The following is a 72,089-nucleotide window of genomic DNA, read 5'->3' as shown; positions in this document are numbered from 1 at the left end:
GTGCTTCACATCTCTGATCTAAAAATTAAACACTCATACATACGTGTTTGGTGCTGTGAAGAGGGGGAAAATAAAACAACAAAACTAACAACAATATGAAACGTTTATCACACTCTTAATCCACAAATGCATCGTCATCTCTCTACTTTTGAGTTTTTGCTCTGTTGTTATTGTAGTTTTTGTTTTCTTTTCTCAACTTTTGTTGTTGTTGTATTTTCCTTTTTTTCTTCGTTTACCAAGGAATTCCTTGTGGGTAAGTAAGGTTGACATAGTATTGTTGATAACACAATGACGTTGTCGTTAGTCACAGTCTTAGTATGTTGCTGTTGTTATTGTTATTATTGTTGTTGCATTATTATTAGTGTTTTTTGTTGCAGTTGCATTTAGTATGTTTGTGTTTCTAAAGAAGAACTTAGTATGTATGAGTTTGTATGTTTCATGATTTTTTTAATGTAAAGAAATTTTTAAAGTATTTCCATAGGCGGTTAAATTGGGAATTTTTTGGAAAACAAATTGTGTTCAATGTGTCTGAGAATCCAAAGCTTTCATAATATTTATATATTTACGTATAACTATTACATATCCGAACATATTGTACATCAGCCGAAAAATTGCGCATTAGAAAATGATTCGGTATTTTTAGCGAGTTATGGAACTATTTCTTTATTTGAGTTTTGAGACAAAGAATGGTCGTATAGATTCTTCAAAAACAAAACTTATAAAAAACTGTATGAGTTATTCTAGATCCCATACTATTCACAAAACTTACTGTTCTATTATTTTTTACAACCACTTCTAAATTACCCCTCGTACAGTTTTGATTTAAAGAATCCACTCAGTGTATTTTTTTTTCTTCGTATATTTGTTTACCTGTTGTTATTTTTAATTTTTCGTATTCATCGTATTGCTTTTAAAGGCGAGAAAAATAAATATTTTCAAAACAAACATTTATTTTACAAATCATCTACATACTCGTATCGTTGTCTTATATGCCACCATCATCCTCTACATTCGTTCATATGTATATGTAGTTATGAGCTAGTTGTTCTAGTCTAAAACTATTTCATACTTAAAGATACTTTTCCTAGGTATTTGAATGTGTATGTGTGTTCGACTGTGTGTGACTGCATGAATATGAATTGTTATCATTCTATTGACCTATGAATATCATGATAATGGTGTATTTTTTATTGTTCTTTAATTAAACAATAAAATAGAAATTATTATTAGAATTGTTTCATGTTGTTAGGTTGGGAGTAGATTTTTTTTTTAATTTTTGAATATTGTAGATTTTCGTAAACTCATCGATTACGAAAGAATTCGATCTTTAAAAACTTGCTCTTCCTAAGGCTATACTACTTATTCTGCCAGCTTTCCGTACTACGAGTTTTAATGTGAACATTTAGTTAAGTTTTTTTTTATTTTTTTAAGAGGTATTATAAACGCAACTCGTTACAAGAACATCATATAATGAAATAAGGAGAAAAGCACACACAAATAAAAATATTCAAAAACACTACTTGAACTACTTGCGCATAAATAAAAAGCAGTGTCGTAACATTTTACACAAATTTACTAAAATTATTTAATTTATTATACCTTGCAATTAAGATCTTAATTTTTTTAAATATGTATAAAGAAAAAATGTTGTTTATTTCTTCCTTTTAAAAACAAATACCACCAAAAACCTACGCCACTGATCAATTCCTTTAATTTTTATCAACTACAACTTAGTCAAATGCTCATGATTTGCAAAGCTTCCTACTTTTTTCATCATCATCACCATTTTCTTTCATTTCTTCTACTGCCTGTTTTTTTTTTTCGAAAAAAAAATAAAAAGAATCCGAAAAAGCATAGGCAGTGGCTAAAGTATGGTCGCTGCTATGACGAATAGTGCCGCAGCAATAGGAAGAAAAACTGTCGTTGTATTCATTGTAGAAAAAATTAAAGTAAAAAGCACACAAAAACGTCTTCTTTTGCCTTTCCTACCAGAACTTTATGAATGCCTAACGTTGCTTTAAAATTATACAAAACTGATTGGTTCAAACTATGAGGAATCTACAAAACAAATTTTTTTTATATACTAACAGTCTATCTTTATCATTGAACAAATAATTTTATAGTTCTAGTTCAGTTCTAATTCAGTTCTTGTTCAGTTCTAGTTCAGTTCTAGTTCAGTTCTAGGTTCTTTCTAGTTCAGTTCTAGTTCAGTTCTAGTTCAGTTCTAGTTCAGTTAGTTCAGTTCTAGTTCAGTTTAGTTCAGTTCTAGTTCAGTTCTAGTTCAGTTCTAGTTCAGTTCTAGTTCAGTTCTAGTTCAGTTCTAGTTCAGTTCTAGTTCCAGTCTAGTTCAGTTCTAGTCCAGTTCTAGTCCAGTTCTAGTTCAGTTCTAGTTCAGTTCTAGTTCAGTTCTAGTTCAGTTCAGTTCAGTTCGTTCAGTTCTAGTTCAGTTCTAGTTCAGTTCTAGTTCAGTTCTAGTTCAGTTCAGTTCTAGTTCAGTTCTAGTTCAGTTCTAGTTCAGTTCTAGTTCAGTTCTAGTTCAGTTCTAGTTCAGTTCTGTTCAGTTCAAGTTCAGTTCAAGTTCAGTTCTAGTTCAGTTCTAGTTCAGTTCTAGTTCAGTTCTAGTTCAGTTCTAGTTCAGTTCTAGTTCAGTTCTAGTTCAGTTCTAGTTCAGTTCTAGTTCAGTTCTAGTTCAGTTCTAGTTCAGTTCTAGTTCAGTTCTAGTTCAGTTCTAGTTCAGTTCTAGTTCAGTTCTAGTTCAGTTCAAGTTCAGTTCTAGTTCAGTTCTAGTTCAGTTCTAGTTCAGTTCTAGTTCAGTTCTAGTTCAGTTCTAGTTCAGTTCTAGTTCAGTTCTAGTTCAGTTCTAGTTCAGTTCTAGTTCAGTTCTAGTCGTTCTAGTAAGTTCTAGTTCAGTTCTAGTTCAGTTCTAGTTCAGTTCAGTTCAGTTCTAGTTCAGTTCTAGTTCAGTTCTAGTTCAGTTCTAGTTCAGTTCTAGTTCAGTTCTAGTTCAGTTCTAGTTTCAGTTCTAGTTCAGTTTTAGTTCAGTTTAGTTCAGTTCGTTCAGTTTTCAGTTCAGTCAGTTCTAGTTCAGTTCTAGTTCAGTTCTAGTTCAGTTCTAGTTCAGTTCTAGTTCAGTTCTAGTTCAGTTCTAGTTCAGTTCTAGTTCAGTTCTAGTTCAGTTCTAGTTCAGTTCTAGTTCAGTTCTAGTTCAGTTCTAGTTCAGTTCTAGTTTCAGTTCTAGTTCAGTTCTAGTTCAGTTCTAGTTCAGTCTAGTTCAGTTCTAGTCAGTTCTAGTTCAGTTCTAGTTCAGTTCTAGTTCAGTTCTAGTTCAGTTCTAGTTCAGTTCTAGTTTCAGTTCTAGTTCAGTTCTAGTTCAGTTCTAGTTCAGTTCTAGTTCAGTTCTAGTTCAGTTCTAGTCAGTTCTAGTTCAGTTCTAGTTCAGTTCTAGTTCAGTTCTAGTTCAGTTCTAGTTCAGTTTCTAGTTCAGTTCTAGTTCAGTTCTAGTTCAGTTCTAGTTCAGTTCTAGTTCAGTTCTAGTTCAGTTCTAGTTCAGTTCTAGTTCAGTTCTAGTTCAGTTCTAGTTCAGTTTCTAGTTCAGTTCTAGTTCAGTTAGTTCAGTTCTTAGTTAAGTTTCTCGTCAGTTCTAGTTCAGTTCTAGTCAGTTCTAGTCAGTTATAGTTCAGTTCATAGTTCAGTTCTGTTCAGTTCTAGTTCAGTTCTAGTTCGTTCTAGTTCAGTTGTAGTTCAGTTCTAGTTCATTTCTAGTTCAGTTCTAGTTCAGTTCTGTTCAGTTTCTAGTTCAGTTTCTAGTAAGTTCTAGTTCAGTTCTAGTCAGTCAGTTCTAGTTCAGTTTCTAGTTCAGTTCTAGTTCAGTTCTAGTTCAGTTCTAGTTCAGTTCTAGTTCAGTTCTAGTTCAGTTCTAGTTCAGTTCTAGTTCAGTTCTAGTTCAGTTCTAGTTCAGTTCTAGTTCAGTTCTAGTTCAGTTCTAGTTCAGTTCTAGTTCAGTTCTAGTTCAGTTCTAGTTCAGTTCTAGTTCAGTTCTAGTTCAGTTTCTAGTTCAGTTCTAGTTCAGTTCTAGTTCAGTTCTAGTTCAGTTCTAGTTCAGTTCTAGTTTCAGTTCTAGTTCAGTTCTAGTTCAGTTCTAGTTCAGTTCTAGTTCAGTTCTAGTTCAGTTCTAGTTCAGTTCTAGTTCAGTTCTAGTTCAGTTCTAGTTCAGTTCTAGTTCAGTTCTAGTTCAGTTCTAGTTCAGTTCTAGTTCAGTTCTAGTTCAGTTCTAGTTCAGTTCTAGTTCAGTTCTAGTTCAGTTCTAGTTCAGTTCTAGTTCAGTTCTAGTTCAGTTCTAGTTCAGTTCTAGTTCAGTTCTAGTTCAGTTCTAGTTCAGTTCTAGTTCAGTTCTAGTTCAAGTTCGAGTCAGTTCTAGTTCAGTTCTAGTTCAGTTCTAGTTTCAGGTCTAGTTCAGTTCTAGTTCAGTTCAGTCAGTTTAGTCAGTTATAGTTCAGTTCTAGTTCAGTTCTAGTTCAGTTCTAGTTCCGTTCTAGTTCAGTTCTAGTTCAGTTCTAGTTCAGTTTCTAGTTCAGTTCTAGTCAGTCTAGTTCAGTTCTAGTTCAGTTCTAGTTCAGTTCTAGTTCAGTTCTAGTTCAGTTCTAGTTCAGTTCTAGTTCAGTTCTAGTTCAGTCTTAGTTCAGTTCTAGTTCAGTTCTAGTTCAGTTCTAGTTCAGTTCTAGTTCAGTTCTAGTTCAGTTCTAGTTCAGTTCTAGTTCAGTTCTAGTTCAGTTCTAGTTCAGTTCTATTCAGTTCTAGTTCAGTTCTAGTTCAGTTCTAGTTCAGTTCTAGTTCAGTTCTAGTTCAGTTCTAGTTCAGTTCTAGTTCAGTTCTAGTTCAGTTCTAGTTCCGTTAAGTTCTAGTTCAGTTCTAGTTCAGTTCTAGTCAGTTCTAGTTCAGTTCTAGTTCAGTTCTAGTTAGTTCTAGTCAGTTCTAGTTCAGTTCTAGTTCAGTTCTAGTTCAGTTCTAGTTCAGTTCTAGTTCAGTTCAGTTCTAGTTCAGTTCTAGTTCAGTTCTAGTCAGTTCTAGTTAGTTCTAGTTCAGTTCTAGTTCAGTTCTAGTTCAGTTCTAGTTCAGTTCTAGTTCATTATTTATGTAAATAAAAAATATTCATGACAAGATTTTTTTTCAAGTGCCAATGCCAGTTAATACTATTGATAGTAGGGTACAAAACCAAAAGACTTTAATACAATCGTTGCTGTTGTTATTTTACTAAGTGTGTGTGGTTGGTCAGTGCAAAAATATTGACATTGCACACTGTTCCTTGCCGTAGCAGAAATCGTGCTGTTGCTGAGAAACAACAACTGCAATGACGTTTCTTCCATACAGCAACAAACGTTTGCTTCGCTTGATGGTGAATTTGATGTTGACTGCCTTGCTTGGTCACATTTTTATCTTTTGAGGAATATTACGAAAACACGCAATGTCTGACTAAGCACACAAACAAGCACACACAGACCTAAAGTTTGAAATAACTATAGAATTTTTTTCCTTTTCGTTTCATTGTGGCTAAATGGTAGTAAGTCTGTAGTTTTCGGGGTCCAGCAGCTTTAAAAAATAAAAAACAAAACCTTAAACGAAGCAGAAGTAATAAATGTTGGATATGATTCGATGTGGTGTGGTGTTGGTGGTGCAGAAGGGATTGAAACCAGCAAACAAAGGGTAAATTTTTCGCTATAGAAAATGAATAAAAACAATTTATGAAGGATGAGAAGATAGTGACGGCACACTACATTTTTTAACTCCTGTTACTTAAAATATTAAGAAAGTTGAAAATTTTGTATTGAAACATATGACTCTTCTTGCTCCGATATTGGACTGTATGATTGCTAAAACGATAGAGTACAAAAGTGAGACCTAGGAAGGTGAAATTTTTGCAAAATATTATATAGTATCAGAAAAGCGTGTTAATAAACATGTAAAAATCCTTTTATACCACTGGTCACCTACAAACCAAACATATACAACAGTAGCTAAAAGAAGGGACCTTTAGCATTAATTAAAAATGACACTTAGTGGCAAACGGCATCAAAAACTCAATATGCTGTAACACTTATTGAGGTAGCTTTCAAAAACAACAATAAAATCAACTCTTAGAATAGGAATGTGAATTATTTTTGTTGTTGTAATTGTTGTCGCTATATGCTGTTAGTTGTTGTTGTATGGAGTGGTTGAGCCCCTAAAGGCTACATACTTCCATGCATGCATTCATGCAGCAGCTTATGATGATGACGACGACGAGGTAAAATACAATCATGACGATGATCATCATTATCATCTTCACCACCATCATTGTACTGATGATGCACTAAAATGCAATGCTTAATTTTTACCTACAATTCCTTCTTCAACTCCCGATACTTCAAACATATGGCTGGCAATGAAAATAGTGCGCTCGCTGTAGCATAGGACAACAAGCAACATCAATGACATAAAAAGTCTTAACATTTTATTGCAGCCTCTATATATTGGTTTGATTTTTCCTAGTGACTATTTATATTCAATATCATTCCTCTCACTCTCGCCCTCTCTCTAAATTGTCCAAACACCACCATCATTATTATCATGCCATGAGTACTAGCAGTAGTAGCAATATTTTTGCAGTTGCTGCATCAGTGATCGTTGTTGTTATTATTGCATTTCTGTTGCTATTTGTATGTTGTAGGTTGCTAAAGACAAAATTTTTTAAAAGCTGTTTCTTTATTTTTATTATGATCTTTTTTACCCTGCTCTGCCTAGATGTTATTGTTGTAAAATTATTGTCTAAGTCCCGAATCTGTCAGTCGTTGGGCTGGCTAGCTAGCTGGTTGTTTAGTCAGGCGGTCGTTTTTTGTTAATTTTTCTCTGCAGCACTTCATTCGTTTCGTTTGCCAGAATAGTTACTATCATTTATTAATGTAAATATGTGTATCTGTGTCGGTTGTTTTCTTTAAGTAGTAGTAGTGTTGCTATAGCTTCTGCCGCCCGATAGTTTTGTGTGAGCTTCTTCTTTTTCGTATTGTTATTTTTGGTTGCACTTTTTTTTTTTGATGGTTGGTTGAAGGTGGAACTGTGCTTACAGTAAGTTCGCACAGATAGTCTTAGGGTTTATTTTTTATTAATGTTTTTTTGTTCTATAAGTATTTCCTTGATGGTTATTTTTGATGTAAAATAAAGCAGAGGCGTGGAGAAAATTAAGTGGATGGGAGAAAAATTGAAAATCTTAGGTAGCAATATTTTGAGATTTTATTTTTTAAGGGTATCGTTTAAAATTCAAAATGTTAGTGTAAAATTAACTATCTACCTATACGCCTATTATGGGGGCTTGCTCTGCGTTTCACAGTACTAATTCTCACTGATTGTTTTTCAATGATTAACGTTATGAAACTTATTTATGTAGAATTTTATCGTAATGCTGAATTTCGAATGTATTATGTAGTTTTAGGTCAATTAAGTGATCCGTACACCAGAGATACAAGCCGAGGCGGCTCAAATCGGCGGCGGCTGGCCGCCGGTAATATTTTGCAAGCCGCGCCGCCGCCGACTTCTTTCGGCTCAAAAGCTAAGCCGGCTTAAACGTAGCCGCTGATAAAGATTAGAATTGCACATGTATTTCAGAACATAATTTCACCAATTTGAAAGGAGTTGCCACTATTTTAAATTCTTATGGCAAATTGAAAAGAGTTGCCACACAATATTGTGCTAATATTAAAATAGTGAAAACTACTATAAATGTCCATTTTCTGCAGAAAAAAACTTATATAGAGACAGGTTTCTATGTAACAGACTATTATACAAAGATTTTTCAATATAATAAACCTTATAAGGTCAATTTCTAAAGAAAAAGTTAAATTGAGCCGACAATTTAGCCGCCGCCGATATTTTCTGTAATAAGCCGCCGCCGCCGACCCAAAATGGTTGCGCCGCCGCCACCGATCATTTCGCATCGGCTTGTATCTCTGCCGTACACTCAATTTTGTAAAGTCGTACCCATAAACCCTTCAGACCTCGTTGCGTCGAACAGTTCAGGTTAAATTTCTCAAGCCCACTTCCCTTTTATAGTAGAGATTTCTAAAGGAGTTGCTCTAATATTCCGCTTGACCACGATCTCCTAACTGTAATCAATGTCTCACATTTCCCAACTGCAATCGGGAACAACTGGGATTTTTTTTTAGCATTTAGAAATTTTGTGAACAGGTCTCCACATTATCAATTCTTTAACAACTTCCACTGGAACCTGTTCCTCTAGATTCGGTTAAAGTAAAATCGATTGTTTTTGGAACAAAAAAATTTGTAAATTTCCCACTTAGGTTAGGTTGATAGGAGGATGTATAGTACATCAAATCCGAAGAAATACACCTAGGTCACTATCGGGCCTGTTGTGCGCTCCTTTTCATAAAAAAAATTGTTCACTGAGTATATTATTTTTCAATGTTCAGAAACTCAGTTTCCTGGACGTAATTCTTAAGAATTTTCCAATCAGTGTTGGTCAAAAATGTTATTTCCGGAATAACATCACTTCCAAGATACTTGGATCTAACTTCGACGAATGCTTGACAGTGGCAAAGAAAGTGCTCCAGTTTGGTATAGATGTGCTCGTAATCCTGTGTGCTCACTCAGAATACGTACCATCATACTAACATAAGACTTGCTCATTTTGAGGAGATTTCTCGTCTAGTTCTCATCAAGGTCACCCCATAGGATCTTTGTGGTTCTACCCACCGTTTCATTATTCCAAGAGGCCTTATGGGATTCTCTCACCCATATTTTTAACTCCTCTACTGTTGCGTCGAATGGTTTTGCGTTCGTCAGATTAACTACCTCGAGCTCCCTTCCCTTTAAAGCTATTATTTTCGCCCTTTCGTTGCCGACTACTCCCGATTGGCCTGGTACCCATATGATGTAAACGGTCTTAGATTTAATTTTATCACCTGATATCGCCCTAATTGCCTTCTGACTGTCGGAAAATATATTAACGGCTGTGGGCCCCATATTTATTCTAATCCAATTTACACATTCCGTTATTGCTCGAACTTTTGCCTGGAAGCTGGTATTATGATTAGGTAAACGGTGGTATATTTCTGTTTCTGGGTCTTCAATATAGAACCCCAGGGCCCCTTTATCCCCCAATTTAGAGCCATCCGTATAACAACGGATTCCTTGGTATTTGCTCTAGTTTTCCGCTTGACCAAGACATTCAATTTATTAATTAACAACAGGTTTCTCCAATTTTTGTACTTCGTATGTAATATTTTTAATTGAATAGTTTTCAGGCTCGAGTTCGAGTCCCATTTGGAGATAATTTTTTTCCAAATTGTAATGATATTTTGTTATAATTATAAGAATATTGAAAAATGTAATTTTATTGCACCCAACAACAAAATGGAAAACTCTTAAACTTCGATCTAACTCTATAAAGTAGAATGAAATAAGGACTTTGTAACAATTTCCAATTACAAGTGACATAGCATATGGGACAAGAAGATTGCTAATGAGGAGCCGTAGCCGCCCCGAAAATGCATACCATTCTGCTGTTGTGTCCAATAAAGTTAAATTTTTCAATATTCTTATAGGGTTTCAATCAGATCTAATTTAAAACATGATAATTTAACGATCAATCTCTAAGTTATTTTTCCTTAGACAACAATTCTAATTATTTTCGTCCCCTTCTCTGGATTTTAAGTATTGTATTTCTTTTGTGTCATCCTTTCTACATGAAGAATATTTCGTTTAGTTTGGTTAAGTAAGTGTGTGTGTGTGTTGTTTGTTTCTTTGCCACAAGATAAAACTGCAGAAAGAATATTGTAGATGCAATTGCTATGTCGCAACTTTTGCAAAAGACATTTTTGAATATATTTTTAGGTAAAAATTTCAATTATTAATGATAAAATAGATTATGATCGTGTTTAGTTTCGTTTCAGTTTTTTTTTTTCATTTTAATCTTCTCGGTTTATATTTGTGCTTCATCCTTTTTTTTTCCTGGCATCTTTCAGTATGGTTGTTCTGAATGTTGTTTGTTATTATTGCTGTAGTTTTCAATGTTCAAAAAGTTGTTACTACAATGCACTTTGTACGAGAAGATATGTTTATTATGTTGTTTGATATTCAAACGTAGTAAGGCTCGTATAAGTCTGTCCCAAAGTTTTCTTCAGTTTTTTTTTTTTTTTTTTTTTTTGTCAGCACTTGAAAGAAAACGAATTTAAGCTTTATTTTCCTTTTTCCAATATTTGTTATTTTTTTCTTTCGTAGTTTTTTGTTAAATATTAAGTCTTAAGTTGAAAATTTACAACATTATATCTTGTCGTATCGATTTCTATTACTATTTTATCTCATCTCTAGCAATCACACTTTTGCAATATACCACATTATTTCCTCTTTTTTCACATTGGTCAAGTTCAGAAGTATTGTGGATGCAACGAAAAAAAAATTAAACAAATATTGTAAATAAAATAGTTGGCAATCGTTGAAATCTAATTTTTCTTTTTATAGATTTGTTTACGATTGCACGAGTAAGTATTTATTTTGTTTCTTAAAGTTTTTGGTTGGTTTAGTATTTTTTTTTTTCTGTTAAAGATTTCTTAAAAATTTTTTTCTGCTGCTCTTGATTTATAAGTTATATACATTGTGGGAATATATCTTTGGAAAATATTTCATTATTCTACGATTGGCATATTGATTTTTCTATTATTTAGAAGGTGTACACTTGTGTATGTATATACAGTTGTATGTTGGAATAATTTAATATTTAAAAGATTTTATGTGTAGATGAAATTATTGCATTAATAATTTTTCGAAAAGTTATTGTATTAAATAACTTTTATTAAAATTATGTTTATGAAAGTGCCACTTTATCAATATACAATAAATGCACAAACCAAAATCGTTTTCTAGTGGGCTATTTTAAGAGATTCCTAAAGTTTTGAAATAAAACATTAAATATATGATATAACAGATATCTTCGGGTTCCAAATCATCAATAATTCTGTCAGACATGCTTTTGAGAAGTACATGAAGCGACTTCATAAAGTATATATACTGTATCCTTATAGATAGCGAAGTCAATTAAGCCATATCCGTCTGTCTGACCACTCTACTGCGTGTCTGTTGAAATCAGTTTTCTGAAGACAACAAATATCTTCGGGATCCAAATTATCAACAGACGTGCTTTTGAGAAGTTTCCATTTAAAATCAGCAAAATCCGTACATAAATAACGGAGATATAAGTAAAAATCCAAGACAACCTCTGACTATTTCATCAAAAAAAGAGAACATTTTGCATGAAGACCGATAAACATTAAATCTTGTATAACGACCAATTATGAATTGATCATCAGGTAGAGAAATTTCGGTTCCTATAGAACTTATCCTTGTCGAATTTAATCGCTGAACTAGCATTTTTAAGCCAGTATAAGCGTAGAAGTAATTTTTTTAATGGGACCTTATATGGGGGGAAGGGTCACTTATGAACCGATCCTTATAAAATTTTGTAGATAGATTTTGATTCATAGAAATCATATTAATGTCACATTTCGTCGTTATACTCGCACATTAGTGAGCGTTAAAGTCATTTTCTGAAAGATATCTTATTTGGGGAGAAGGATCAATTATGAACCGATCATGGTAAAATTAAGTAGAACGATTTTGGTTTATATAAATCATGTTTATGTCGAATTTTATCGCTGTACACTTATTTTTTAACCAGTAATGATCGTTAAAGTAATGAAAAGGGGCTTTTTTTGGAGAGTAGAGTCAATTATGGACCGATCCTCATAAAATTTGGTGTCATAAAAAACTAGTTTAAGTCGAATTTTGTCGCCATTCAGACATTTTTAAGTCAGTAATGAGCGTTTAAGTCATTTCTTCAGGGGACCTTATATAGTCATTAAAGTTTGTCTCTTAAAGTTTGGTATAAATATTTCGGTTTCTATAAAACTAGTCCTTGTTGAATTATATTGCTATACAGTTACTATTAAGCCATAAATGAGAATTATAATTATTTTTTGAAGAGAATTTTATATGAGGATAGTCAATTATGGTCCGATATCCGCCATAATTCAGAATTTCATTTCTGGAAGTAAAAAACTGTCTTGTCGCAATTGCTACATAATCAACGAATTTGTGACTGTTTGGACAATTTTACACAATATTTCGGGGGAGCACATTTGTGTGGGTGCTATGTATGTAAAATCGTGGACCGATTTTGACCATTTTCAATATCAAAATTTTCTGATCAATATTGAGTATTTTGGGAAAATTTCATCGCCCATCTCTGTGGACGTTATCGTGCCAACAACAGACAGACATACAGAACGTTGGGCATAGCTAGACCATCTTAGAATCTGACGAGGACCTAGAATATATATTTCGATGTATTACACACCGTGTGTTACATGATGTGTTACGTCCTTTTGTGTTATCCTTTTGACGATAAACGATCGCTATTCAACATTCCTATGAGCTGGTAACCCACACACTTCTACATTATAAACATAATCTAGGCAGATGCTTCTCTATGTTCTGTGAAATTTCGACAATCAACTTAATTAAAAACTTAAACTAATAGATCGAAGTCATAACCACCATATTCCATCTACGATATTGGCTGGGCTATTAATACACTATTCATTTATTTGGTCACTTCCTCACGCGCGCACATTTTATTGTTAAACATCTAACAGCAACAATAACAAGAAATACACAATATTTAGGTGGACAAGCGAACACAACTAAAGACACATTTCAAACAAAAAATACATATATTTTTATTTCCACAATTGCATTTTTTTCCACAATGTGAGAGTGTTACATTAGAAATGAAAACTAAGGTGGTGCTGGTACTTGAATACTAGTATTTAGTATCTTTGTATGCAGACGGAAAAAAAGTTAGACTAGAATTTGTTGTTAGAAAGTGGTGCTTCAATATGAAGTGTATTTGTTATACATATGTCAGAGAACAGGAAGCGTCAGAAACTATATAATCCTCACTTGAATTCATTATTGGGATCAAGTTCTCTGATCTATTTAGTTCCCATAGATTTTATATAAAATTTTTGTACTAAAAGTACTGGTAGCTTTTAAAAATATAAATCTCTGTCAAATTAACACTTTTTATTAAAATACCTGATCGAAAAATATTTTTAAAATCTTATAGATTAGAAGGCATAATGTTATATAAAAAATAACAACAACTTTTAGTACGAATATAAAGAACACACACTAGTTGGTGGTGGTATGAACTAACAACAAACATTCATACAACATATGAGAAATTTTTGTATGTTGTTTTTATTGCTATTAGGGTTTTTACTACGGATATTCCAGGAAAGTATTAACAATTGTTAACGTCCTAATTCTTGATATATAAATCAGAAAACTCGGTAATTATTTTTATACTAACATCAAAAATTATGGGGACTAATTGGTCGTAGATCCACAAAAGTAAATAGTATATTCTAGGCTCTTGTAAGATTCGAAGATGATCAAGCTATATCCGTCCGCATGTACTGATATGGGAAATACAGGCCAATGAAATGGCCCAACGAAGTACAGAACAATCGTACAGCAATCGTGATGAAATTTTATAGAAATCAATTGATTAATCCTTGTCTGTTTATTGTTAATGAAAATTTTATAAAAATATGAATAACGATCTAAAATTCTGTTTAGTTATTAGGTCCATAAAATTAACCTGATGATCATGAATTTATATGCATATAAGCGTCGACATAGCCGAATATCTCAATCTACTTCAAAAACTATTTTCCCTATTCCCCATTATCCAAGGAAGTAAACCCAAAACCCCTAATTGCAATGCAACAAACAAACGTATAAACAAACCAAAAACTGCATTTGTTTGTTGTATTAATATCGCAAAATCAAAATTGGCGCCCACATACAGTGGTCGTAGGTGTTATAGTGTTATATTGAAATTGAAGTTTGAGGTTCTTTCGGTTTATGTTGTTGTTGTTGTTGTTCTTGGTTTTTATTTATTTTGTATGGCAAACATGTAAGAACTTATTTCCTTATTACTAAGTGGTTAAAGTGAATGATTATATGGCTGATTATTGTCCAACCTTAAAGTGAAATTTGGAAGAAGAAAAAAATCAAATGTTTTCTTGTAGAAGGGATCAATATTTTTAACCATAATGATATTGAAAGGAGTTGCTTGCGTTTTCAGTAGTTAGACATTTGTATATATATACTAGCTATACCCAGTGTGCTTCGCTACCCTCACCGTAATGGAATAAAATAAATATTATTGTAAATGTATATATATCTGCAATGTCAAAAAGTCCCCTATTTAAATTTATGTTTATATATTCAATATTTTAGAAAACTCAAAAAGTACCAATGAAGTACGAAAAAGTAACAAAAGACCTCTTTTATTTAATTTCATGTTCCTAAGTTCAATATTATAGAAAAATAAAAAAGTACCAGTTGAAGAACGAAAAATTACCAAAGGGTCCCCTTTTATAGATTCTCATTAACTCCGGGCTCCACATGGTTAATTTCATGTTATAAAAAACACAAAAAGTACCTTTTGAAGAACGAAAAATTACCAAAAAGTCCTCTTTTATATGTTCTCACTTACTCCGGGCTCTACGTACTTAATTTCATGTTTCTAGGTTCAATATTATAGAAAATTCAAAGAGTACCTTTTGAAGAACGAAAAAGCGCCGAAAAGTCCCCTTTTATAGGTTATCACTTAATCTTGGCTGTACTTGCTTAATTTCATGTTTCTAGGTTCAATATTATAGAAAATTCAAAAAGTACCATTTGAAGAACGAAAAAGTACCAAAAAGTCCCCTCTTATAGATTCTCATTTACTCCAGCCTCTATATGCTTAATTTCATGCTTCTAGGATCAATATTATAGAAAATTCAAAAAGTACCAGTCGAAGGACGAAAAAGTACCAAAAAGTCCCCTTTTATAGATTCTCATTAACTAAGGCATGCTTAATTTCATGTTTCTAGGTTAAATTTTATAGAAAACTCAAAAAGTACCAGTCGAAGGACGAAAAAGTACCAAAAAGTCCCCTTTTATAGATTCTCATTTACTCCGGTCTCTACATGTTTAATTTCATGTTTCTAGGTTCAATATTATAAAAAATTCAAAAAGTACCTTTTGAAAAACGAAAAAATACCAAAAAGTCCCATTTTATAGATTCTCATTTACTAAGGGCTCTACATGCTTAATTTCATGTTTCTAGGTTAAATTTTATAGAAAACTCAAAAAGTACCAGTCGATGGACGAAAAAGTACCAAAAAGTCCCCTTTTATAGATTCTCATTAACTAAGGCCTCCGCATGCTTAATTTCATGTTTCTAGGTTAAATTTTATAGAAAACTCAAAAAGTACCAGTCGAAGGACGAAAAAGTACCAAAAAGACCCCTTTTATAGATTCCCATTTACTCCGGTCTCTACATGTTTAATTTCATGTTTCTAGGTTCAATATTATAGAAAATTCAAAAAGTACCTTTTGAAAAACGAAAAAATACCAAAAAGTCCCATTTTATAGATTCTCATTTACTAAGGGCTCTACATGCTTAATTTCATGTTTCTAGGTTAAATTTTATAGAAAACTCAAAAAGTACCAGTCGAAGACGAAAAAGTACCAAATAGTCCCCTTTTATAGATTCTCATTTACTAAGGGCTCTACATGCTTAATTTTATGTTTCTAGGTTAAATTTTATAGAAAACTCAAAAAGTACCAGTCGTAGGACGAAAAAGTACCAAAAAGTCCCCTTTTATAGATTCTCATTAACTAAGGCCTCCGCATGCTTAATTTCATGTGTCTAGGTTAAATTTTATAGAAAACTCAAAAAGTACCAGTCGAAGGACGAAAAAGTACCAAAAAGTCCCCTTTTATAGATTCTCATTTACTCCGGTGTCTACATGTTTAATTTCATGTTTCTAGGTTCAATATTATAGAAAATTCAAAAAGTACCTTTTGAAGAACGAAAAAGTACCAAAAAGTCCCATTTTATAGATTCTCATTTACTCCGATCTCTACATGCTTAATTTCATGTTTCTAGGTTTAATTTTAAAGAAAACTCAAAAAAGTACCTGTGTAGAACGAAAAAGTAGCGAAAAGTCCCTTTATTATTAATTTCATGTTTCTATTTCAATATCATAGAAAACTCAAAAAGGACCAGTTGGAGAATGAAAAGTACCAAAAAATATCACTTGATACCGGGGTTCCAAATAACACCCCATTAGGATATTTAGTGTTTCTAAATTTAAAAATTTTATCTAAATTGGATCATTGTGGTTGAATAAAATCAAATTTCCCGTTTTTACCCCTTTTGGTACTTTTTTCCTCCCCATTAACGAAATAAAAATTCTATTCCAAAAAGTTGCAACATCGTAGTGGGAGCCCGTTATTATGTATACATATGTATAAGTTAATAAACCAAAAACAATGTTTTATGAAAAAAGTACCAAAAATAGGTACAATTTTAACCCCTTAAACGTCCGAATATCCAAAAAGTACTAAATTAATATTTTTATTTTTTCGTTAAGTTATGAAGGAGGCAAAAATATTTTTTGAATGTGCACTGGTTTAAAAGATACATGGGGTGCGAAAAAAGTACCAAAATACAGTTTTTACCCGTTTATTCCCTAAAGGGGCCGAATTTTAAAAAAGTACCAGACACCTGTCCGTTTATTTTTTAAATGAACGGCGATAAGCTTTAAACTGTTTTTGTATCTTTTCTAATTTAGGAGATATAAGGTTACCGAATTTACCCGTTTTTACCCTTTTTTACCCCCTAAACATTCGAATTTCCAAAAATCCCGTCTTAGTGGATCTATTTGGTGGGAGACCAACCTCCTGTCCAAATTTCAGCTCTTTAGCTTCAACCGTTTAGGCTGTGCGATGATGAATCAGTCAGTGAATCAGTCAGTCAGTCAGTCAGTAACGTTAGAATTTTATATATATAGATATTATTTGTAATATATTGCACTCTGGATATTTAAAGTAAAAAATCATATTTTTTAGTAAATCAAAAAAGTTTTTATCGTTTTTTCAAGTGTATTTCGTTAGAAACACACTGAAAGTGATTTTGAAACGATTGTGCAATATGTAAGTACATATTCTGGGTCTTTATTAGATTCTAAGACGATAAAAGTAGAATCTGTATGTCAGTTGAAAATATTATAGAGCTAAAATGGAAGGAGCTAGAGGCTTTCCATAAGTAGTTCTTCTTGTTGCGGCTTGTTTAGTATTAAAAACGGGTCCACAATGAGCATACAAGTAGAGTTATTAAATTTGACATAAACATAAATTTGATCCAAAATCTCTCTACCAAATTTCATAACGATCGGTCTTTCCTCATATAAAACTTCCCTAGACAAAATTAATGTGAATAAATCATTTAAAAACAAGAAGTCAAGAGAAATTGAAAAATAAAATATTTTATTATTAGAAATTTATCAGTATCTCGAAAACTGAAGAGTTCAATCCATTATGAGTCCAAGTCCCTATAATATGCTCTTTTCCGAAAACCACCCTCATGATGGTAGGAATCGAAATATCGGCATATTTGTCATGTTTATTACTTATTTGAAAACGCGTGCCACTTATTGGACACTTCATATTTACTGAAATATATACAATTTGTATTTATATAATATATACATTGTTGCATTTGATCTAGTTTATGTTTTTGACCATAAAAGTCATTAGATTCTAATAATAACTAAAAAAATATATTTTTAAATAAACTATAAATAAATGTACATGAACTTATATAAATATAAATTAAATCTAATAGAAAAATACAAAAAGAAAAAACTAAAAATAAGTAGAATGATATGTTTGGTAAGTAGGTAGATAACCAGAAAAAATAAATAAAATTCCTAAAAATGATACAAGACCTTTTAAATGACGTCAAAACAAAAAAAATTAAATATGTAACACATATAATGACGAAAACCCGGAGTTACCAAATGACATTCTTAAATAAGTAGATTAAATAAATATTAAAATTGATATATTTGTTTTATAGCAGAGCAACAGTTTATATATGTATGTGTATAAAAAAGAAAGTTTAAACATTTATTAATATTTTCGTTTCAGTCCAAATATTAATCAAAACAGTTTTTCACAATTTGATACAGAAAAACACTCTATGTTCAGTTGATTTGTTGCGTTTTCTAGAAAAAAGCTTTTCTTGAATAGTTCACAACAATTTCTTAAGGTCACTTGAAACATAAAACCATATTTAACAGTTTAAAGAAAAACGAAAAAGAAAAGTAATTAAAATTACTTATACGACCCCATGAACACCAAAAACATAAAACACTTTTACCTTGCTTGAATGAATACGAGAGTTAAAACAGTTAAAACGTACTCGTATGAAAAGAAAACGTGGTATGCATTTAATTTCTTGAAAAAAAAATGATTTTAGTACTATAACTAGTAGTGGTAGAACTTCATAAAAAAAATGTTTTAACAAAAAAAATCGAACGTGAACTCGACATTTGCACTTTTGTGGAAAAGGAGGGAAATAAAACAACAAAAGAAAACTTTGAAATAAAAACCAAAGTAATATAACATTTTTCACAATACATTTTACAGATAAACACATATGTTTGCAAGTATGTGCACATGCATTCCTATTACTTTCTTAAATGTTCTTTGCTATTCTTCATTTCAAACCACGAAATGAATCTTTACACAAAAAGAGTCATAAATTCGATTTTTTTTCGTACAAGTCAAAAGAGTTCAATATTGAATTTCATTGTTAAGACATGAGAAATCATGAGATATCTATTTAAACATTTATGTTCTTATGTACATATGTAACTACATAAGTGTGTACAAGTTTCTATAGATGTACTACTCTTCTATTTCAACTGGCAATTAAAATAAAGTTCAGAAATCTAGCTATTTTACTTAGTCTACACATTTTCAAATAATTACCTTAACAAAACCATGTCAAATACTTAAAATCTATGCTGGTAAATTTATTTAAAGTGGGTACACGGAAATAAGTTGATAAAATTTATAATCAAACCAGAATATAAATAAGAGAAGAAGCTTTTGTCGGATCCACTTGATCATATGATAACTTCCACTAGAGAGCCTATAAGAGTCATAATATAAGGACTAAATCATATTATGGTCCAATACTTGTAATATATGTACCAGATATCTGCAGCATCCAAATCTTGGATGTATCTGGACTACCACATAATAGGCACTACTGTCGGATCGAGTCTATCATATGATAACTTCCACTAGAGAGCCTATAAGAGTCATAATATAAGGACTAAATCATATTATGGTCCAATACTTATAATATATGTACCAGATATCTGCAGCATCCAAATCTTGGATGTATCTGGATTACTACATAATAGGCACTAGTAAGTTAATAATAAAAATCGTATTCTCGACCTATTTTGGCCAAGAATAATCCGGAGATAATTGCATATTTAAAATAATAATTGTTTTACAAAAAGTGGACGTAAAAAGAGGCGTGGTATCTACTAAAGGTTATATCGGTTAGCAAATTCAATGTTCATCAATGTTATTCTGTCGTAAAACCAATTTTTTAAATTAAAAAACCTAATCTGCTATTTACAATATTAATAGGAGTTAATACTATAATTTCCGTCCACACACTTTATTTGAAATGTTTTTTTTTTTTTTTTTGCTCTTACCTAAATATTCGTAACCACAACTACTCAATATAGAGTAATTTTTTTTTCTCTTAACCATTTTACATACTAAATATTTCCTTGCAAACCAGTATTACTGCGATTTGGTTCTTCAATTTCTCATCATTGGTTTAATCGCACGTAATACAATTTATGCCATCTTTGTAAACATCTTCTTTAAGTGAACACAATACCAGTACGTTATTTAGCATACGTGTTGTATTTTCAGAGACTATTCATAGTCGTACTCTCGTAAAGCATCCACGATATTTAAATTTCATATTTCATATTCCATAAACAATTCATTTTGTACACAGAGAAAATTGTCTAATTTCTATAATGGAAAAATATTAATAGACTAAGTGTTTCGAGCATGGCAACAACTAGACAAACTCATCAAAATGTCTAAAGTAAACCTAAGAACAATTTGTATTTTTTTGAAACATTTTTTTCTCTGTGTGTATAAATGGTTTAGATGGACGTTCGTGTGTAAACGTTTTCTATTGATATTATTGTTTGTATTTATTTATGGCCAAATTTATATTCGTACATTACTCACATGCTTTCATAGGCGAATGCAGTAGTATAGAACAAAAGATATTGTTGCGCGTGTTTGGACATTGAATCCTTTTTCGTGCGGGTGTTATTTTGATATATTTTAATACTGTTAGTACTAAATGGAAGGTATATATTGAACAACCTTCTTAAAAAAAAAAAAAAACAATTTGCTATAATTTGTTAATAGGAAGCAAACGAAATTTTTGGCAAAGGAAAAGTTTTCCGTACGAAAATCGAAAAATCGTATAAAAGGATGCAATCGAGAAATTGAGTTTTATCGGTCATCAATTCGACTTTAAATAACCATCCTGTGTTATTTACTAACTAACTAACTAACTAACTAACTAACTAACTAACTAACTAACTAACTAACTAACTAACTAACTAACTAACTAACTAACTAACTAACTAACTAACTACTAACTAACTAACTAACTAACTAACTAACTAACTAACTAACTAACTAACTAACTAACTAACTAACTAACTAACTAACTAACTAACTACTAACTAACTACTAACTAACTAACTAACTAACTAACTAACTAACTAACTAACTAACTAACTAACTAACTAACTAACTAACTAACTACTAACTACTAACTAACTAACTAACTAACTAACTAACTAACTAACTAACTACTAACTAACTAACTAACTAACTAACTAACTAACTAACTAACTAACTAACTAACTACTACTAACTAACTAACTAACTAACTAACTAACTAACTAACTAACTAACTAACTACTAACTAACTAACTAACTAACTAACTAACTAACTAACTAACTACTAACTACTAACTAACTAACTAACTAACTAACTAACTAACTAACTAACTAACTAACTAACTAACTAACTAACTAACTAACTAACTAACTAACTAACTAACTAACTAACTAACTAACTAACTAACTAACTAACTAACTACTAACTAACTAACTAACTACTAACTAACTAACTAACTAACTAACTAACTAACTACTAACTAACTAACTAACTAACTAACTACTAACTAACTAACTAACTAACTAACTAACTAACTAACTAACTAACTAACTAACTAACTAACTAACTAACTAACTAACTAACTAACTAACTAACTAACTACTAACTAACTAACTAACTACTAACTAACTAACTAACTAACTAACTAACTAACTAACTAACTAACTAACTAACTAACTAACTAACTAACTAACTAACTAACTAACTAACTAACTACTAACTAACTAACTAACTAACTAACTAACTAACTAACTAACTAACTAACTAACTAACTAACTAACTACTAACTAACTAACTAACTACTAACTAACTAACTAACTAACTAACTAACTAACTAACTAACTAACTAACTAACTAACTAACTAACTAACTAACTAACTAACTAACTAACTAACTAACTACTAACTACTAACTAACTAACTAACTAACTAACTAACTAACTAACTAACTAACTAACTAACTAACTAACTAACTAACTAACTAACTAACTAACTAACTAACTAACTAACTAACTAACTAACTAACTAACTAACTAACTAACTAACTAACTAACTAACTAACTAACTAACTAACTAACTAACTAACTAACTAACTAACTACTAACTAACTAACTAACTAACTAACTAACTAACTAACTACTAACTAACTAACTAACTAACTAACTAACTAACTAACTAACTAACTAACTAACTAACTAACTAACTAACTAACTAACTAACTAACTAACTAACTAACTAACTAACTAACTAACTAACTAACTAACTACTAACTAACTAACTAACTAACTAACTAACTAACTAACTAACTAACTAACTAACTAACTAACTAACTAACTAACTAACTAACTAACTAACTAACTAACTAACTACTAACTAACTAACTAACTAACTAACTAACTAACTAACTAACTAACTAACTAACTAACTAACTACTAACTAACTAACTAACTAACTAACTAACTAACTAACTAACTAACTAACTAACTAACTAACTAACTAACTAACTAACTAACTAACTAACTAACTAACTAACTAACTAACAACTAACTAACTAACTAACTAACTAACTAACTAACTAACTAACTAACTAACTAACTAACTAACTAACTAACTAACTACTAACTAACTAACTAACTAACTAACTAACTAACTAACTAACTAACTAACTAACTAACTAACTAACTACTAACTAACTAACTAACTAACTAACTAACTAACTAACTACTAACTAACTAACTACTACTAACTAACTAACTAACTAACTAACTAACTAACTACTAACTAACTAACTAACTAACTAACTAACTAACTAACTAACTAACTAACTAACTAACTAACTAACTAACTAACTAACTAACTAACTAACTAACTAACTAACTAACTAACTAACTAACTAACTAACTAACTAACTAACTAACTAACTAACTAACTAACTAACTAACTAACTAACTAACTAACTAACTAACTAACTACTAACTACTAACTAACGAACTAACTACTAACTAACTAACTAACTAACACTAACTAAGCTACTAACTAACTAACTACTAACTAACATAACTACGAACTAACTAACTAACTAACTAACTAACTAACTAACTAACTAACTAAGAACTAACTAACTAACTAACTAACTAACTAACTAACTAACTAACTAACTAACTAACTAAACTAACTAACTAACTAACTAACATAACTAACTAACTAACTAACTAAACTAACTAACTAACTAACTAACTAACTAACTAACTAACTAACTAACTAACTAACTAACTAACTAACTAACAACTAACTAACTAACTAACTAACTAACTAACTAACTAACTACTACCTAACTAACTAACTAACTACTAACTAACTAACTAACTAACTAACTAACTACAACTAACTAACTAACTCACTAAGCTAACTAACTACTACCTAACTAACTAACTAACTAACTAACTAACCAAACTACTAACTAACTAACTAACTAACTAACTAAACTATAACTAACTAACTAACTAACTAACTAACTAACTAACTAACTACTAACTAACTACTAACTAACTAACTAACTAACTAACGAACTAACTAACTAACTAACTACTAACTAACTAACTACTAACTAACTAACTAACTAACTAACTAACTAACTAACTAACTAACTAACATAACTAACTAACTACTAACTAACTAACTAACTACTAACTAACTAACTAACTAACTAACTAACTAACTAACTAACTTACTAACTAACTAACTAACTAACTACTACTAACTACTAACTTACTAACTTACTAACTAACTAACTAATTAACTAAGTAACTAACTAACTAACTAACTAACTAAGTAACTAAGTAACTAACTAACTAACTAACTAACTAACCAACTATCTAACAAACTAACTAACAAAATGATCGATTACCGTTTTTTCCTAATGATCGAACATATTTCGACCCCTCAGAAAATGACTAGAAGGTTAATAATTCTTTAGTATCGATAGCTGATTTTCCTAATTATCGAACCTCTTTTGACCCCATACTAATTCCCGTTCAGAAAATGACTAGAAGAATAATAATTCACTAGTATCAGGAAGATATTATGCATAAATAATTTTAATGTAAACGCAAATCTCCCAAACAAAAACTATAAGGATAGGACCACATTTGCCTTTGCATACATCCGATAAATAAATGCGACTTCATACTTTTAAGAGCTTGCGCACCTGTTAACCTGGAATTACTTTTGCAATTCAAATAAAATTTCTAGAGGAGGTGGCCTAATTTCTATTATGTCAATCTATACTATCAAAAATCGATCGTCTATAACTTTAAAATCTTATTTAGGATATAAAAATGATATGTCTAACATTGCTTATTGATTTAAATATAACCCTTAATAAACAGCAATTTATTTTACTTCTAAAATAATATTTATATGTATAATAAAAACAACTCACAATTATCTGCGAATACGATACTAGATATTTTTAATGTCTAAAAATGTATATGTTAAATTAATTATAAACATTTTTTCTGTGTACAACTTCACAGTAGCGTATAATATATATTTTTCTCTCCCTCCATTGAAATACATTTTTAACCTTCTAAACAAACATACAAACATTCATATTTCCCTTAATGACAAAACTGATGATTATTTTTTGTCGTTTCTTGTTATCTTGTATGCAAATCTTCGAGGATCATCTCACACATCTGAACAATCACTGTACCTTTAGTTTTTTTTTCAATCCAATGTATGTAACTCTATGAACGGTTAGGATAGAGGAACTCATGTTTTTAAAGCATATACAAGCGAACTTTAGAGCAATAATAAAAAAACATAAAGGTTGCGCAGGCGCGAAGATACAACAACTTGAACAAGACAACAATAATAAATTCATTTAATACAAGTATGAAAATTATAGAAGATAAAATACCGCATAAATATGCACATACATATATGATATTTTATACTGGAAGGTTTTTATTTTTTGAGATAGTCCTTTATATACCTACTAGGGTGATCGACTCGATTTTTCAACCGGTTTTAAAACCGGTTTTTTCTGCTTTACCAGTGTCGGTTTTTTCTTAATGTTGATTTTTCGAATATCGAATAACCCGGTTTTTTCACTTTTTAAAAACCGGTTTCGAATACTTTTATTTGCTTTGTATTCAAAGATTATTTAAATGAAATTTTTAAGTAAATAATAATACAGCCCGTCTAAATTTTAAAAATATTCGAGTCGAGGAACTAGCGTATATTTTTCTACAGCTCCTTTGGTTAAACTTTTTTGATTTTCCTAATTAATTAAAAAAAAATTATTTGTAAAATCGATAACTGTGTGATAAAATTTTATCAATCTTAACATTATATTCCAGTTACAATAATTAAATTTTATGGAAGTGTTAGAATGCCTATGCAAATTTCCTAAACATGGCTTTTAAAATAAGCTAGGATTACATAGTACCTTATGTTTAACAGAAGTGTCCCACTTTTTTCCTAATTTTTTATATTAAAGAAATAATGTAAATCAGACGACTAGATTTAAAGTTATAATCTTTTAAACTGTTAAAAATCATTTCGGGCCATGTTTTATTAATCAAATTAAAACATAAACATTAAGTTTTTCAATTTAAAATATATTTTTTTTATTTATAATGAAAAACCGGTTAACCGGTTTTTTCTGAATTTGAAAAATATCAACCGGTTTTTTTTAAATGTCAACTATTCGAACTATTCGAAAACCGGTTTTTGGAAAATGTCGAATAATCGATCACCCTAATACCTACACGTTTATAATATAATTTTAAATCCATACATATATACATATGTATGTATTTATATGAGCCCAGATTTCAAAATTTATCGGATTTTCAATAATTAAATAACTTTACTATGAGTTATGTTGAAAAAAAAGTTATCTACCTATTTGTGTATCCTGTATCTTCGTCTAGTTTATTGTTCTCTTGTTAAAGGAAATGAGGACTTTATTAATGGCTTTTATGGAAAAAGCCTTAATGACATCAAAAAGCCACCATGATATAACTGTGTTAATGGTCATAAATATGAATGTTGCCTTGATAGGTAGGACTGTGAGTTTTAAAATTCATAACATAATTTAATCATGCTGATACAAGAATATTGAATGGACTATAATTTCTATAATTTCTTATTACTTCTATATAATTGTGACCTATTGAACTTAAACATTCATAAGTATCTTGATCTTGTACAAAGATAATAGTTCTGCGAAATTTCACGAAGATCAGTCTAAAATTTAGAACTAATTACTTAAATCAATTTGGAGCAGTGTCAATAGTATGTTAAGTACAGATTTACTAAAATCAAGTACAAAATACGCATTTGGCATCATTATCCCATATTGTAAAACTCTCTCTATAGAGAGCGTAAATTATTCTAATATTTATAAAACTCTTAAATATTGTAACAGTAAAATGAACTATTTTTTTAATTAAATGTATAAATATTATATGGTTATTTAACACTTAAATATATTAAATAATCGTTTTTAAGAACACGCTTTTGTCCCATTTTAATGTGCAAAAAAAAATAAATTTTCGATTTATTTTATTTTGTTGTTTTTAAACATTTACACTTCTTATACTCCCCTCCGCCAAAAAAAAAAAAACAAGTAAGAAATTATAGTCGGGCGAGGCCGACCATATAATACCCTACACCTTTGACAAAAATATAATGTGATTTAGTTGCCATAATAAAGCATTTAAGTTGAATTGTACCTTGCCTTAGATATATGTACATACTTAAGCCGTTTATTGTTGAATAAAATTGTGGACATTTAAGTGAAATTTTGATGGGGGCTTTTCATAGGGGCTAGGGTCATATGAGAACCTATTATTATGGAATTCGTGGGGGTCATCAAGTCTTGTATACAACTTGGTTATTGCAGCTTTTTGTCGAGATATGAGTATATTAAACATAATTATGAACTTAAAAGCCCTATTCGGCGGGTTCAGTTGTATGGGGGCTAGGTGAAATAATGGACCGATGTAAACCATTTTCAACAGGCTTCATCTACGGTACCATAAAAGATCATGTGCCAAATTTCATTGAATTATCTCCAAAATTGCGACCTGTAGTTTGATTAAAAGTTTTAAAAGTCCTATTCGGGGTTTCAGTTGTATGGGGACTAGGTGAAGTAATGGACCGATCTTAACCATTTTCAATAGGCTTCATCCCTGGGACAATAGAAGATCATGTACCAAATTTCATTGAATTATCTTCAAAATTGCGACCTGTAGTTTGATTACAAGGTTTACATGGACGGACGGACAGACGGACGGACGGACATAGCTAAATCGACTCAGAAAATGATTCTGAGCCGATTGGTATACTTTAAGGTGGGTATAGGACCAATATTATTGTGCGTTACAAACATCAGCACAAACCCAATATACCCTCCCCACTAAAGTGGTGTAGGGTATAAAAAAAGTAACTGAGCAACATCCTCTTTGATGTGCTGGTGGTGTACGAAGAATAGATGCTTGAAGTTTTATTTATTTTAGAAAATAAAATAAATATGTAACGTACAAATTCCACTATTTTGTACATAGTTTGTCCACTTTGTATGTAATTTATGATCTCCTAACATTAAATGTGAATTCATGTTCTGATTTCAAATTCTTTATGTGAAAGTACAAGCACACTTACAGACAAACTACATACATAGATATAGGAGTACATACAAACATACAATTTAAGCCTTAAGGATTACATAACAAAATAAAACATCACACGATTGAATAAAAAGTGTAGACTCGTTTAAACGACGACATGTTTTCGTTTTATTTGTTGTAGTTGTTGTTGTCGTCGTTGTCCATTATTGTTAATGTTGTAGTGATATTTAGCAATACGGAAGGCAATCTGAAAAATTCGTTGAAGAGTCGGGAAAACTAACAGATTATGGAAGTTGTTATGATTTACGCATGATTGGTCATATATCTTATATAGACCTAATTTCGAAAATCAGTTCTATTGGAATAAATTTCAAAAATATTAAATTCAACACAAACTTAGTTTTATTTAAAGAAAAACGTCCACATTTGGACACAGTTCCCATATTAGGCCCATATCTGGAACACACGTTAATTCCCTAAATGGATAATAAATAAATATCGGTTTAAAAATAAAATTCACCTCAAATAATTTATGTAAATGATATTTTGATTGATAGTCCAAAATTGACCAAAGCTCTGATATAAATCAGAATGAGACCCCATTCCAACTACATATGTAACATAATACAATTACAGGGAGTTCCGCTTAAATATGAGTACATGAACACTATGTTAACCATTTCTGGATATCTCCTAGATCGAAACACATGTAAGATACAAAGCGGCACTCACAGCCGAGCAGATCTTATCTGTATACTGGTCCAATAGGAAATTATCTGGATGTGTCAACAATTGGTCCCGGATAGAAAATCGTGGGCAAGCCAAGCATTAGAGCAAATCCGGATGTTACTCGAATGGCTCTTAACTGAGAGACAAAACGAGTCTGGAGATTTACATTGAAAACTCGGAAAGCGTCTTCCTAATTACAACACCAAATTTCAGGCGAAAGCCCGTACTTTCATTGAATCTGTCGCCAACAGATATTAACTTATTTTCCGACAGAAGACATTTAGAAACCCGGATATTTCACGAATGGCTCTTGAGAGAGACAAAACTAGTTGGGGATTTACATTGAAAACTCGGAAACCGTCTTCCTAATCACAACACCAAATTTCAGGCGGAAGCCCGTACTTTCATTGAATTTGACGCCAACAGATATTAACTTATTTTCCGAAAGAAGACATTTGTGACGATATCAGCAGATAAAGTTAAATATAAGATCCTATAGGTTTGTAAGAGTCCCAATCGAATACTGTTCCAGAGGTAACATCTGGGTATCAGGTCACTCGAGAATAATCGGCAATAAAAAAGAAAATGTATTTGCTAGAAAAGAGAAAAGAAATTGAGGACGTTATCCTTACGAACGCAAAATTGTTAATATGTAAGTCCAGTTTATTATGATGGTACGTATTCACAGGTTTACGGGCACAGCTATACAAAATTGGACGAACGAATTCGCACGAATGTGCAAAAATGCGAAGAAGACAGTGAAATGCTGGAACACCTGGCTTTCGTCAAAATTAAATTCAAATAGCTTGGCAACGATATTAATGCAGATATTGAATCGCTCAGGATCAATTATTGGCAAATTGTAAGGAAAGAGGTTCAGAAAACAGAGTTTCTGAAAATTAAACGATAATTCCTTTCATAAGTCTCTATAAAAGGTTTTTTCACCAAATATTTTCCATAAAAATGAGCGCGCATTATCCTGAATAGGGGTCTACATGTATTTTTCGGATTTGATACATACATTCTCCTGTCAACCTTACCTACAAATACCTAATAGATAGGACGTAGATTTGGGATCATACAAAAGTCTTATATGTACAACTGAGATATATGAATAAGGTCATCAAATTTCAAGCGACAAAGAACAGACGGACATTTTATAAATGGAATTCATATTTAATTGATCTGGAATAAGTGCATATATATTTTATAGAAGATTCAAAAAAATGTTTCGGGTCCACCTCGTTTATTTCATAGTTTAATGGCTACAAAGTGGACGACAATCTTTAACACACATTACACATACATACTTAGAAAGAGGTAATATTAAAAGTTTGATTTCACCAATTTAAAACCATAACAATTCACATTCTATCTAAATGTATCAGCAGCGTAGTGAGTTTTCAGTATGGGTGTTTGTTTTTTTTTTTTTTTTGTTCGTTGTCTTTTTTATTTTACAACAACACAAAATATACAAACATCAAGCAACTCGTAGTATTGGTATGACTAGAAGTTTAAGAAGAGGTACGTGTTATTGAATTTATGAGCCATATATTGCAACATTTATCAAAGTGATAAATGGCACTGGACATAGTCAAGTCAAGTAGTATCACATACATCTCTCTCTTATTTTTCAGCTTTTTAGAGTTTCCTTTTTTTTCTAGTGCCTGCCTAAATAAACTAAAATTTAGCTTGGAAAAATGTGCTCAACTAGATTTTTTTGCTTTCCTTTATAGCCGTGGCTCAGTTGTGCTTAGTTAAGTTGAGGGGAAATATTATACTTGCGTTTTAATTAAAATCATTTACAGAAGTATTATTTACTTGAGTTCTTTTATTCGGTTTTACTTTTTTTTTTTTTTTTTTGGTTGTTGGATGAATGTTGTTGGCATTTTACAGATTTACAAGCAACCAAACAAAATAAAAATCGCATTCGTCGTTTATTTTGATTTTACGATTGTGTGGAATTGCCTGATTTTGAAATTGTATTTGTGCGTAGCCTGTTTGACCATGACTTTGTAGTTCAAGTTCCAAATAATAGTAATATGTATGTTGGGTGGTCAATAAAAGAAAACACTATAAACTTGCTTGACATCAAATAAAATGTACTACATTTATCTGGTCAAACTGTTTGGCAAAAGTGCTATAAAGATATGCAATTCCGTTCAATATTTCATCTATTAGAAATGAAACAATAAAGATCATTCCTCAATTATTTAACTGTTACTCTTTTACTAACAACCCACACCATACTATGAACTATATTATAGATTCTGTAGCGCTTTCCATAGTCGTTCTTAATACCTATATTATATACATAATACTTTTTATTTGAGCAATTATTTTTTTCTATTCTTGTCTTTGAATGTTTTAAAGATTTGTTGCAAAGATTTGCAGTTCCGGTAATGAGTTGTAATAAATTTTTGCATTTATTGTAATATGAATACTAAACAAAGTTTATACATGAATTTGTAACAGGAATGATTTACACCTGATTAATATGTATTGATCAAGAAAAAAAAAACTAGAGAAATAAAAACTATTAAACTGGTTAAAATAAAAATTTCAAAGTGGTTAGAAAAATGTATGTTCCGTTAAGCTAGAGAAAACCCTTACCCAACATATGGGGCAACGAATAAACATACTTATGTATTTAACTTGGGTATTTCGATAGTCGAGAAATTCGTGAAGACATAAAATAATGGACTACCTAAAGTACCAGACAGATCCCAAAGGAAAATACTCGATCGTTTCCCCTTCGACATCATTCTACAGCAATCATTAAAAGAAAGATTTTATCACTTAGCAACTCCTGTTATTAATCATAGCTGTTCACTTGAGACCGCCTTCAAGGTCAACGACGTACGTCCTTTATAAATAACCAATGATCCGAGCAGAGCACTGCTGTATGAAGGAAAAAGTTTTAAACAGTACGTTCGTCATATTATAACCAAGGTTTGCTACAATAATGGTGAAATCTCTGCTTAAATAACGCTGCGTTACTCTCCTAGGCTGAAGATCACATATTTCCTAAAGTGAAGGATATAAAATCTCACTCATTGCATACTGGCATCTAATACGTACATATGTATGTATGTAAATTATACATTTTTCAAAGAGGATGTTCTGTGCGTTTTTATATGCATTCTCTGATCCTGTGAAAATGAATCTACAAGTTAGGGCGTATTGGAGGAAATCTAATTTCCTAACGTTTCCATGCAAACAATATGAGTCAGTTTAGTCCATTCTACAAGTGCCGTATGTAGATCATCTAATCTGTGTGTATTCATAAAGGGTAACGTTTATTTCAAAAAAATTGTTCATTAACGTCAAGACCCTGTTTTTCCAGTGAATCAGAAAATTTGTTTATAACCTTATATAAAATAGAATCGCAATATTTCGCTTGTGTTGTCCGACAGATTAGATGTCCTTACAGAATTAGACAATCAGTGTAGTTTCGCAATACAGTCTCGCATGCTCAATAAAATCTTAGCCAGTTTACAGTTCCCTAAACAACCGTAATTTTGACCTGTTCGGTTTTGCGTCATTAGCTAGGGGATTAGTCCCCATGCTGGTTTCAAACTACCCTGGATCATAGAAGTCCTCTACTAACCATATTAGCTTCATTTTTAAGTAGGTCCTTAGGTGGATATAATGCCCTAAAATGCATGCGGACACATTTGAATGTTGTTGTTTTAATAGCTCTTTCCAGGGGAAAACTTTCGGTTGATACAGCTGTTGCTGAATTGACAATATTTGGCCCAGCATGACTCGGGTCCTCCCGAAGCGAAGATCCAATTGTCGCGGAAACGCCAATTTCTTCAAAGATTCCAAAGAACTGTTCTGTCAAGAGATTCAGTTATAGTGAAAAGGGAAAATATTATACCAGAAGCAAGGAACAAAAAATGAGTAAACAAAATTCTAAATGAAAAGATTTAAAAGGCCGGTGACAGGTAATCGGCAATTGTCAATTATACAAAAAGAATTAAAACAACAACAATCAATTCGATATTGATGACAAGATTTTTTTTCATTTCTCAAATTAATCAAATCGAAATGACCTTAAAAATACTAACTTTAAAATAAAACAACCATAATTAATATGTTATGAAAAAATAAATACTTTTTATTCTATATTTAAGTAAAAGAAAATGCGATATTTGTATGAAATATATTACTTAGCAGCTAAATAAAATACTAAAATTAGTATTGGAGTTTAACAGAGAATTAATAATTAGATAATAATAAGTAAAACACGACCCATAACCAAGTGAAAATAATAAATTACTATAAGTAGATAGAAATAGAAAACAATTACAAACTATACTTTAAAAGTACATAAATATTGTTTTGTGCTCATGCATAAATAATTTTCAATAAAATACGAATGAAAATAATTCGAGAAATACTGTGTAATTAAAATGAAGATTTAAAAAGATGAGCCAACAGTTCAGGCTCAGACAAATCCATTTTATATTTTTGTACAATATCCTGTACTTTAAGGCGACGTCTAACATGAGGTGGTTGAAAACTATAGATTTCGAAAGAAAAACAAAACAGAGGCGAATGATGTGTATTAAATTTAATGAATTAATTAAATAGTTTTGTTTTTAATTACCCTTCGTTGTCTAAACGTCTTCTTTTAGCCATATTATGAGCAGTTTGTCTCACAAGATTACCCACGACTCGACGGCTTAATACCATGCCATCGACTAAAGGTGTGGCAAAACTCATACGACCTGGTGGACCTTGCAACTTAACTCTTAAGAGTCCAGACTGCAAAGCGTGTATGAAAATGACATGAACATCACATGCTCGGGGTATTTGTAAAATATTAGCTTCTTCTCCCGTTTTTGTATAAGGCAATAAATCCTCTGGAAAATTGTAATAGGGGGGTAATACAATTTTGTACAATTAATAACATAATTTTAAAAACGTGTTAGTAGACCATTTAGTTGGGAGTAACTGTTATTCCTTTCTTACCTATTGGAAAATTCAAAAGATCTTCAAAGGATTCCAACCAAACTAAATAGATCTTAGCTGGTGGTTGAGCTAACAAAGAAGGTTTCATAGCATTAGCCTTACGCCTAGTCGGTGGAACAGGATCTTTAGATTTATCCAATTCCAGTGACATATTTCTTGATCTCTGTGGAGCATTTTTATTTGCTTCACCTACAGTTGAGTTCGTTTCAGTGCTACGTGACCAAACATTTGTCGATTGATCTGTGGAATTCGAAGAGATACAACAACCGTCGGTATCGGAATGTAAATTCCACTCTGTGGGCACTACAAATGCTATTTCGGAAGCCACATCAGCCCAATATAATACTTTAGATTCACCATTAAATTTCATATCCAGTGGTTGAGATCTATTCGGGGGTTTATCTTCAGACTTTTGTGTGGTAGTCTTTAAGGACCAGGAAGTGGAAACTAAACCAGACCAGCCAGAATGCTCGGCAATGTCAACAGGCCAACCTAACGAAAATAATGTTGATGATTTTGTTTTTTAAATATCTTTCCAAATCTACTGCTTACCCAATGTCAATAACATATTGCCAAAATGTGGATCCAGTGTGCGTATATTTTCATCATTCATATTACCCACTATTTCCTCAGCTGTTGTTTGTCCCGATTTAACATAAAACACATGAACAGTGTCATAAGTCCTGGCACTTAATTTATCCAAAGCATTCAACTCAGCAGCAAAGTTGGTACGTTTCGTATCCAAAACAATTAAGGGTCTTTGTGGAGGTGCTCCCAATGTTTCAGCCGGACTATTTGGATTTCTCTCCTCAAAAGTTAGAAAACCAAAATGTGATAAAAACAATCGAGCAGCTTGAAATTCATGACACACTGAAGGTGGACAACTTTCCTGTGCATGTGATAAAGAATCTGAACTATTATCAGTTTCTGCCCAGGCCAATTTTTCTTGAATAGTTTGATTTTCCAGCATAGTTTCCAATTGTTTTATGTTGTCTTGGCCATACTGTTCACGTATCTGCTCGAAGGTAGGTATAGAGAAATCCGCTACACAGGGTGTAACTTTTTCTACTCCTTCGGGAAAATGTTTCTGATCAAATTCTATACGCTGTGGTACCTCATTCATGGGTATGGGACGTCCGGGATTGACAGCATGATATTTAGTTCCAGATTTACTGCGCGGCAAGTGGCGCAACTGCATTGTCCAGGCGTGACGTCCAAAAGGGCCGCGTATAAGTACTAAAAACATTGTGAATTATTTAAAAAAAATTCTTTTTCGTAATAAATTTGTTCTTAACTCCCAAGCTTACATGTTACAGTGGGCTGTGGATCTTGATCGTTACCCAAAGGTTCCTCTAACAATGCCAGTATTGTAGAATTTTCCGTGACAAAATATTTAAACTTCGAAATGGCCTGTTCCGTAGTGATCGAAGAACTATTTGTGGAATCCAAAGAGTTACAGTGTTTCATTAAAGCCACTTCATCTAAAAGCGAAGAAATTGATTCTGGACCGCATTCACTGGGAAAATAACCAACTTGTTCCAAGATAATAGTCAACAAAGCTTCGGCTGCATCACGGACACGCATGGAGGCCGGTTTCAATTCCTTTTCATCCTTAAACTTGGGTATATCACCGGATTTTCCAATACTTTTGGTACCCGAAATGCCCAATTCGACCACTTCTAAAACAGTTTGCAGGCAATCCTTGTCCTGCAGTAGATACGGATGTTGCATTAGCCAAGCAGAAGTACATTGAAAAGCTGCTACTATGGTGCTGTGAAGATCTTTGCTATGAGCCGGCGGTGGACGAGAGCATTGATAACAGATGTAATCGCAAATCCATTTAACTGCACGCTTACATTCCAAGGCGTCTGTGGAAATTATCGTAAGATTTTGACTTGGTTCTTCAATTTTTACTAAGTTTTCTAGGTTTTTTTTACATAATGTATGGTTTGAGTTCAATTTGTTTTTGGTATTGAAATCAGTTTTTTGGTTTTTGTATTTTTTTACATTATTGAGGTTGAAATGTGAATTTGTATGTAAGTTTTGATTTGAGTTTGGTTTTTTTGGTTTGAAAATAAAATGTACAAAGAAAAAGAAAAACATGAATATGTTTTATGATGTAAACCCAATTATGACCCAATTTTTTATTTTTTAAAATACATATTTTTTAAGGATTTTTTTTAAAGATTTGGGGAAATTTTCAATTCATTTAAGTAGTTTGTGTGTTAATTAAAAACATGTAGCATGAGTAGAAAGAGAAAGAAAAAAACGAAAAAAGAACCAGTGTTAGTTATAGTTTAGTTATTAATTACCGTTTGTAAATTTCCTGGCTGCAGCATTTATTAATTTGGCGGTGTTATTTTTATATATGGGAATAATGGGGTTTAAGTAAAAAAAAAATAGAGGAAAAATAACAAAAACAAAAACATCACAATATTACAAACAAAAAATGTCAGTTGAAAAGTGTAATTATGATTCGATGAAATGTTTCGTTAATTGTTATCAAAATAATAATATTGAAATATTTATGTATATATAATATAAAATGTTTATTTGTGTGCAAAATATTTTATACATAATAAAACAAAATAGTATTAAATCATGTCCCAGGATTAGTAGTAAAAAAAGAGAATAAAACAACAAGAAAACACTTTTGTTAGGATATAAAAAATTGTTTTTGTATAATTTTTTGTAAATTAACAAAATACAAAATAATATACAAAAAAAGAAGCCACACTTAATCCACTTTTACAAAAAAAAATAAGTAATAAATGAATTGTTAAATAGTATTTCAGTTAGCACAATTAAATAAAACATGCAATTTTTTAACATGACTGAAAATTTATTAGAAATGTAGTTTTACTTGTGATGAAAGGAAGCTTTCAACTACTGATCTGACTGAAACACAAAGTGTTCGCAAAAAAAATGGTATTTTTAACATCTTTAAAACATTATTGTTTATTAGCGTCGACATTTTCATGCTTATTTAGCAAATTATTGAATAGTTCTACATTATTTTCATAAAAACAATAAATTATTTTCATATTTTTTCATAAAAAAGAGTTTGTTGACGCGTTTTTCAATAACAAAAAGTTTCAGTTTTCCCTTTTCAACCAATAGATGCTTAAATCATTCCTGAAAACAAACAGGAAATTTTCCTAACATGATGGAATTTGTAATGACAGTAAAAACTTTTTAAAGATATATAAAGATTGTTTAATTTAAATCCGACTTTTTTAAGACCGGTAGACCTTTTATTGGTGGAAGGATCAACAGCCCTTTTGTTACAAACTTATCACAGAACTGAACTAGAACTGAACTAGAACTGAACTAGAACTGAACTAGAACTGAACTAGAACTGAACTAGAACTGAACTAGAACTGAACTAGAACTGAACTAGAACTGAACTAGAACTGAACTAGAACTGAACTAGAACTGAACTAGAACTGAACTAGAACTGAACTAGAACTAAACTAGAACTAAACTAGAACTAAACTATAACTGAACTAGAACTAAACTAGAACTAACTACAACTGAACTAGAACTGAACTAGAACTGAACTAGAACTGAACTAGAACTGAACTAAACTGAACTAGAACTGAACTAGAACTGAACTAGAACTGAACTAGAACTGAACTAGAAACTGAACTGAGAACTGAACTAGAACGAACTAGAAACTGAACTAGAACTGAACTAGAACTGAACTAGAACTGAACTAGAACTGAACTAGAACTGAACTAGAACTGAACTAGAACTGAACTAGAACTGAACTAGAACTGAACTAGAACTGAACTAGAACTGAACTAGAACTGAACTAGAACTGAACTAGAACTGAACTAGAACTGAACTAGAACTGAACTAGAACTGAACTAGAACTGAACTAGAACTGAACTAGAACTGAACTAGAACTGAACTAGAACTGAACTAGAACTGCACACTAACTAGAACTGAACTAGAACTGAACTAGAACTGAACTAGAACTGAACTAGAACTGAACTAGAACTGAACTAGACTGAACTAGAACTGACCTGAACTGAACTAGAACTGAACTAGAAACTGAACTAGAACTGAACTAGAACTGAACTAGACTGAACTAGAACTGAACTAGAACTGAACTAGAACTGACTAGAACTGAACTAGAACTGAACTAGAACTGAACTAGAACTGAACTAGAACTGAACTAGAACTGAACTAGAACTGAACTAGAACTGAACTAGAACTGAACTAGAACTGAACTAGAACTGAACTAGAAACTGAACTAGAACTGAACTAGAACTGAACTAGAACTGAACTAGAACTGAACTAGAACTGAACTAGAACTGAACTAGACTAGAACTGAACTAGAACTGAACTAGAACTGAACTAGAACTGAACTAGAACTGAACTAGAACTGAACTAGAACTGAACTAGAACTGAACTAGAACTGAACTAGAACTGAACTAAACTGAACTAGAACTGAACTAGAACTGAACTAGAACTGAACTAGAACTGAACTAGAACTGAACTAGAACTGAACTAGAACTGAACTAGAACTGAACTAGAACTGAACTAGAACTGAACTAGAACTGAACTAGAACTTAACTATAACTGAACTAGAACTGAACTAGAACTGAACTAGAACTGAACTAGAACTGAACTAGAACTGAACTAGAACTGAACTAGAACTGAACTAGAACTGAACTAGAACTGAACTAGAACTGAACTAGAACTGAACTAGAACTGAACTAGAACTGAACTAGAACTGAACTAGAACAGAACTAGAACAGAACTAGAACTGAACTAGAACTGAACTAGAACTGATCTAGAACTGAACTAGAACTGAACTAGAACTGAACTAGAACTGAACTAGAACTCAACTAGATCTGAACTATAACTGAAACAAAACTCAACTATATCGGAACTAGAACCAAAAATGTCATTTAAAATATTAATTCACAATTTTATAATAAAAATATATTTACAAATTAAGTTCTAAACTCTTTTAAAACATACATATTTCTACATGGTTTATAAAATGGATTTGAGTGGGGAAAGTAATTACAAAGAACGGATAAAATTGTTATGCATAGAAAGAAAGGTTTTATTATTTTCATTGCGAAAGCATAGGCAAGTAAATAACAGTTAAATAAAATAAAACCCGCAGCCTATTTAAATTAATAAAATAGTCGAAAAAAAAACAATTGAAAAAAAAACATTCAACCCAAAACCAAAATAAAAAAGTTATACTCAAATGTATAGCAAAAACAACTCAGAAAATAAAACAAAGAAAACAATTTAAATAAAATAAAAAAACTTACCCGAGTCTCTAATAAACAAACGAGCCAATCCCGAAAGCAATTCCAAAGCGGCCAATGAAACATTTAAGTCAGTACGCCAAGATGAAATCAAACGATGGCACACCAAATAGGTGGCATGGACAAATAGAGCATGAGCATTATCTGTTGAATAGAGCAAGTAAGAATATATATAGTTAAAGAATTGCTTCGCTTTTTTATTTATTTTATAATGTACAGTCAAAGAAAGTTAGGCTTAAGAAATAAGTAAATAAATAATAAAAATTATAATAATTTACCATAACCAGTAGCTGTTTCATATTCATGTAAAACTTCCAGTGGTAAATCATCGAATAGTGTTAAACTGGGATATTCATGCTGTGATGTATTATCACGGGCATTTAATGTTGCCGAACCATGATATGAATCGGCTGCAGTTGAACTACCAGCAGCTACTGAATTGCCAATAGTGACGGTACTATGAGCACCTAAGCTACTATTACCAACACTAGCTATTGAAGCGGAACGCTCTGAACAAGCTACTCGTACAAATAATTTGATAATAACAAAAAAAAAACAAAATAAAGAAAACGCACAAACAATGATGAAATGCATAAAAGCCACAAAAACAGAAGACATGAAATTAAATGTAAAAGAAAAAAATAAATAAAATTAAAAATTCAATATAATAAAAAATGCAATTTTATGTAGATAATTACAAAAATAGAATTAAAAAGAAAAAATTTTAAATTCAGAAACATTTTATATATTTTCGTATTGGTACATAAAAAGTTTACTAAAACGCTAATTAAGTTTATTATACATACCTGAACTTAAAACATTAGTTTCGGTATTTCCCTGGCCAGGAGAAGGTGAACCATGATGTAAATTATGATCGGCCTCGGTATCCTCAAAGGTAACAGCATCTTGCACTGTCAGCAAAAGGCCACCTAATAACATGTGAGTATTTTGAGCATCAGTCTCTACTTGCAGAGCATTCATAAGAATGTTAATCAATCTAGGCTTTAGTTGGATAAAAGTTACAACTCTAAAATTAGGGAAATAAGATATTTTTAAATTTGTTGTTTTATTTTAAAATGAAAACTAAACTTACTTTTCTGAAGACTCATTTGTAAGATCCCTTATGGGTAATGTTTGAAAATGTAAAGGTAAGGTTAAAATCGATAATAAAATTTGTATAGCAGATCTTCTGAGTTCAGTTTTATTAAATTGCATAGCTTGAGTTTTAATTTTCAAATCCTTAGCTGGTAAAACAATTTCCAAAGCCGCTATAAAAGATGGCAACAAAACATGTATGCCATCTAAATCTAAACGAAATAGATCTGCCGAATTTAGTAAGATACTGGCTAAAGTTTCATCACATTCCTTATTTTCGGTAATTTTCAAACATTGCTGTAGAGCCATATAAAAACGAGCCAAATAAACGGGTAAAATTTCTTCGCCTGTCTTTTTGGCACAGAATATTTTACACAAAGTACCAATAGCTTCAGCGCGTCCCGATTCATATTTATCAATTGTTAAAGTTGGTGGCAAACTTGAAGGATCATTTAAAGAGTTTGGTTGCGATAAAGATATGCTACCTTTACGATTCTCCATAATCATAGAAGAAGGACGTTTACTGGCCTCTGAAGCTTGTTCTGCAAATATAGATATTTTAAACTTATAATATTTATTAGTAAATTAAACCTACTTTTAGTATTTATTAACCAAGCATCGCCGCCAATATGAGCAGCTTCAAATAACCATTCACCAAATAAATGCAAAATACTGTTGCATTTAGGTCTGGCAGCAGCTAAAGGGGGACGTTGTTCTAAGCCCAAAGAGGGTAAAGCTAAAATAGAAACGTTTTCATTTATGAACATTTCAATAACAACTAAATTACTTACAACCCAAGCTACTGCTAGAGGGTGGTCCTGATGTAGGTGTTAAAGGTGCTGGAGCAGCTGATGTAGATGACCGAGAACTGGTCAAACCAATTAGAGCGGATTTACTAAGTCCTAAAATAATGTATAAGGCATTTTTAGCAAATAACTTAAAATTTTTAATAATTTTGTTTTTTTTTTTATAATTACAAAAACTTTTACATAAAAGAAGAAGGTAATCAAATGACCCAATTGTAAATACTGTTCAATTTTAAATTATTTCAGTTGCATATATGTATTCTGCAAAATATTTTCTCACATTATGTGTATTTATATATATGTATGTATGTGCAATAAATTATAATAATAAATACAAGCTGCAGATATCAGTTTCACTTCATACACAAAAAAATATATTTAAACTATTTGTTTAATAACACAGGCCGATAAAAAAGAGGTTCTTTGAGATCTCTTAATCCATAATTTGAAACTAGAACTGAACAAGAACTGAACTAGAACTAGAACTGAACTAGAACTGAACTGGAACTGAACTAGAGCTGAACTAGAACTGAACGAGAACTGAACGAGAACTGAACGAGAACTGAACTAGAACTGAACTAACTGAACTAGAACTGAACTAGAACTGAACTAGAACTGAACTAGAACTGAACTAGAACTGAACTAGAACTGAACTAGAACTGAACTAGAACTGAACTAGAACTGAACTAGAAACTGAACTAGAACTGAACTAGAACTGAACTAGAACTGAACTAGAACTGAACTAGAACTGAACTAGAACTGAACTAGAACTGAACTAGAACTGAACTAGAACTGAACTAGAACTAGAACTGAACTAGAACTGAACTAGAACTGAACTAGAACTGAACTAGAACTGAACTAGAACTGAACTAGAACTGAACTAGAACTGAACTAGAACTGAACTAGAACTGAACTAGAACTGAACTAGAACTGAACTAGAACTGAACTAGAACTGAACTAGAACTGAACTAGAACTGAACTAGAACTGAACTAGAACTGAACTAGAACTGAACTAGAACTGAACTAGAACTGAACTAGAACTGAACTAGAACTGAACTAGAACTGAACTAGAACTGAACTAGAACTGAACTAGAACTGAACTAGAACTGAACTAGAACTGAACTAGAACTGAACTAGAACTGAACTAGAACTGAACTAGAACTGAACTAGAACTGAACTAGAACTGAACTAGAACTGAACTAGAACTGAACTAGAACTGAACTAGAACTGAACTAGAACTGAACTAGAACTGAACTAGAACTGAACTAGAACTGAACTAGAACTGAACTAGAACTGAACTAGAACTGAACTAGAACTGAACTAGAACTGAACTAGAACTGAACTAGAACTGAACTAGAACTGAACTAGAACTGAACTAGAACTGAACTAGAACTGAACTAGAACTGAACTAGAACTAGAACTGAACTGAACTGAACTAGAACTGAACTAGAACTGAACTAGAGCTGAACCAGAACTGAACGAGAACTGAACGAGAACTGAACGAGAACTGAACGAGAACTGAACTAGAACTGAACTAGAACTGAACTAGAACTGAACTAGAACTAGAACTAGAACTAGAACTGAACTAGAACTGAACTAGAACTGAACTAGAACTGAACTAGAACTGAACTAGAACTGAACTAGAACTGAACTAGAACTAGAACTGAACTAGAACTGAACTAGAACTGAACTAGAACTGAACTAGAACTGAACTAGAACTGAACTAGAACTGAACTAGAACTGAACTAGAACTGAACTAGAACTGAACTAGAACTGAACTAGAACTGAACTAGAACTGAACTAGAACTGAACTAGAACTGAACTAGAACTGAACTAGAACTGAACTAGAACTGAACTAGAACTGAACTAGAACTGAACTAGAACTGAACTAGAACTGAACTAGAACTGAACTAGAACTGAACTAGAACTGAACTAGAACTGAACTAGAACTGAACTAGAACTGAACTAGAACTGAACTAGAACTGAACTAGAACTGAACTAGAACTGAACTAGAACTGAACTAGAACTGAACTAGAACTGAACTAGAACTAGAACTAGAACTAGAACTGAACTAGAACTGAACAAGAACTGAACTAGAACTGAACAAGAACTGAACTAGAACCTAAAGTAATATTAAACTGATAATATTTTTGCAATTTAAATTTTAGAAGACATACGAAATTATGCAGCAAAAATTTGTTTTATAATTATTTCTCGATTTACTTGGAAAAATCAACTGTAAATGTTAAGCGTTCTGTACTAAATATCTAGTGCCTATTCAGAATTTGCAAGTTCACATATTCTCACTTAATATAGACAGTGCATAATATCTATAAAATTTCGCATAATGTCACATACATAATTATTTAAAAGTATGCGGGTTACGTTAACTTTTAGCTTAGCGTGTAAATGTACTAAGTCCAATTTTTATAATAATATAATTTTTTTTTAAATTATTAAAAGTGAATTGCATGGTTAACAAAGCCAGTTAAAATTACTTTTCTTTCCAGAATTGGGCTACATGCAAGCTGTTATTAATAATTGCAATATTTTCTACTCATGTTTTAAATATTAGTTTCTTTTTTAAATTTAAAGTAAATGTAAGTAATAAATATGTAAATTTGCATTATCTAGAATGAATAATGTTTTAGTGTCTGCTTTGTATAAGTTACAAGATTAGGGCAAGAGAATAAGCTTCCAAATGAGCCAAAATAGCAAAGAAATCTTGTTTATTAAATCCTCTATGAATCCTTAAATTGAATTGCAGCTATCAATGAGAGATAGAATGAGATGATCACTACCGATCTAAGACAACTGATCGAAGATAGGTTGTTTAAACCGGAAGAATATCTTCCATTTTGCATCATAACTGAAGGTTGAGATAATAGGACTTGATACAATAAACAATTTATTTTATAAATTAGAAATAATATTTAACACAGACATTCACTCCTAACTTCGTACCATTCCAGTTCATATTTAGAAAAACAAACAATAATAATTTTCGGCGCAAAAAAAAAAAACAATAGAATATTTTTTTATTACACACTTGTTTGTAGCAGTTTTAAAGCAGAAATATAAAAATATTAAGCACAAATATAAAATTGAATAATTGCTTGTTAAATGGTCCGTAACGCTCTAAAATACGAATATATTGAAATATTATTGTACTTTAAAACACACAATTGTTTAAAAATTATTTTATGCAAAATGTGATTGCATGTCTATAAAAATTCCAATACAAAAATATAAGATCGTTAATACATTTCATTTGTTATAAAACGCATTCAAGGTTAAAATTAAAACACAATTTGCAAAATAATTGAGAGAAAAAAACAACAACTCACAAATAAATACAGGTCTTTTGGGTACCTTCTTCTTCAATGAACAAGATTAACTGACAAACAAAATAAAATCAAGTGCACTGAAAACTTCATAATGCTGTGTGTTATAAAACAAAAATTTAATTTTGTGGGCGTAAATTTTGAATCATAATTAAGTGATAACGCTTAAAAAAAACAATACTTAAAATCTAAAAATTATACATACAAAAATTACTTAATTATTTACACATAGTAGAGTGTTATTTACAGAGAAAAATAAATTTCAAACTGAAAGCAAAACGCGAAAAGCAAAAAAAGTATTGTAATTGGTTTACAACCTAGAACATCATATTAGTCTAATTAAATAAATCAAAAACGACAAAAAAAAAAGATCTGTTGAAAAAAACCATTAGCAAAAATGAATTAAAATTACATGGGTTAAAAAAATATGTAACATGAAAAATTATTTGAAAACGAAATATCGCACCCTTTTGTTGTGTTAAATTTGGCGCAACACTAAAACTTTTTGCCAAGCGTCTTTGCAATGGTGGCGTAGGAGAATGTGGTAAATTATGTGGCGGCTGTTGATCTTGTCCAGCACTTGCTGATGGTAGACCAAACGATATAGAACCTAAAACACCAGCAGATTGACTACCACTTGCTGCAGTTGCGCCAGTCGAAGAAGTATTTCCAACAATAACACTCGTCGTCGATGGGGATGGTACATTAGCGGTGGAGCCAGTTGCAACACCACTGCTACCATGATGATGGTGATGTCCCATTATAGCATTAAATGCTGAACTAGCCGAGCCACTTATGAAATTATGAATATGGGAATGTTGTGCCGATTGGTTGTGTTGCATAGTCGTTTGACTATTATTATTACTATTATTATTTACTATATTACTATTATTCATGTGTATACTAATACTTCCATGATGGTGAAAAAAACTATGGTGGTGATGATGCTGATGTGTTGATGCTGAAATGGTTGCGGCTGCACCATTGTTGGTGGCCTCATTTAGGGCTAAACGTATGTCCATTAAATTGGTAATACCATCTTCAGCTGAACGTACAGGTGGTACAAAAATACCTTTTTTTAAAAGTGTTTTTTTTCGAATTTTTAAAAACCATTTTTTTTGTTTGTTATAAAGTGATAAGAGGAAAAAGTGATAAAATTTTTAAAATTAAATGTACATACAATAAAATTAAATATACCGTATATGTATTGAAATCAGAACTTAAATTTAAAATTAAATTTGAATACAAATGAGCAAAAAAATTATATAAAATTCTTCTTTAAACAAATTTTAAAATCTAAGATTTTTTATAAAGAATTGCAATATCCAACATTTTTCTATTAAGAATTTCAATATCAAACATTTTTCTTAAAAAAAAAAAATTCAATATCAAAAATTTTTTATTGAAAAATATCACTATAGAACATTTTTCTATGAAATATTTTCAATATCGTTCATTTTTGTATAGACAAATATCACATGAATAATTTTTCTATGAAGAATTACAATATCAAACAATTTTCTACGAAAAAATTTCAATATCCAAGATTTTTCAATGAAAACAATTCACTATTATAAATTTTTCTATAAAAAGTTCAATGTCTAATATTTTTCTATGAAAAAAGTTCAATAATGAAAAATTTTCTACTTTTGATCAAATATAATTTTTTTATTACACATCAAGTCTGATTTCAATACCAATCACTTTAAAAAAATTCCTTAAGCTTAAATAAACTATATAAACAGATTTTATAGTACAGCAGTGTCCCAAAAATAAATCTAAAACCTTTAACCACCAAAATATGTACTTCTGATAACATTTACAAATAATATTCTACCATTAATAAGTTTATTATCATCAACCTTATATTTGTTTTTAATAATGATTACGCGGAAATGATACTTACCTAAAAATGCATCAACTTGACTAGAAATACCCTTAATAGCTTTTAAAAATATTAAGGGCAGTGCTTGTAGACAAGGATGTTGATAAGTTTCTGCTCCCTTATCATGAGTTAAAGCCCATTGAACAAAATGTGAAGATTTACTGATAATATGTGGTGAACATAAAGCTGTTGGATTGCCAATAGTACGCAAAAACCTATACCAAGTTTGGGCAACACAATCATTAGACATGCCAGCTGGTATAAGTTGAGCATCTTCTTCAGCTGAAAGGTAAACAAAATTAATTTAAAAATGTTCCATATTTTTTTCAAATTAAATAAAAACTTACATATTTTTAGCTCGGGAAATGCGGGACCATAAGTAAATTCCAACAGTCTGGCTGTTAAGGCCAAATTAACACGATTCCATTGATCTACTAAAGCTACACGATGACGCCACATAGCACAAGATTCTTGTAAAGTTTTCCATAATGAAGGCGAGGGAAAACATCTGACGCAAGCCAAAAGCCAGACTTCAAAGAGCACCTGTAAAACTCTTTCGCACAATTGATCACCTACATCATCTTTGATGGTGGGAGGTGCCAGCAAAGTCTCATTTATAGCCAAAAGAAATAATAACAAAGATTCCCAAGTTTCACGATCCATAGTTTGAGAAATTTGTGCTGTCTGTTGTAGAGTGCGTAAAACACGATGACATAAAACTGCCTGGCGATTAATCGTATCAATACCTTAAAAATAAACAAAATAATTATCAAGTAAGCTAATTAATTCTTATAAACAAGCACTATAAATGTACATATGTAAATATTTCTAGCGGTATGACACCTACCAAGCTCTTTTTGATATATAAATGGTAAGACTTGAAATGAGAATGTGTAGAAAATTTAGTTAGTAACTTTTTTTCTAAATTAAATGCTTAAATTTTGTTCTTAATTTGCAGAGCCTTTTCGACATGATATTAGAAGTATGTATATTAATTGTTGTTAAATGATATGCACTTACTTTCACCATGCCTTGGTACGAAGAGATTATGAAAATGATTAATTATTTTGCGACAATACATATTGGCATCTTCACATATTGGTTTGGGTACACTTATTTTAGGTTGAGGATGCAGTGCGGTCATCCATTCACAATACACATTCACACAATCCTTAATAGTTTCATGTTCTTGCAGCGGCAATGATAGACCGAAGCAAATAACATCCATACACCAATTAACCTGTAATATTAAAAGTACGTAATAGGATTAATAGAAAAACAGTTTTATAATATAAATATAAATATTTCCGGGAGTATGTAAATTTGTATGGGAGATATATGAAATTTTTAAACCAATTTTAATAATCTTCAACCGTATTAATATCTACACTGAAGAAAGCACTGAAATAAGTAGTACTTATTAAGTACATAGGTACATATCGTCACCTGAAACGCAAATGCCCTAACTAACCAAAAATTCAAAATCGATTTTATTGTTGATTACATGTAATGTATTGCTTCAAAACAAATGTCCACACTAGATACAAATGTCCAAATTAGACTCATACGTTCAAAATAAGCGATTTTATTGACAAAAAACAAACGGCCCTATCTACACAAACATTTATGTATATATTAAAGGTAAAAAGTTCAATTTATCCATTTTTATATACGCCATTGTCAACTATCATAACAACTAAAAGGTTTCAATATTAAAAAAATTGTTTATTTACTACAAACAAATCGCGGTGATAGAAACAAACTTTTCAATTTAAATAGTTTTTTGCTTCTCCTGTAAAATTTTAAAAATGTTAGATAGGGCCGTTTGCGTTTTCGGTAACGATATACTCTTCTTACGAAGGTGCGTTATTGAGATATAAAAGCCACAAAAACTTTGTTTTTGGCATATTTTTGTATGTAATTCATTGATAACTTGCTCCATTAGACATTTCCTCTTGGAATCTTCCGGCGTATCATCTCATCTTCCGGCGTATCATCTTAAAGACCCAAAAGATATCTTTTACGATGGAGTGCACCTAAAAAATACGTCTAAAAGGCAACATTGGCAGATTAGGCAGATTTTGCCAATTATCAAACTGTACGACTCAACAGAATATTTCAGTAAAAGTATGTGTATCAAATGTATAAATGGTATTTACATAAAAACTCCTCAACTTATTATTAGTTATAAAATTATAAATAAACAAAATTACCTCTTCATCTTTAACTAAATGACTCGGTTCAGCATTCTGAGTAATACCCAAGTTTGTGGCCAATTGTTTGACCACAGATACAGCAACTTCACGACCAGCGCTAGCGGGGAATTTATTTAGAACACTATAGCTTTGAGCACCACAGCTATTCGCTGATATTTGTGCCGATAGAGAAACCCATTCGCCATACATTATATTTTGCAGACAATTTAAATTTCTTATGTAAAGTTTATTTTCGCACTTTTATTTATACTAATAACAATTCTTTTTATAATTTTATAATTATTTACTACAAAACAAATGGGTTTCCAAACACGTCAACAAAAAACTCTTTTCTTAATAACTGGGCGAGTCAAAGACTCTACACTTTTTCATTTGAGAAAATTTACTTCCATTTTTAAACGCGTTTATTGCAGCATAACATATTATATTTAAATCTGTAATTAAATTAACTTTATTTTTCCATTAGGATAATTGTTTTTCAGTGTTTATTGTTATTTTTTATACCGTTTTTATATATTTTTAAATAAAATTTACACCTGTCTGCAAAATTTACGCACAAAATTATTTTTTTTTTTCTTACATCTACTCACGGCACATCTATTAACGGCGGCGGCGACTGACACTAAATATGTCGGCGGCGGCTTAAAATCGACTGTAAGCCGGCTAAGTTTTCAACTACGTTTAGTTTTTAAATTTTCAACGATTTTAAATAAAAACGGAATCCGAGAGATTAGAAAGTGGGATTTTGGAAGCAAATATATTGTTTATAACAACAAAACAGAGCAAGCTCAAAAGTTGTGTGAGAAATTATGCAGGGATGAATAAAAAATTCTTAAAAATTAAAAACAAATCCTTTCTCCAAGTTTTACGAGGATCTGCCGATATTTAACCCTATCCTCCATATAAAACGTAAAAACAAAGATATTTTATTTGTTTATTTACTAGCTATACCCAGTGTGCAGTGCTACCCTAAAAGTAATATAAATAAGAAACCCACTTAACGATTTTGATGATTCTAACTACAATGGTTTTCCAGATATACAATTTGTTACATATGGGAGATTCCACGCAAATTATTGCAAATTTCGGAAGTGGTCATATACATATATATATGGACTTTGATCATTACATTAATAAGAATGTCACCGTGATTTTCGGATTAGAGACTTAAATGTGGAATTGGGTCAATTATGGACAAAGTTCTCTATAATTTAAAGTATTAAATAAATCTATCATAATGATATCTTTTGGAATGATGTATTAGCTATAAACTGATTTTCTGTAAGAGGGTTATATTGGCGGACCGATCCTCATATAATAGAAATAATATAATAGAAAATTTAAATAGTACCAGTTGAAGAACGAAAAAGTACCAAAAAGTCCCGTTTTATATGTTCTAACTTACTCCATGCCCTACAGGTTTAATTTCATGACTATATGTTAGGGTTCTATAGTTGAAACAAAAAGTCGACTTTTCGACTTTTCGACTTTTTGCATTTAGTTAAAAGTCGACTTTTCGACCTTTCGACTTTTTCCATTTTATGAAAAGTCGATTTTTCGACTTTTCGACCTTTTTCATTTATTTAAAAGTCGACTTTTAGACTTTTCGACTTTTAGTACTTTATAAATGGTCGACTTTTCGACTTTTCGACTTTTTCCGACTTTTCGACTTTTTCCGACTTTTCGACTTTTTTCGACTTTTCGACTTTTTCCGACTTTTTTCGACTTTTCGACTTTTTTCGACTTTTCGACTTTTTTCGACTTTTCGACTTTTTTCGACTTTTTCCGACTTTTTTCAACTTTTCGACTTTTTCCGACTTTTCGACTTTTCGATTTTTTACGACTTTTTGACTATTTTCGACTTATTTCGACTTTTTTTCGACTTATTTCGACTATTTTATACTTTTTTCGAGTTTTTCCTACTATATTAGAGTTTTTGACCTCTTTTCCACTTTTTTAAAATTTTCGACTATTTTCGACTTTTCGACTTTTCGACTTTTTTCGACTTTTTTCGACTTTCTTCGACTTTTTTCGACTTATCGACTTTTTTCGACTTATCGACTTTTTTCGACTTTTCGACTTTTTTCGACTTTCCGACTTTTCGACTTTTTTCGACTTTTATTTACAAAGTCGACTTTTCGACTTTTTTCATAGACGATAGTCGAGTTATCGACTTTTTTGGAACAAAATAGTCGACTTCGACTTTTCGACTTTTTTCGACAAAAAGTCGATTGTTCGATTATTCGAAAGTCGATTTATAGAACCCTACTATATGTTCAATATTATAGAAAATTCAAAAAATACCTTTTGAAGAACGAAAAAGTACCAAAAAGTCCCCTTTTATATGTTATCACTTAATCCGGGCTGTACATTCTTAATTTCATGTTTCTAGGTTCAATATTATAAAAAATTCAAAAAGTACCGGTCGAAGAACGAAAAAGTACCAAAAAGTCCCCTTTTACAGGTTCTCACTCTACACGCTTTCATGTTTCTAGGTTTAATATTATAGAAAATTCCTTTTGAAGAACGAAAAAGTACCAAAAAGTCCACTTTTATAGATTCTCAAGTGCTTAATTACATGTTTCTAAGTTCTAAGTCAAAAAAGTACCAGTCGAAGTACGATAAAGTACCATTTTATAGATTCTCATTTACTCCGGACTCTACTTGCTTAATTTCATGTTTCTAGGTTAAGTTTTATAGAAAACTCAAAAAGTACCTTTGTAGAACGAAAAAGTCCCTTAATTATTAATTTCATGTTTCGATTTCAATATCATAGAAAACTCAAAAAGTACCAGTTGGAGAATGAAAAAGTACCAAAAAATATCACTTGGTACCGGTGTTCCAAATAACACCCCATTAGCATATTTAGTGTTTCTTGAATGAAATCAAATTTCCCGTTTTTACCCCTTTTGGTACTTTTTTCCTCCCCATTAACGAAATAAAAATTCTGTTCCAAAAAGTTGCAACATCGTATTGGGAGCCCGTTATTATGTATTCATATGTATAGGTTAATAAACCAAAAAGAATGTTTCATAAAAAAGTACCAAAAATAGGTACAATTTTCACCCCTTAAACGTCCGAATATCCAAAAAGTACTAAATTCATATTTTTATTTGTTCGTCAAGTTATGAAGGATTCAAAAATATTTTTTGAATGTTCTCTGGTTTAAAAGATACATGGGGTGCAAAAGAAGTACCAAATTACAGTTTTTACCCGTTTATTCCCCAAAGGGGCCGAATTTTCTTTAGAGACAAATAAATAATTCAATACTTTTTCAATAACAAAATTATATACATATGTATATTTTATAACTTTTTAAAAAAAAAATCAAACAATTTCCAAACTGAACACGATCTACGTTTGTTACAAACTCAAAATGTATGTAAAATGACAGAAGATCAAATAAAGAATTTGCAAAAATTGGCGCGAAAACATTCAACTGCGCGCAAAAAATTGCAGAATTTTTTTTCAAACAGATTTTGTTTGATGTCCCATTTAAAATACATTTGTTTGACGATCTAGGAAACTCTGGTTTGTCAAACAGCAATGTATTTTTCGTACCTCGTGTTTGTAGCAAACACATTTTTGTTTGAAGTGTTTGAAGTAAAAGCAGCGACTCGAATTAGGCGCGTAAATATCTGGCAATACTGAATAAAAACCTTAGGAATGGCAATGCTGCCATTTAAACAGCTGACCGCTTGTTTACAAGCTAAAAACAAAACACGATTTATTGAAGAACATTTAAAAAAATATATATATTTAAATAAAATATAAAAAGATTGAAAAGTTTTAATAACAACTGGTAAAATGAGTAACTTTTCCAAACAACATTTTGGTGACATAGATATTAGGCAACTGATACATCATTACAAACAATACGATTGTTTATGGAACTTCAATAGTCCTGACTACAAAAATAAATCATCCAAGCAGGAAGCTTGGTCAGAAATAGCTAATTACTTTCAAAAAGATGTGAATGAAGTTAAGCGCAAAGTGAAGTATTTACGTACTGCCTACGTGGCGGAGAAAAAGAAAGTGGAGGCATCAAGAAAATCCGGCAATAATACTCCCTATAAGCCTTCCTTATTTTACTACAAAGACTTGAATTTTCTAGAAGACGTAGTAGTTTGGCGTAAATTTGGCAACGAAGTTGAACACAATGAGTTAGAGTTTGTAAGTAAAAATTTAAGAAAAAAATTAATTGAAAAAATGATTATGAAAAACTTGAATAGGAAAATTTTCAGATTACCGCAGAAGCTGTCGAAGATGAAGAACTTTTGAAATATGTAAATCAAGAAGAAGAAGAAGATGTGGACCTTAAACAGCCAGGAATTAATTGCAAAACCGAAACATATATCGATGCTGAACCGGAATCTTCACCACCGCGACAAATAAGAAATACACCAAAAATTTCACATCCACGTACTATAGCTGCTCGACCGCTTAAAAGAAAAATAAGTCCCGAAGCTAAATTAAACCGTTCAACCAGCAGCATTGTATCAACATTACCACCAACTGGCAGCAATTCCCAATGTAAAAATTTGTACATATCATTTGGAAAAACTATTTCTTTGCAGTTACAACAGTTACCATTAGATGTAGCGATAGAGACAATGTCTGAAATACATACTATGCTTACGAAAAACACATTAGAGCACTTTAGATCCACAGCCATACCAAACGGACATGATTCGTATACACAATCGGAATCCGAAGATAGTTGTAGTGAATTAATCGAAGAAGCTTTAAATGATTCAAGTTAAATTTTAATAAATTCATTTTAGTTTAATCTAAAAAAGGAAACAAAATTAAGTTAAAGCCTAATATATCTAATTTTCCTGTTTGATTTCTAAAAATTTTAGAATTTTGCAACAGAAATGAATTTAAACTTTAATTTTATCTTACAAATAATTTTAATATACCTATGTATTTTGAATTCATATTTATGTTAAATACTGAATTTCTTCTTTACCTTTTTTTCTTTATAATACATAATGTTATAATTGTGAATAAAGTTTTTAAATATAATTAATATTTTGTGTTAAATAAAGATTTCCTTTTCATAAGTTACATGTTAAATTAAAAAATTCGAAAAAAAAATATTAAACTTTTCAATAACCTCTAGAACTTGAGCATTCACATAAAAAATGTTTTTAAGCCTTTTTCAATTTCGAACTTTGAAAAATGTGAATTTTTTCGTGAATATTAAAGTAAACATAATCCTTGGATCACGAGGATTTTTTTTTTCGAAAAATTATTTAATCCCTTATTCAAAACTTTAAAAATTTCTAAACATCTATAATGAACTAAATTTTAATTTTTGGCGGGAAGATTAGCAACTTCCATTTTGGGGTCATCCCACAATGTACATAGTTTTAGAAGAGCTTCAACAGAAAAAAATCATTAAGAACTACTGATATTTTATTAATAACTATTACAATTACATTTCAACATTATATTGTATACTTTGTACGATATTAACAGTCATTGTTTATCTTAAACAATAAAAATAATCTGTGAACCTTAACGTAATTTTAGTTAATTTATTTCACTAAAGATAATAATTTCATATTGCTTATTTAATGCAAGACCTGTGTCCCAAATCAAATAATACAGTTTCAAGTATAAATGCCCAAAGCTGTTGTTCAATTGTAGAATAGTTGTTTTTACACACTTGAAATATTTTAAATTTCAAATGATCACAGTTCCCCATTAAGTTTGCATGAAGTGTTTTTGTTGTAGACAAACAATATGTACTATGATAAGGTTTTACTAAGGCATAGATAAGATTAAATGATTTGATTATCTACCTACTAGTAACTTCATATTTAATAGAATTAAATGTTGTTGGTTAAGTTCATGTTATTTTATTTTCGTTTAATTTCAATTTCAATATATTTTATTTATACACAACATGTAAAGAAAGCCATCATCATACCATCATCATTAAAAATTACAATACATATTAGTGGTAGTTTTTTTTTTATTTGTTTTCCTCTGTTTTGTCTTTTAAATAGTCTAGTATATAGAAGTCATAAAATAATGAATGTTAACAGATATGCTTTAAATATTCATTATTTTATTAAATAAATAAGAAAACAAAATAAAAAAAATCTTTTTTATAAATTAGACAAACAATAAAGTAATGTAATACAAATTAAGAATTTCTTCTATATATATATATTTTAAACAAATTATAAAACTACAACAACAAAGTGTAGGATACTATGAGAATTAAGTTTTAAAGTTAAAATAAAGATGAACTACATTTGTTTTGTTTTACGTTTAATAAGATTTCAATAAAATCTCTGACCTATATAAAATTGTTTTATTTAATATACATTTACTAGAAAAGGAAATGCTTAAAATTAATCCTGTTTTTTATCTGCTGCTGATTTGGGTTTAGCAGCTGTCGCTGTTTTTTCCTCTTTCGGTGTATCCTTGAGAGCTTGTGTGGTACCCTCGAGTTTCTTTTGTGCAGCCTGTTCAGCCATTTCGCCAGAGAAACCGAATTCATTAACACGCTTAAGATCAACACGATATTGCCAGCGTTGATAGAGGAATATAAAGAACACAATATCATCACGGAAGCAACCCAATCTGTACATTGTTGGCATTTTAATAACAAATGCAAAAATGTCGTCGATAAATGTGTTCAAAAATTTATAAGTCATCATGCGCCATGGCATATGGGCAACTGATTTCAATTTATAATTAATAAACAATTGTGGTGTCATCATGATAAAGCCAAATGTCAGCAAATAACCATATAACATGTTCAACAAGAAAGAATACCAGCCTTTATGTTCATTATACACCATGGAGTAAATGAAATAGCCGACTAGAAGAGGGAAACAAATCCAACCCAGATATTTAAATGCCAAATTATCGTAAGCTTTAGTTTCGCTTTCGGAATATGAGCCCTTATCCTTAAAGGAGATTTTTGGTAGTATGCCAAACAACTTTTGATCTGTATTGTAATTGATGTCGACAACTTTGTGAATTTTCCACACTTCAATGCCCAAACCAATGAAACAAGATACACGAATCATGAAGTTAGTTTCATTGTCGAGAACATAAAGTAAAACAATTAAAGCCTGGAAAACACCGAAGAATACTGAACGTACAGAAAGTCCTTCCAGAGACTGACGGTTATTCCAAAATTGTATGTCATTTTTGAAGGCCAGAAGCTCAAAGATTGAATGTAATATAGAGATGGCGATAGTTAAACCCAAAAGGTAGATATTTGTCTCCAACATTGTTTCTTTGAGGGAATCTTGATCTTCGTCGTTTTCCTAGAAAATGAAAAGAAAATTAATGCTTGTATTCAAACTTTTAATTAATTAACTGTAGTTCAGTTCTAGAACTGATCTAGAACAGTTTTAGTTGAGTTCTAATCAAGTGCTAGTACAGTTTTGTTTTAATTCAATTCTAGGATTGGAGAATGTTATTCGAATCGAAATAATTTAAATCTCTTTACCCCCACTATTTTATTAGTATAGAATATTTTAACAACTTACCTCACCGCCACCCGATGCCATCAGTTCACCCAAAACATTACCGGCAAATTTGTTTTTCATCTGCTGAGCAGCATACAATTGCCATTTAAACATACCGATGGGTTGGAAAGTCAAATGCAAAGGTAGTTCAGGGGTAGTCTCATTGATGGGATAATAATCACGCTGCAGATTCCAATAGTCATTCACAAAGACAATTGGTAAATAGGTTTTGCCACCATCAACAAATTTTACATATTCATCCAATGGTGGAGGCACAGTGCCCTGAGCCCAATTTGTTTGATCCACTACCACGTTCAAGGTTAAATTTGGATGCCAATGTGAGACAATGGTATCTTTTAAATTAGCCTGTGCCAATTCAAATGCCAATTTCTCTTGCTCACTAGCCAAAAGATTATAATTACGATTAACACGTATTTTCTTGAATTTATTCAACTGTTTCTGCTGATAACCCATTAGACCATTTTTGGCAAAATTAGGCGCTTTAGGATCTGGTGATTCTCCGGATTTGGTAACGAAAGCATGCAGATAAACAGAACCATTGTTCATAAGTCTCGGTGTAGCTTTAACGGTCACTTGATGATGAAAAAGGCCATCACGATTGGGTCCTGAGGACCAATCGCCATATGTGAGATCTTCTTGGAGCCAGAGTAAATTTGAGGTTTGTTGGAAGTTGACATCATCGGCATTTTCCGACAGCCATACGTGCAAATCGAAAAGAGTGCCATTTTCAAAATAATTCCAAGCATGAATTTTGGGACCAGTAGCAGGAGATTTTTGATTTGGATTAGCGGCAGGTGGTGGACCTCTTCTAAAGAAGGAGGACACAAAGTATATAATAAGAGCGCGGAGTATCAGAGACTTGGTCATGGCAAAAAATGACTCCATTTTGGACTGAGGTTGCTGCTGCTGACCTTCGGGTTGGCCTTCAACGGGTGCATTGGCATCACCATTTTGTTCAGCCACCTAAAATAGAAATTTCCTTATTATTTAGAAAACGTATAATCTTGTTTTTGTCTAAATATCTAATTCTCTTTAAAGAATTACATGAAAATCTTATTATATTTCTATAGCCTATTATGCATTCACATTCTAATTCATTCAAAAATTAGCAGAATTCAATCAACTACGTGTTCATTTGCATTACATTGACCTTAACATAATTTTTTCATAAATCAGATTTCTTTTTTTACACAATTTTTTTATATGCAGCAGCACTACTACCAATTCTTACCTCATTCCCAGCAGTTTGTGCTTCTGTAGACATGTTTTCTGTTTTTATTACTTAATAAATTTATTAAATCTTCATGTATTCTTAATAATTATTTTATTTAATTTGCATATTTTCTTCCCAACAAAAATACAATTCAACAATTTGCAGTGATTTTTTATCTTCCTTCGTTCTTGTTTTTCCCACCACGTTGAATTTCGTAAAAAAAAACAATACGTGTTCCTTTTCCTAAAATACTATTGCTTTTCTTTTAAATGAAAGTGTATCTTATTATTGCTTCATACTATACGGGTTTAATTAATTAAAATGAACTATTAATAATTAGAACCGTCTAAGCGGCTTCAAAATATTCTTGATTGAAAAAAAAACGAGAATGATTTTGCTTAAAAAATTTTACTCTCTCAAAAATGTGGTGGAGAAAAATTCTTTTGCTTTTGGTGGTGGATTTGTGCTATGGTGAATTTCTTATCACATGTTGACAACAACCAAGTGAAGTTGGCTGCAGTTGATGGAATATATTTGATTAATTGCCAACTACATGTAAGAAATCAAAGGGAAATTTAACAGTAATGGCATCAAATATTAAAAATTTTGCTTTAAATAAATAAAAATTGCAATATTTTCATGAAAAATAAAAATAATTTGTTAAACAAATATTTATGAAACATGTTAAAAATATATTACATATATTTAAAATATTTTTTTTATTTTTTCCTTTCATTATTTATCTAAATTTAAAAAGAAATATTAATTTATTATTATAAAAAATATAAAAAAATGATTTTAACAATTTCTAGTTTCTTATTAATTTCAAAGCTGTAAAAAAGTACACAAATACATATTTAAAATAAAAATAAAAATATTGTTCTTTTCATTTATCAAATACAATACAAAATGGTTCAAATTAAAAGTTTTTAAAGTAAAAATTAAAAACGTGGAAATAGACATTAATGTGCTAACTATCTCTATTTTCAAAATAATTTATTAAAATAAAAAACTTTTTCAAGGAACAATTGAATAAAAATTTCAAAATTACGCATTTTCATTTGCACTATAAAAATAAGTATTATAAAACATTTTAAATAAAATTTAATATACTAATTTAAAAAAATGTGGTGAGTTTTTATCTCAATTTTATTTAACTTTTTTTGTTAGTTTGTTAGATGGTACAAAATTTGTAACTGATTTATTGATTTAATTTAAATTTAAAAATTCAGAGTTAATAGGTTTTTATGGTTGAAAATTTTAACTGAATTTTTAACCAGCTGATGTAGGTCAAATATATTGAAATTTGAAATACATACATATGTATATAATCATCTGATGACAATATAATATGTTCGAATTTTCAAAATGTGTTATTTTAGACAAAAATAGTTTTTAAAATTATATATATTTTGCGTTAGTATGTAAATTTGAAAAAGATAAATCATATTTTATATAAATAAAAAAATTTAAACTTAAGTCGTTTAATGCTATTCGGTTATGTTGTTTATTTATGAAATTTACTTGATAGTGAAAGGGGATTTTTGTTTGGGAGCTGGGTCACATCATGATGGATCATTACGAACAAGAAAACAACATTTTTACTATTAAAAGTTTTCTGGTTAAAAGTGAACGTTTCTAGTATTATTTTTATTTTTCATTATTGAATTATTTCAATAAAAATTTTAATATATTTTTATTGAAGAAAATAAATGCTAACTTTCATATAAATTTTCCAAAATTTTTTAAAATATTAAGTTTATCTTAAACTCATATTGTATATAAACAAGATGAACATTCTGAATACAAAAAAGATTAAGAAATTATATGTATAGTTCTTAAGATATGACCATTTATATACTTCCATATATAGCTAGTTTTAGATTTTAAATTATGTTTTTCCAAAAAATTGAAAGTAATTTCACAAATTGTTTGTAACATTAAGATCTAATAATCGAAAAAATGTGAAAACTCGAATAATAAAAATATAAAAATGTAATACAAACAAATTTATATGACTAAGTTAACAACTCTACTAAAATATGTAAAATATGTGTGTAAATCAATAAATGAATTCAGAAGGAATTATCCTTTGTTTTATTCCATTAAATTATTTCCAAAAAATATGAATAAAAAAAGTTTTATCAATCAGAAAGTATTGATAAAATATACTCTAACAATTTTTTTAACAAAAATAATGTCATTAAAAAGTTCTATAAAACTTTAATTATATAATTTTGACTACACATAAAGCCTTCATATAATTTGTTTTTAATTTAACGGATCGAAAGAGATCAAAATTGTAAAAAGGCTTCTGAATATAAAGTTTTTGTATAAAATTACCTGTATATAGTAAAAGGCCAATATAAATCTCAAAATGGTTGATATCTCAAAAATGATTCAACCGATTTAAATTACTTGAAAGATTATTGTTTAACATGTCCAAATTACTTATACTAAGTTCGATAACTCTTTTTGCAACTGAATAATTGAATAATTGAATTTTAAACCATATTTTGGAAAATATATATCAAATACCCCTCTTGTAATTGAGTACAAAGTTTAAATATTTTATATTTTTAAATAAATCTTCATGTAGGCAATTTAAAATATCAGTTTTACTGCTTGGAAAAAAATGTACCTTTTAATATTATCAACCACACTGTGTCATAAAAAACAATAGTTGGCAAAGCGAATGATTAACAAAAATTTCCCTTAGGCGAAAAACGTCAATAATTTCCCGCCATCTTGGAAATTTCCTTTTTGATTTTTGATTAGCATTTGACTGCACGTTTCTTAAGGTAAGAAAAAAATTTATTTAAAAAAATTGTGAAATTTGTTGAAAAAAATAAAGAAAAATAGTTTAATTATAATAAAACGGTGTAAGTTAGTGAAATACAATAAATGCTCATGAAAATTGTTTAAAATAATTGAGTGGAAAATGTTTTAAACAAAAAACAAGGCACATAACCTAGAAAAAGTGTTTCCAGACACAAGAAACACGTCGCAAAAATTCATTTGTGTGTTTTAAACAAATAATTTTGTTTTTATAATGTTAAGTGTAATGTAACGTGAATTTAACAATTGTTTTCTTTCTGTTTCTTATAGATGCAGATCTTCGTCAAAACTTTAACTGGTAAAACCATTACCTTGGAAGTCGAGCCTTCCGACACCATTGAAAATGTCAAGGCCAAAATCCAAGACAAAGAAGGTATCCCCCCAGATCAACAACGTTTGATCTTCGCTGGTAAACAATTGGAAGATGGTCGCACCTTGTCCGACTACAACATCCAAAAGGAATCCACTTTACATTTGGTACTCCGTCTTCGTGGTGGTATCATTGAACCCTCTTTGCGTATCTTGGCTCAAAAATACAACTGCGACAAAATGATCTGCCGTAAGTGCTATGCTCGTCTCCATCCTCGTGCTACCAACTGTCGCAAGAAGAAGTGCGGTCACACCAACAACTTGCGTCCCAAGAAGAAGTTGAAGTAGACTACTGGAATGTGGATGGATATCACAATCAATATGCTCTGGGAGAAGCACACTATCATCATACTCCCTTTTTTCTATGTATACATTTAAAATTAAATGTTAAGTTTTTTTAATTTTCTATATATTTATTTTAAATTAAAATTGCTATAACATCAAATTACTACCTAATTTTTTGGTGAATATACGGAAAACATTTTTTATAAAAGTGAGATACATAGAAAATATGTTTATTTTATTTATATTGTGTATTTTAATTTGATAGAGATTTTTAACATAGAAACTTGAAAAGTAATTGGATTATGTTGGGATTTAAAATTACTCCAGGTCTTTCATATTCAATTCGGAATGGGTATAAATTCTTTTGAAACATATTTCGTTCGATTCTCTTTAATCTTATACAAATTTATTTTGTTCATTGAAACGCCCTTTTGTAAAAAAACACTTAATTTTTCCACACAAAAACAATTTAGATTGGTTATTTAGTTGTAAATTTATATCCAAAAATATGCATATCTATATTTTTACATATCGGGATGTATATTCTACATAAATAGAAAATGTATTGACAAATTACTAATTCATAAATTAATTTTTTGGCCGAACATTCTCCTAGTAGATGAAAAATCACTTTTTTTTTGGAATTTCACGTCGTTATCTTTTATTTTTTTAATGAAAATAAATATGGGATTTTTTTTTTATATAAAAATCATTACATTTAACTACTTAAGCTCATCACTTCTAAATAAAAATATGTATATTCCTCTGATCCAAATACTAAGCCTATAGCAACCATTCCATTATTTCATACCTTATATTAGGAAAATAAATATGTATCTATTAGGGTGATCGATTATTCGACATTTTCCAAAAACCGGTTTTCGAATAGTTAACATTTAAAAAAAATCGGTTGATATTTTTCAAATTCAGAAAAAACCGGTTAACCGGTTTTTCATTATAAATAAAAAAATATATTTTAATTTGAAAAACCTAATGTTTATGTTTAAATTTGATTAATAAAACATCGCCCGAAATTATTTTTAACAGTTTAAAAGATTATAACTTTAGATCTAGTCGTCTGATTTACATAATTTCTTTAATATAAAAAAATTAGGAAAAAAGTGGGACACTTCTGTTAAACATAAGGTACTATGTAATCCTAGCTTATTTTAAAAGCCTTGTTTAGGAAATTTTCATAGGCAATCCAACACTTCCATAAAATTTCAGTCGTAAATTAATTATTGTAATTGGAATATAATATAATGATAAAATTTTATCAAACAGTTATCAATTTTACAAATAAATTTTTTTAATTAATTAGGAAAATCAAAAAAGTTTAACCAAAGGAGCTGTAGAAAAATAAACGCTAGTTTCTCGACTCGAATATTTTTAAAATTTAGACGGGCTTTATTATTATTTACTTAAAAATTTCATTTAAATAATCTTTGAATACAAAGCAAACAAAAGTATTCGAAACCGGTTTTTAAAAAGTGAAAAAACCGGGTTATTCGATATTCGAAAAATCAACATTAAGAAAAAACCGACACTGGTAAAGCAGAAAAAACCGGTTGAAAAATCGAGTCGATCACCCTAGTATCTATACAAATTAGCTGTATATAATTTAAAATCGATTTTCGTAATGGTCGGTCCATAATTGACCATAGCTCCCATTGAATGTCTCCTTCTGGACATGTCCTTTGTGGATATTCGAAGTGTATGTATAGCTCTTGTATGAATATAAATTTTATAATGTCCTTTCCATATTTGACCCTAGCGCCCATACAAAGATTTTCAGAAAATCAGGTCGACTTAAATTGTTTAAATATTACTGAATTAAGGTGAAATCCGAAAAATACACTAACTATTACACAATGAAACTTAGTGGAGTCAACAAATCTAAGTCATTTAAAGGATCCTTACGAAATCCAATGTATCATATAGTCGTGCATGGCCGATTAATAATATTTTATTTGTTTTAATATACATATCGAGGAACTATATTCAATAGTCTCTATCTAAAATAATACAAGTTTTCAGGAGAGCAAAAAACTGTTTATTTCGCTAGTTCGTGAGGATTTTTATTTAAATTTTTTCTTCTACAATATATTTTTACAACCATATTCTAAATCGTTATATAAAAAGAATTTAAAATTTTGCATTATTTGTAAAATTATTCACAAATTTATATCAGATCGAGCTTTTTTTTCCACGAAAATTTTTTCATATAAATATAAATTTTTTATCTGATTTAAAATTAATAAATATTATATTTCATGCAATTTAATGAATAGAAACCAAATTGTTGAAAAAGCAACAGATTATAAGGTTTTGGTCCAAAATCTATGTTATATGGTTAAACACGGCAATAAAATTAATCAAATTAGTATCATAATAAGCAATACCTCGAAAACTATTAAACCGGATTTGAGTTCAGCATGTCGAAATTAGTAAAAACACTTGTTTTGCAACAGAAAATTATCCAAAATACTAGAGTTTGAAGCAATTTTTGGATAAGATAGAGAGTTTTGCATTCAGTATTTTTATTTTTTTGAGATAGAGAAATTTAAAAATTGCTATAAAATTTCCAAAAAATATTTTTCTTCTTTGAAATTTATTTCACTGATGCTGAATATTTTGCCATCAAAATCTTATTTTCATCAAAATGGCGGATAGAGACTATTGAATATAGTCCCTCGATATTTTGTATGTGGGTGTGGAATCTTGTCGATTTAAAAAATAAACAGAAGAGTTTAGACTCTAAAATTTAGAGTCTAAATTTTAAGAGTTTTATGACTCTAAAATAAAAAAAAAATAATTTTGACATTCTGCTTCTTTTAGAGAATAGTACATATACAATTTGGAAAAAAAGTTTATCGCATTTTGAACTTTTTTCTTCGTGACAATCAAAACAAAATTGGTCCACACCAAAAATTGGACTCTTCCGACCATAATTATCGCTTTTATTAACAGAAAACAAAAGGCCCTATCTACAAAAATGTAAAAGTCCAATTTATCCATTTTTATATACCCCATTGTCAACTATTATAACAAATGATAGGTTTCACTATTAAACAATTTGTTTATTTACTACAAATAAATCGCGTTGATAGAAACAAACTTTTCAATTTAAATACATAGTTTTTTGCTTCGCCTGTAAAATTTTAAAAATGTTAGATAGAGCCGTTTGCGTTTTAGTTGACGATATATAATTTGTTAACTGTTTCAATTTTTATTTAGTTTGAGCACAAACCAAGAAAATTAAAAAAAATAGATTTTTTTCTAATTTGCTTTGAAATTTTAATATCTGGCAATTCCATTTTTCAAATTCACAAACCACTTTTTAGTACAAAAACCACAGAGTTTACATGTATTAAAATTATTGTTTTCCGAGTATAACTTAAAATTTTCGAAAGAAATTTTGAAAATTCGAACATTATATTATATTGTTATCAGATTTGTACATATGTATATTCCAAATTTAAAAAGGGTTAAAATGTTGTTAAAATTTTCGACAACATACTAACATAACTTTGATTTTTCGAACATAACATTGCATTGTCCTTAGGCGTCTTAATGTGTTCAAAGTTTCAACCAATACGGGAACTGGTCGAAAATTCAGTTACAAAATTTGTACCATTACAAACCAAGAAACTTACAAAGCAATTTAAATAAAAGCTTTTAATAAAAAGGAGTAGGAAAGTCGGACATGGAAGACCTATGTACATACATATGTAGATATAGATATATTTTAGATATATGTATATGACAACTACGGACAAACATGGACCGATCCTCATATAATTAGGGTTTTGGAAACTTATTTATGCCAAAGTCTAACTCTTAGATTTGTACTTTTCGGTTCCAAAGATTCGCGTGAGTTTATAATACACATATAGAAAGATAATTAAAAATCTATCTCTTAAATATCTTTTTTAATTTTTTTAACTCCATAGGAGAACAAGAATCTGTAAACCACACACAGCTGTATAGTCCATCTTCAAGGCTTGAACACGAATTTATGTAACTTCTTTATTTTAATTATTGTTAACTGGAGAATTCTATATTCAGTCCGTTAATAAGTGGTAAGTGTTTTGGCTATATGTCGACAGCTACAATCGTGTTAGCTGCGACACAAACCATTATTTTAGAAAACACGTTGCTAGAGAAAGAAATGGCACATCACAGTACTTGAGCACAAACAGTGAATTAAAATAAAACTATTGAAAAAACTTAAAAACTTTTTAACTTACAGTGCACTCGCGGTAACGTGAACTAATTAAAACCAAGGGAGTTCATGTTAGCGAAATTGTTCACATTAGCGATTGTCAAATTTCATGAAAAAAATATGAAATTTTAATTTATAAATCTGTATTTTACACACTTGAGCGTGATATTCTTTTATTATTATTTATATTATTATAATATAAAACTAAAATTTTATTAAAATCCATTTTCTTTTAACATTAGACCACTTACAGGCCAATTCCTATCACGCATTCGGAGGAACCAACGGTAAAGAGTTTTTTCATTAACTGGAAGTTCTGATGATTTTAAAGTTTGTCTTTTTCCCGGTCCTTGGTATGTGTTGTTTGTACAACTCAAAATTGCTTCTTTTTATACCCTACACCACTTTAGTGGGGAGGGTATATTGGGTTTGTGCTGATGTTTGTAACGCACAATAATATTGGTCCTATACCCACCTTAAAGTATACCAATCGGCTTAGAATCATTTTCTGAGTCGGTTTAGCTATGTCCGTCTGTCCGTCCGTCCATGTAAACCTTGTAATCAAACTACAGGCCGCAATTTTGAAGATAATTGAATGAAATTTGGTACATGATCTTCTATTGTCCCAGGGACAAACCCTATTGAAAATGGTTAAGATCGGTCCATTATTTCACCTAGCTCCCATACAAATGTACCCCCCAAAAAGGGTTGTAAACATTGTAATCAAACTACAGGTCGAAATTTTGGAGATAATTCAATGAAATTTGGCACATGATCTTTTATGGTACTGTAGACAAAGCCTATTGAAAATGGTTAACATCGGTCCATTATTTCACCTAGGCCCCATAGAATTGAACCCGCCAAATAGGGCTTTTAAGTTCATAATTATGCTTAATATACTCGTATCTCGACAAAAAGCTGCAAAACCAAGTTCTATACTAGTCTTGATGACCCTGATAAAATTTTTAATTATAGGGCCTCATTTGACCCTTAGCCCCTCTAAAAAGCCCCATCAAAATTTTACTTATATATCCACAGTTTTATTAAACTGTAAATGGCTTTAGTATATCTGAGGCAAGGTACAATTTAACTTAAATGCTTTATTATGAAAACCACATCACATTTTATTCGTATACAGGTGTAGGGTAATATATGGTCGGCGTCGCCCGACTATAACTTCTTACTTGTTTCTTTTTAATACTGCATATTGTTGACTTAGCGACATTATACTTTTTTGATAAACTAGTCACACTTGTTCCTCTCTGCAAACTATCTAAAATGTCTGCCTTTTCTTTTAACTGCAAACATTTAGATTTTTTACACTCATAACTTCAAATTTCTTTGCATATAAAAAAAAATAATTTAGGGGATATACATTCATTTATATAAGGAGATTCCCAAAATTTTAAAATTCGAATTTAATGAATGTATTTCAATGTTGTCTACATGCTTAGAAAACATATATTGTGAAAAAAATTGTTCACGTTATAGAGGTTTCTGTGTTTGTTCACATTACAGAGTAGTCAATGTAAAAAACATTTTGTTCACGTTAGGCGGTGTTCACGTTAGACGGTGTTCACGTTAGCGCGAGTGCACTGTATATATACAACAATCAGGCCTGCCACATAATGCCATTCCGATCGAAAGTGGAATTATAACTTGTAAATAAATCAATAAGAACTTAAAAACTTTAAACTATTGTCACTATTGTCAATTCCACGTTGAAAATGTGAAATGGTTTTATTCTGAAAAAGTTGTAATTTTCCTTTTTTGAAGAAGAAAATTAAGAAAGATAATTCCACTTTCGATCGGAATGGAATTCTGTGACAGGCCTGAATATCAAAAAAATCTTCACTTTACTCTGATTTTAAAGCTTTAGTCAAGCGTGCTTTACGAACAGATCAAGAATAAAACTCGAATATCATGTAAACTGTATAAGAGTTTCATCTCTTTTGTATAAAACATTTTCAGCATTAAATATTTAAGAGTATTTTTAAAAGCTTCATGTTGCAAATTCACCACAAATAAGATTTTTTTTAATCCATTCTCTTGTCTTGTGTTAATTAAAAACTTGAAGATAAAAAAAATAAATATTCCTACAACTGAAGAATAAATAATCTCAAAGGAATTTAATATCTCAACAGGCAGAAGCAATGTACTTATACATTCACAGTTGACGTAAACTTTATAAATATGTAAGCAGCAACAAGTACTAAATGAAAGTAAAAAGGTACTTTTCAAAAAAAAAAAAAAAAAAAAAAAAACAAGTTAGAGTGCTATATTCGGCTATGCCGAATCTTAAATACCCTCCACCAGCAAGCTACTTTTTATTGAAACCCATTTAACTATATAATTTTTAGATAACTTGGCAAAATTTTTGTTTCCTTATTGAGGGTACTAACATTTATGCATATGTCAAGTTAATTTTAATTAGGTAGAGAAAAATGTATATTAATAGGCCAGTTTGATTACATTTTAATATAATGATTTATCTGTACACAGAACATACTCATTTTGAATTTTATCCGGATGTAATCATTTAATAACGAATTAAGTGGTTTTCAGAAGTATACCTTATATGTGAGCTAAGACAACCTATGGACCGATCCGGAAGAAAAAATCCGTAGAATGATTTATATATACAAAATACACATTTATGTCGAATTTTATCCCGATAATTTTGATTTTTAATGTGCATTTGAGTCACAACTCCCATATAAGGAAATGGTCCTTATATGGGAGTTGTGACCAATTATCAACCGATAATGAAAAAATTTCGTATAATGATTTATATGCCAAAAAAAAAAAAATCAAGTCGAATTTTACTACAATAGTTTTATTAATTAATGAAATATGTGCGTTTAGGTGATTTTTGGAAGTGGACTTTATATGTATAGGAGCTATGACCTTACACAAAACATATTTGTGTAGAATTTTATCAAGATATCTTTATTTGATAATGAAATATGTGCGTTTAAGTGATTTTTTTGAAGGAAATATTACCATATATGGAACAATCCGGAAAAAATTTGGTAGATTGATTTATATGCTCACAAAGCATATTCAAGTCATTTATCCAGATAGCTTTATTATAATATGTGCGTTTAAGTGATTTTCGTAAGTGGGAGCCTATCCGGAAAAGTTTCGTAGAGTGATTCATATAAAGACAAAACATATTTGTGTCGAATTTTATCAAGATAACTTTATTTGACAATTAAATATGTGCGTTTAAGTAATTTCCGGAAGTGGGACTTATATGGGAGCTATGACCAATAATGAACCGATCCGGGGAAAAAGTGGTATAATGATTTATATGTATGTACACAAAACATATTCAAGTCGAATTTTATCCTTATAGCTTTAGAATTTAATGAAATATATTTGTTTAAGTGATTTTTGGAAGTGGACCTCATATGGAAGCTATGACCAATTATGAGCCTATCCGGAAAAAATTTTGACTCATATAAAGACAAAACATATTTGTGTCGAATTTTATCACAATAGCTTTATTTGACAAGAAATACGTGCTTTTAAGTGATTTTCGGAAATGGGCCTTATATGGTAGCTATGACCAATAATGGACCGATCCGTAAAAAATTTGGTGAAATGATTTAAATGTATACCAAACATATTTGTGTCGAATTTTATCCCGATAGCTTTATAATTCAATGAAATATATGCGTTTAAGTGATTTTCGGAAGGGGACTTTATATGGGAGCTATGGCCAATTATGGGCCTATACGGAAAAAATTTAGTAGAATAATTTATATTTATACGAAATATATTTATGTCGAATTTTATCACGATAGCTTTATTTGACAATGAAATATGTATTTTTAAGTGATTTTCGGAAGTGGGGTTATATGGGAGCTATGACCAATAATGGACCGATCCGTAAAAAAAATTGTAAAATGATTTGTATGTATACAAAACATATTTGTGTCGAATTTTATCCCGATAGCTTTATAATTCAATGAATTATATGCGTTTAAGTGATTTTCGGAAGGGGACTTTATATGGGAGCTATGACCAAATATGGACCTATCTGGAAAAAATTTCGTAGAGTGATTTATATTTAGACTATACATATTTGTGTCGAATTTCATCAAGATAGCTTTATATGACAATGAAATATGAGCTTTTAAATGGTTTTCGGAAGTGGGCCTTATATGGGAGCTATGACCAATAATGGACCGATCCGTCAAAAATTTGGAAGAATGATTTGTATGTACACAAAACATATTTAACTCGAATTTTATCACAATAGCTTTATTCATCATTGAAATATGTCCGTTTAGGTGATTGTCGGAAGTGGACCTTGTATGGGAGCTATGACCAATTGTGGACCGACTGAGGACCTACGTTAACAGTATGATTTCTGTTCATATTATATTTGCATGCACAAAATTGTGTGTTGATACCGATATATTTGAGGGAGTTATTAACGATAAACTAATTTCCGGGAATATATACCTTTGTATGGGGGCTATGGGAAATATTGGATCGATTCTAAAGATTTTCAACACAATTGATCACTGCCATGAAAAAATAATGTGTGACAAAATTCATCAAAATATCTTTAGTAGTTTCTGAGAAAACTTCAAAAGAATTATGAAAAAAACGTAATTTTTTTCGAGGTAGTCTGAAATTTTTACTCATAACTTTTTACGTCGTGAACCGATTTTGCTGATTTTCAATACCAAACTGCTTAGGATAATAATAAATATTTTGGGTGAATTTGGTTGATTTCCTTTGCTTAGTTTTAACGTGAGCGTGTTTTACACAGACAGACAGACGGACATAGCTAAATCGACTCAGAATTTCATAAGGACCCAGAATATATATACTTTGTTGGGTCTTAGATGAATATTTCTTGGTGTTACACACGGAACGACAAACTTATATATACCCTCTATCACCACTGATGGTGGTGGAGGGTATAAAAATACCATTTATAATTTTGTGAATAGTTTCTCATTATATCAATTCCACAACAGAATCCGCTAGAACCAGTTATACTAGAATACTTATGTATATGTATTGCTATTTTTGGAAAGAAAATAATATCCATGATAATTTTGTAAACCGGTTCCTATTTTATTTTACAACAGGTTCCATTAGAATAGCTTCTTGAGTACATAATGTTCATCATATTCGTATGCAAAATGTACCAAATTTCAATTTATATCCCCCACTACTCGCAGCACGAGTGGGAGAAAACAAATCCAAAATACCAAAAATGTACAGCTGCAATGTGCCTAGTGGCTGCAATTCATTAAAATTGTATAGAGCTTGACTTGTAAATTGGAATACAATTTTTGTTTTCATATCGGGGTACAGATTTTTCTGACACACAAACAAACAGAATATTAAAGAATTAGCAAGTATGTAGTACAACAACAAATTGAAAGGAATGTAACGAAAACAAAATATTGTGCCCAATAAAACCTGAATATAGAACAAATATCAAAAAAAAAAAAAAAAAAATACAGAAAACAATGGGCAAAAATTAAACATAAAACCACAGTAACTAGTATTTGTATTAAATATAAACCATACATATACCAATGATCAAAATAATAAGTACACTTTCTTTTACATTTTTAGTGATAGAAATTTTTTCATGCAAATGTGGTTTTCAAATACGGACAATTTTATTTTCAAATTTATGTGCGGAATACCGAAAAATTTTATTAAAATAATAAAAAGAAAATATTGTAATTTTTGTAGTCTGAAATTTCCCATGATACAATTTAATGATAATCGCTGGACCACTGGAGTTAAAACCGTTTAATTATTATGCTAATATTATATTTTAAATGTAAGGAGTTTTAAATAACACCATGGTATATAGCACACACAAGAAGTGTACTTAATTTTATGATCATATGTGTATTCACTTCTTTACGGAGCATTAAGTGCAAAAGCTAAAGTAGTAATTTTATAGTATCACTACTAAGACTTCCAACAGTAAGAAAACAACAGTAAACAAGCTGAAACCTATATAATCCAGAAGAAGTAGATGACAAACAAATTAAATAAAAACTATAAAATAACCGAAAAAACAACACATAAACAGACAGAACTGAACGGACGTAAAAAAGTGGAGCCTATTTCTGTTTGTAAACAATTTTAAAAATACATAAAATGAAGAGGAATGTAGGGAAGCAAAACCGCAGCCTGTGCTGCAAGGAAATGATATAAGGAGGTAATTTTAAAACAACCACAAAAATATTGATGGTATATTAATTTCTTCAATCCGTTTATAATCGATTGGAACTATGACCAAACTTATCTATATATATAAAAATGAATGTGTGTTTGTTTGAATGTTTGAACGTTATAGACTACAAAACTGCTGAACCGATTTTCTTGAAATTTTCACAGCGTATTCCTTTTTATTTTGAAATTTCAAGTGGGCGAGGTGCCACGCCCATATTATAAAATATTAAATCCGTATATTTGAGATAATATAACAGTTAGGGTCCTCAAATTTTGTCGGAGCCACTTTAGTGTCAATATGATTATTTAGGACAAAAAGTAGACGGACTAGCATTAGGGGGCGTGGCACCTCCCATATAAATTAAAAACAAAAATTCGTTTATCTTAGAAACAATTACAGTTAGAATCTTAAAATTTTGCACAAATAACTTTAACATCCATGTTAACATTTTGGGAAATAAATTGGCGGACTACCCATGAGGGGAGCGGCACCTCCCATATTAATTAAATGCAAAAATTCGTTTATTCGTTTAAACTAATAGAACTAAATTCTTCAACTTTTGCACTAAGAACTTAAATATTCGTCTGAACATTTTGGATGAATAAGATCGGACTTCCATCTGGATTAAATAGAAAAATTCGTATATCTGAGAAACTATTAGAGCTAGAATATTCAAATTTTACTTGAAGAACTTTGACATTCATCTGAACAATTAGAGTATAACGGGCGGACTTTCAATGGGGGACTTGGTACCTCCCATATTAATTAAATACCAAATTTCGTTTATCTGGGTAACTAATAGAACTAGATTCTTCAAATTTTGCACAAATTACTTTAATATTCATCTAAACATTTTGGAGAAAAAAGGGCGGGCTTTTATCTTGGGGGCTTGAAACCCCCACATGAATTTAATAGAAAAATTCTTATATCTGAGAAACTATTAGATGTAGAATTTTTAAATATTACATGAAGTACTTTGACATTAATGTGAACATTTAGGGAATAATTGGCGGACTTTAAATGGGGGACTTGGCACTTCCCATATTAATTAAATACAAAAATTCATTTATCTGGGAAACTAATAGAACTAGATTCTTCAAATTTTGCATAAATTACTTTAATATTCAACTGAACATTTTGGGGGAAAACGAGCGGACGGGGCTTGGAGCCCCCATATGAATTAATTAGAAACAAGTTAGAGTGCTATATTCGGCTATGCCGAATCTTAAATACCCTCCACCAGCGAGCTACTTTTTATTGAAACCCATTTAACTATATAATTTTTAGATAACTTGGCAAAATTTTTGTTTCCTTATTGAGGGTAATAACATTTATGCATATGTCAAATTAATTTTAATTAGGTCGAGAAAAATGTATATTAATAGGCCAGTTTGATAACATTTTAATATAATGATTTATCTGTACACAGAACATACTCATTTTGAATTTTATCCGGATGTAATCATTTAATTACGAATTAAGTGGTATTAAGTGGTTTTCAGAAGTATACCTTATATGTGAGCTAAGACAACCTATGGACCGATCCGGAAGAAAAAATCCGTAGAATGATTTATATATACAAAATACACATTTATGTCTAATTTTATCCCGATAATTTTGATTGTTAATTTGAGTCACAACTCCCATATAAGGAAATGGTCATTATATGGGAGTTGTG

The 72,089-nt window shown here is 30.5% G+C and overlaps 4 protein-coding genes across 13 annotated transcripts; 2 read left to right on the top strand and 2 right to left on the bottom strand.

The window, feature by feature from the left end:
- Positions 1-32,212: 32,212 nt before the first annotated feature.
- Positions 32,213-48,326, bottom strand: LOC119616092 (ral GTPase-activating protein subunit beta). 9 transcript variants are annotated; one of them, XM_037972261.1, is made up of 17 exons: positions 47,736-48,019; positions 46,543-46,762; positions 45,870-46,268; positions 45,544-45,804; positions 44,104-44,709; positions 40,279-40,389; positions 40,083-40,223; positions 39,486-40,029; positions 39,199-39,419; positions 38,671-38,910; positions 38,396-38,536; positions 35,411-35,428; positions 34,406-34,966; positions 33,651-34,334; positions 33,099-33,590; positions 32,734-32,989; positions 32,213-32,646 (listed from the first exon to the last, which is right to left on the bottom strand). In XM_037972261.1, exons 1-17 carry the CDS (start codon positions 47,925-47,927, stop codon positions 32,532-32,534), a joined length of 5,202 nt encoding a protein of 1,733 aa, XP_037828189.1. In that variant the 5' UTR covers positions 47,928-48,019; the 3' UTR covers positions 32,213-32,531. The 9 variants fall into 9 exon arrangements, with proteins under 9 accessions (XP_037828189.1, XP_037828187.1, XP_037828188.1 ...); XM_037972259.1 differs by lacking the exon at positions 35,411-35,428 and having other exon boundaries at positions 34,406-35,020; XM_037972260.1 differs by lacking the exon at positions 35,411-35,428 and having other exon boundaries at positions 34,406-35,011.
- A 2,964-nt stretch (positions 48,327-51,290) lies between these two features.
- Positions 51,291-53,450, top strand: LOC119616091. Of its 2 annotated transcripts, none has more exons than XM_037972257.1 (2): positions 51,291-51,911; positions 51,983-53,450. In XM_037972257.1, exons 1-2 carry the CDS (start codon positions 51,546-51,548, stop codon positions 52,499-52,501), a joined length of 885 nt encoding a protein of 294 aa, XP_037828185.1. In that variant the 5' UTR covers positions 51,291-51,545; the 3' UTR covers positions 52,502-53,450. The 2 variants fall into 2 exon arrangements, with proteins under 2 accessions (XP_037828185.1, XP_037828184.1); XM_037972256.1 differs by having other exon boundaries at positions 51,334-51,911; positions 51,971-52,730.
- Positions 53,451-53,589: 139 nt separating this feature from the next.
- LOC119616090 (cleft lip and palate transmembrane protein 1 homolog) lies at positions 53,590-56,939 on the bottom strand. Its single transcript, XM_037972255.1, has 3 exons — positions 56,490-56,939; positions 55,259-56,221; positions 53,590-55,033 (listed from the first exon to the last, which is right to left on the bottom strand). The coding sequence occupies exons 1-3, from the start codon at positions 56,520-56,522 to the stop codon at positions 54,107-54,109; spliced, it is 1,923 nt and encodes a 640-aa protein (XP_037828183.1). The 5' UTR covers positions 56,523-56,939; the 3' UTR covers positions 53,590-54,106.
- A 2,203-nt stretch (positions 56,940-59,142) lies between these two features.
- LOC119616096 (ubiquitin-60S ribosomal protein L40) lies at positions 59,143-60,188 on the top strand. Its single transcript, XM_037972273.1, has 2 exons — positions 59,143-59,272; positions 59,580-60,188. Exon 2 carries the CDS (start codon positions 59,580-59,582, stop codon positions 59,964-59,966), a length of 387 nt encoding a protein of 128 aa, XP_037828201.1. The 5' UTR covers positions 59,143-59,272; the 3' UTR covers positions 59,967-60,188.
- Positions 60,189-72,089: the final 11,901 nt, after the last annotated feature.

Source organism: Lucilia sericata, unplaced genomic scaffold (genome assembly GCF_015586225.1).
Source record: "Lucilia sericata isolate MDLA Ls3-8-SP2 unplaced genomic scaffold, ASM1558622v1 Contig000057F_arrow, whole genome shotgun sequence".
NCBI lineage: Eukaryota > Metazoa > Arthropoda > Insecta > Diptera > Calliphoridae > Lucilia > Lucilia sericata.
This window is presented reverse-complemented; position numbering and strand designations above follow the sequence as displayed.

What these genes read in the sequence shown, in the direction of transcription:
- LOC119616092 (XM_037972259.1), bottom strand. Translation starts at nt 47,927, where the DNA reads ATGTATGGCGAATGGGTTTCTCTATCGGCACAAATATCAGCGAATAGC. An exon ending in TCAAGTTGATGCATTTTTAG is followed by an intron (nt 44,710 to 45,543) that starts GTAAGTATCATT and finishes TTTTAAAAAAAG; the next exon opens with GTATTTTTGTACCACCTGTA. An exon ending in TCTTTTGAATTTTCCAATAG is followed by an intron (nt 32,990 to 33,098) that starts GTAAGAAAGGAA and finishes ACAATTTTCCAG; the next exon opens with AGGATTTATTGCCTTATACA.
- LOC119616091 (XM_037972256.1), top strand. Translation starts at nt 51,546, where the DNA reads ATGAGTAACTTTTCCAAACAACATTTTGGTGACATAGATATTAGGCAA. An exon ending in AACACAATGAGTTAGAGTTT is followed by an intron (nt 51,912 to 51,970) that starts GTAAGTAAAAAT and finishes AAACTTGAATAG; the next exon opens with GAAAATTTTCAGATTACCGC.
- LOC119616090 (XM_037972255.1), bottom strand. Translation starts at nt 56,522, where the DNA reads ATGTCTACAGAAGCACAAACTGCTGGGAATGAG. An exon ending in CACAAACTGCTGGGAATGAG is followed by an intron (nt 56,222 to 56,489) that starts GTAAGAATTGGT and finishes TTTCTATTTTAG; the next exon opens with GTGGCTGAACAAAATGGTGA. An exon ending in TGGCATCGGGTGGCGGTGAG is followed by an intron (nt 55,034 to 55,258) that starts GTAAGTTGTTAA and finishes TTCATTTTCTAG; the next exon opens with GAAAACGACGAAGATCAAGA.
- LOC119616096 (XM_037972273.1), top strand. Translation starts at nt 59,580, where the DNA reads ATGCAGATCTTCGTCAAAACTTTAACTGGTAAAACCATTACCTTGGAA.